At 43.6% G+C, this 69,873-nt stretch overlaps 2 protein-coding genes and 1 long non-coding RNA gene across 4 annotated transcripts; 1 reads left to right on the plus strand and 2 right to left on the minus strand.

Annotated features, from left to right (window-relative positions):
* The first annotated feature begins 13,868 nt into the window (after positions 1–13,868).
* On the plus strand, positions 13,869–15,487 carry LOC138954342 (uncharacterized). Its single transcript, XM_070326210.1, has one exon. It carries the CDS (start codon positions 14,045–14,047, stop codon positions 14,951–14,953), a length of 909 nt encoding a protein of 302 aa, XP_070182311.1. The 5' UTR covers positions 13,869–14,044; the 3' UTR covers positions 14,954–15,487.
* Positions 15,488–44,233: 28,746 nt separating this feature from the next.
* LOC138954341 (uncharacterized) lies at positions 44,234–50,976 on the minus strand. Of its 2 annotated transcripts, XR_011451797.1 has the most exons (6): positions 50,501–50,976; positions 49,918–50,013; positions 49,349–49,443; positions 48,675–48,737; positions 48,249–48,342; positions 44,234–44,468 (listed from the first exon to the last, which is right to left on the minus strand). It is a non-coding gene; the product is annotated as an uncharacterized lncRNA (long non-coding RNA). The 2 variants fall into 2 exon arrangements; XR_011451798.1 differs by lacking the exon at positions 48,249–48,342 and having other exon boundaries at positions 44,239–44,468.
* Positions 50,977–59,900: 8,924 nt separating this feature from the next.
* On the minus strand, positions 59,901–60,233 carry LOC138954340 (max-binding protein MNT-like). Its single transcript, XM_070326209.1, has one exon. The coding sequence runs from the start codon at positions 60,231–60,233 to the stop codon at positions 59,901–59,903; it is 333 nt and encodes a 110-aa protein (XP_070182310.1).
* Positions 60,234–69,873: the final 9,640 nt, after the last annotated feature.

Raw genomic sequence — 69,873 nt, forward strand, 5'->3', positions numbered from 1 at the left:
TTAGCTTTTTGCCACTGAGTGGGCGGCCCGTGATTAGTCTATAGTCTCCACAACTGCTCCGTTGAATGAAGTGCCGGCTGGCGTGGCAACGAAGCAGGGAACAGTGGAGACATCAGGCGCCTCACTCAGTCGCTGAAGGTCCTCCCATAGTCTACCAGAAATAGTAGAGGTGTAGCTGGTAGGACGGCGACAGCGACAGCAAATCACCAGTACATCAGGTTAGCAGGTTAACATCACACCGCGGACGATCCGGTTACAGCATCCCGCTCAGCATAGAACGTAGTACTGGTATATGTAGGCCGTTGAAAACCGCAAGCAACGGAAGATATGAAGAAAGGCTGTAACAAAAAGCATCGGTGCACTAAACATGCCACGCTACCCCTCAATTAACCTCCACCTTTAAACATGTCACCTTTACATATTTCATCGAGCACGTGGGCCTGCACACACGAACTTTTACAACAACAAATCAGCTATTTTCTTCCTTCTCTCCATATCTGCAAAAACCATATACAGATTAGTATTTTAGCGTCACAAAGAGCAAAGTATGCGCTAACATGGAAAGAACAACAGAGAGTATTTCATTCCACAAACACAGACTCGTCAACAGCGATGAAATCCTTTTGCAAAATTGGTGAATAAATATCTTGTATCTTGTATCTTGTATCTTGTATCTTGTATCTTGTAAATAATGATTTATTACCTCAACAGCCTAATGTAGGTAGCTCTCTCTTTTAAGGGGGGACAGGGTAGGCAAGCACTTTTTTTTTTTTTTTTGGAAACAGCTTGCTGCTTGTTTGATTTTTGCAAGCAGAATAACCTAATTAAGGGAAACCATTTTAAATTTTGAGTGAAAAGCAATTTTTGGGGGTTTTATTCACCAAAATGTGAGAAAAACGTTATAAAATGTGCTTATTTTAAAATGTTGCAGTTTGTGAACCAGTGCATGTTTTGATCCAATTTTTCTTCTTTGCAGCAATATGTGTGTGTTTAATAATTCTGTGTATCGAAAAGCATTTCTAAGCAATATATTATTTCAATTTAGCATTTTCAGTTACCGGTTCAGTTCTGATAAGAAAAATACATGAAATCCTAACTGTCAGACTCATAAAAACCCAACCAATGCACTGAACTCTTATTCCATACACAGAACTGATGCTGTACAACTCATAAACAACATTTACAAAAACTGAACAAATCCATCAAGCCTTTCAAAAGTTGCAACATTTTAATTGTAGCGTTTTGTCTGAAAATTACATTCAGAGAAAACAGCATTTTAAAGATTGGAACCAGTACATAAAAAAACAAGTAGCACAGTGCACCCTGAATTCATATGTTTTTATCAGAATGACCACTTTACTATGTAGGGACAAGGATTTGACAATCAAATTATCAGGATTTTTTTTATATACATCATATGAAAACAGCCATCTTTGTTTGTACCGATATGAAAACATGAATCAGAACCAAACTGTCAGACTCATAAAAACCCAACCAATGCACTTAACTCTTATTCCATACACAAAACTGACGCTTTACAAATCATAAACAACATAAACAAAAATGAAACAAATCCATCAAGCCATTCAAAAGTTGCAACATTTTAATTACAGATGTTTGTCTGAAAATTACATTCAGAGAAAACAGCATTTGAAAGATTCCAACCAGTACCTCAAACTAGTAGCACAGTGCAGCCTGAATTGATATGTTTTTATAAGAATAACCACTTTACTATGATGGGGAAATGATTTGACGATCAAATTATCCAGACTTTTTTTAAAAAATCATTTGAAAACTCATCTATGTTAGTGCAGATATGAATCAAAACGAAACTGTCGGACTCATAAAAACACAAGGAATCCACTGTATTCTTATTCCATGCACAGAAATGGTGCTTCACAAATCATAAACAACATATACAAAATTGGAACAAATCCATCTTGCCATTCAAAAGTTACAACATTTTAATTACCACATTTTGTCTCAAATTACATGTAGAGAAAACAGCATGTAAAAGAGTCTCACTAGTACCCCGGTAAACTAGTACCACAGTAGAGCTTGAATTAATGGGGTGTTTTTTTTTAACCAGAATAACACTTTAACTATGAAGGGGAAATGATTTGATAATCAAATTATCAGATTTTTTTGATTTAAAAAAAAATCATATGAAAACATTAAAAAAGTCAATTATCTGTGTTTGTGCTGATATGAAAATATTGATCAGAACCAAACTGTCAGACTCATAAAAACACAACGGATGCACTGATTTCTTATTCCATTGCATAGAAATGATGCTTCACAAATCATCAACAACATTACATAATTATATATACACAAATGGAACAAAGCTATCAAGCCATTCAAAAGTTGCAACATTTTAATTACAGTATTTCTGTGCTCAATCCTAACACTGCAGCAAATTTCTGTAAAGCTGAATGTCCCTTTCCATGTACCAACATGGTCATACGCGGATTATTTAAAATGCAACTTTACCACCCGAAGCGTTGCAAACACCGGGAGAAGAGTAAACAACTGCAGACTTGAATGGACACTCATATGCACTCCAGATGCAGGGCCTGTGCAAATCCTTGGGCTGATGCATCACCTTCTTTCATAATTAGACTGCTATCAGACAAGCATTCAGTACAGGATATAAACCTTTCAGCAATAGATTGAGCTGATCAATGTTGACAAAAGCCCAACACATGTCAGCGGAGTGACGTTGCACAGTACCAGTATCCATATCTGCTTGTGATGGGTCAGAAGATGGCAAAGTATCTGTATCTTCTTATGGTTGGTCAGAAGATGGCAAAGCTGATGTTTCTGCTGTGGAAGAGGGTAGTTCCGGTTTAGCAAACTTTTCCATCAGGTCAATCTTTCTCCTCGCTGCCACCACAGGAGGACTGGCTCTCCCCTTGCTCCAACCTAATAAATACACAAACACTGATTTAATATTTGATACAACTGTCCATGGTTTTTGTTTGTAATAAGCTGCAAATTTTAAGACTCAATATAAACGTCAACAAGTGCTTGTACTTTATTTTGCAAATGACCATGTTACATGGGGTGTACCTCAACTTTTTGGCTAGGCTGGTAAATCAGAAATCCCAATCAGCCCCCAACCACTGAACCAGGCGGGTTTTCTTACAACCACCTCAGCGGCTCGTACCCACATATGTCGGTTGACGAACACACACACACACACACACACAAAAGACATTCATTAATTGGCCCCTATCACAAAATGTACATGTCAAGTTTACTATGGGATTTGAGTAACCACACAATCACATACACACAGGAACTAATACTGAAACTAGCTGAATTATTTTCTTTCTTTCTTTCTTTCTTTTCATATTTTTCTTTTAAAATTAATTTATTTCATCACACTTGCTATGTATTTGCTTGTTTCTTGTCTGTTGTCTGTTTTGTGTGTGTGTGTGTGTGTGTGTTCTGTGTGTGTGTATACATTTTCAGATTTCCTAAACCTAGCACTGTTTGCAGGTGATCTTTATGCTTTTGATTCATGAGTTGCATCCCCAGTCCTTTAGTTTAACTCTTTTTTTTTCTTTGGTGAAGTAAATTGGATCTATTTTTTTTATTCCTTAGTTAATGGAAAAGATTTGACAACAATATTGCTGTCAATGATAGGTTGGTCAGCCATGCTCTTGTAAACCAATCCTTTAGAATTAGAGAACGCTCTCTAGTAGGGTACTTATTTTCCTACGGTCAATGACCAGAAACAGAAACTGTGTCAGTCGTACATCGCTCAGATGCTGCTTCTCAGTTTGACCCCAGACAAAGAATACTGATGACATGTTACACCATAGTAAGCTCTCAAGGACTGGCCAGCGAAGAACAATAAAATAGGGGTTGTGAAGACGATATCACAGAGATGATCGAGGGAGGGAGGGGGGGGATGCGGCGGCGGCATGGTCAGTAAATTGGATCAAGAAACCCGCAAAATACTTCAGACACAAACTGTTTATCATTTACCTGCAAACCCTAACACATTCTTACAACAACAACAACATAACGATGTGCAATAAATCACGTTGTCAAACAAACAAGATCGAAAAGAGAAAGAAGCAAAACCCACCTCGTCGAGTCAAGAATCTTAGAATGTCGTCTGCTTAAATACGATCATGTTGGTTCATTTCGGAGTGTTGTTACTTCCTTCTACTGTTCGCTGCTGCTGGTTCATCTTTCTCTGATATTTCTTGCCACTATGCCGAACATTTCCAATGTTAGGGTTGTTCTCCGCAGCTCAAAACTTTGAAAAATGCTGCTGAATCGGTGAAAACGTCATGGATTTGTTGACACCGGGGGACTGATAAGTTGTCTACTGCGCTTGCGCCAAATGCCTTTGACCTACATATATTTGCATATATTAATTCCGGGGTTTCGGTTGGAACGGATTCTCTCTCTTTGTGCCTATGTCAACGGAAATTCCCCAACGGTGATGACGTCATCTTGAAGAACGGAAATTTCCACACAGTTTGAACAGCGAAGGGTCATGTCATGTGCGCACATTTACCAGCACGGAGTAACAAAGTTGACCATTTTTTCGATTTTTTTGATAAAACACAGACAAAAACAACAAAACATCGGTTTGAAAATGGTTTTATTTACATGAATACATGTCTAAAATGACAAAAGCAGATTATTGAATGCATTCCAGGATGTTCAAAGGTGTGAAAAATGCAACAACCCCAAAAAGGTGTATGAGACCAAAAATAACTCATTTTGCCTACCCGGTCTGCCCTTAAGCGAAACCGCTTACCTTTGAATTGCTCCCGTTCGTCAACAGAAATACCGCCATCCACCCTCTTGCGCTGAATCCTTATGCGGTGAAAAACCTTCCCCGCACAGCGAAGAGACTTTGACGACCCGTCAACAGAGAAAAAGTGGTCTCTAACTGAAGTTCCTTGAAGCCCTACTGTGCAAACAGAACGGCACGTTGAAATACAGTGCAGCAGTCAACGCGTTGAAGACCATCACACTTGTAGGAAAATAAGACACCGACTGTTCTCTCTCGCCGCTGAGTTTCGAGTGTCCAGTTCACATGTCTCACACTGACAACCTTGACAATATCACGTGACTCACCTTGTCACGTCCCCAGTTTAGCTATCGCCAGTTTTGCCCTGACAGCAGAAATCACCCACGTGAAACCCGTGCAACACGGAATCCCCGTGTTTGGCTATGCTCGGTCGGCTAAAACCCACAGCCGTTGACAGAATACACAGGCGCTTTCTGTCGCAATTCGAGAAAGGTACCCCACAGAGTGACACTTTCTCGATCCATGTCACTAAATCGTGACACATACTATGCAAGTAATTATAAGTACAAGCTGGTAGCAATCGAAAATGTAGCAATAGTACAACAGAAATATGTTCAGAATATACAATGCACAGCATATCTTGGCGTAATACTAATTGTGGTAAATCAAAAAGCGTTAAACTACTCAGACATTAAGTGGTTTTTCACACATTTTTAAAAACTTTTTAATGACTTTAAGTGCTTAAAAGATGATGGAAGTGAATTCCAAACTGATGAACCCGAAAAAAGCAAGACTGCTCTTATAAAGGTCAATTCGTGGAATCGGTGGGATCAAGTTGACCGACCCATATCTGTCGGTAGCTTTATTAAATAATGATGTAATGTAAATCGGCACTTTACTGTAATACAATTTATGCATGAAAATGGCTTTGTTTAAAGGCAGAGTAAGCCTCCCGTAAACCATCACAGATACGGTCAGGCTTTTACACACAGTACAAACACCCTTTCATTTAAACACTCACCAATTGAGAACATCCTAGGTGCCCTCCGTAAAGAGCGAACAATTTTCAAAGAATTTATTTTTGCGTGGTTTATCTTACCCCTGAGCCATCGTGAACCCGTGTGATCCAGTTTTCCTTTTTCACAATGCAGTCGTCAGTTAGTCATGAATGCGACTCGATGTGAGCTTATCTACAATAGCACGTTTTTTATGCACGAAACAACGGCTGTGGTTCACAAGAACTCTAGCGATGGCTTTTGACTGTTGAGAGGAACGGCGATTTGCACTGATAAACCGTCTGCTACGACCCTTGCGTGACCCTGCTTCCGGGCTTTTCTTTTTTTTTTAAACTTTCACAACTTCGAATTGTTCTGATCTTGTCTTGATGAAAAACGAATTCTTTTATGATTAAAGAATGTTTGTGTAACAAGCTGTCAATTTATTATTTAGATTTTAAAAGTTAGGTCTAGCGCAAAAACGAGGCGCCGTTGTTGTTAACGAACAAGTCTACGAAAATAAATTCTTTGAAAATGTCTCACGCTCGACAGAAAGCAGCCAGGATGTTCCCGTTCGGTGAGCGTTCAAATGGAAGTATGCTTGTACTGTATTTAGACGCTCGGGGAGCTCTGTGATGGTTTACGGGAGGCTTACTGTGCCTTTTACTTGAGATGCTTTTCCAGTGGAAGAAAGTTAAGCATTTTTAATTTCATATCTCTTGGGGCATTATCCTTTACGATGAGTTTAGCCGAGCGACGATTGAGAGAGTCTAACTTTTTCAAGTGGACATCACTGCTGCCATCCCAGAGCGTTGAAACATAATTGATCTGAGGCATTACATAAGCATGGTGGAACATTTCCAGAGTCTTTCTGTCCGTAAATTGCTTAACTTGAATAGGAGGAAAACGTTCTTGGCCACTTTCTTGCAAATATGCTGTAATTGTGCCTGCCTTGAATTCACAATCAATAATTACCCCTAAAACGCGATGTTGTTGAACTTGTTCAATTGATTGCGTACCAATTGTAAGATTTAGTTTGAGTGGAGAAATCTGGTGTTTTTGTCGGGTTGCAATTACCATACTTTTAGTTTTTATTAGATGGACAAGCATAGCATTTCATTACTTTACTTTATTGTCCCATCGCTGGGAAATTCGGGTCGCTTCCTCCCAGTGGAAAGCTATCATCACACGTGGTCGCGCTACGCAGGTGTCTGCGTGTTTAGGTGTATTCAGCCACCTGCACTTATGGCAGAATGACCAAGGTCTTTTACGTGTCATTGTGATGACACGGGGGTGGGACATGGCTTCCGTCTCTGGGTCTGCACATAAAGTTGACCCGTGTCCGTCCCGGCCCGAATTCGAACCTGCGACCTTCCGATCACAAGTCCAGTGCTCTATCAACTGAGCTACCGGGCACTACACCAGTTATTTACATCGTTTAAAGCTGAAGGGAGGACTCTACTACTGGAACAGACTTTCCACTTGAATGAAGAGAAGAATCGTCAGCAAAAAAATCACTTCTTACATTACTATCAGAAATGTGCAGTGGCAGATCATTGATATACAGACAGAACAAGATCGGCCCAAGCACTGACCATTGAGGCACCCCGCATTTCACAGTCTCCGCAGTATATATTTTACAGTTTAGGGTATATTGGGATCTGTCCTGTGAATAGGAAGCAAAAAAGTTACACACTGATATACAACTGTAATTTCTTCAATAAAATTGAATGATCAACAAGATCAAACGCTTTTTTAAAGTCAAGAAACACAGCACCACTGATTTTAGATCGGTTTGTTGCAGACAACCAGATGTCGCATAGCGTGGTAAGGGCGCTGTGACAAGAGTGATTTGTTCGAAAACCAGATTGAAATTGATGGAAAAGGTTTCTGCTTTCTATGTACGCGAGCAAATGTTTCTGAATATGTTTTTCCAATGGTTTGGATAAAATGGGTAAAAAGGAAATGGGTCTAACATTATTTGGGTCGGATAAATTTTCACCTTTATGGATTGGAATTACTTTTGCTCTCTTTAATAAACTAGGTACGGTATTTTGCTTTATGTAGAGATTATACACAAAGGTGAGTGGCTCCACAATATATGGTAGAGCTAATTTGGCCAAGTAAGCAGGAATCTTGTCAGGACCCATGTTTTTTTTTAATTTTCAAGGCCTTCTAGCGCCTTACCTACCTCATGCACTGCCATGTCTGGAATAGTAAACAAAAATCGTCTGGTTTACATTTGTCATTACAAAAATCATGTAATTTTGAGAGAGAGACTTCAAAATCAGAATCAGGACTGTAGCATTTTGCAGATTCAATTAGCCAATTGGCAAGGGACAAAAAATGGTTATTAAAATCTTCAGGGGAGATGGTTGGGGCAGATCGATTTACCTAATATGTTATTAACAGCACGCCAAACTGTTGTAATATCTTTCTTGTCCTCGATTATTTGTATTAAAATAATTTGCTTTTGCTTGACGTGTTAGTTCTGTCACTTTATTCCTTTGTTTCCTAAAGTCAGACTTCATGTTGTTTGCTTTGTAAAATTTACGCAGGGACATGGCTTCAATAATCTGTTCCGTCAACCATGGGGGAAGAGATGGATATTTCACTCTGTGGTGACGTAGTCAGTGGGGAATGCTTATCCACTATAGGATAAAGTATATCTAAGGACCTAGCTATTGATGTGTACATTGTTGTTAAAAAGTTGTTTGTTGTATGTTTACCAGGGTTTGCTAGTGTGTAATAGGGTTCGTGTCCGTCTGAAGATGTTAGTTTCTGTGTCAGTCCTGTGTTGACAACTCTTCGACAAGCGCTTAAAACTGTACCCACGGAACACGCGCTATATAAGCTTCATATTGATATTGATTGAAATGTGGTCAATCAACGTTGATGTTGTATCAGTCAATCTATTTGAGGTGTTCACAAGTTGATGGAATCCACAGAGAGACGTTACTGAACGCCAGGCTGTCTGGGTTTTATGCAAGTCGATGTTTAAATCACCAAGTAACAATACATTACGATTATTACATTTAATGTTATCCATCAAATCAATAAAATCGTCAGACCAAGCTGAATGGGATGCGGGATTTCTATATAAAAAGCCGAGGAGAAAATAATTCGAATTCTTATACGAAATTTCGAGCCAAAGGCATTCAATACTGTTCACTTCCAAATCAGCCCTGCGCTTAACACACGTTGCTATAGAATCATGAACATATACAGCAAGACCAGTATGTTGTACTTTCATACTGTCACGTCGTATTACAGAATAATGAGGAATCCGCAACATATCATTTTTTATATATTTTTTTAAATTTTATTTTATGGACATTTGCTATAGCGCATAATCATATGTATGCTCTATGCGCTTTACAATATTAATGCCGTGTGAGATGGAATTTTTTACACAATATATCAAGCATTCACATCGACCAGCAAACCTCAAGCCTATTAGGGCGAGCATTCACCTTTCACGGCCTTTATTCCAAGTCACATGGGTATTTGATGGACATTTTTTATCTATGCCTATACAATTTTGCCAGGAAAGACCCTTTTGTCAATCGTGGGATCTTTAACGTGTACACCCCAATGTAGTGTACACGAAGGGACCTCGCTTTTTCGTCTCATCCGAAAGACTAGCACTAGAACCCACCACCTAGGTTAGGAAAGGGGGGAGAAAATTGCGCCCTGACCCAGGGTCGAACTCGCAACCTCTCGCTTCCGAGCGCAAGTGCGTTACCACTCGGCCACCCAGTCCTAGTGTGTGTGTGTGTGTGTGTGTGTGTGTGTGTGTGTGTGTGTGTGTGTGTGTGTGTGTGTGTGTGTGTGTGTGTGTGTGTGTGAGCGCGATCGCCGGGTCACCTTGCATGAACATTATTGGGTTCAATCTTCTTAGCAGTGTTAGACAACCTAGAGCTTGTGTTGCGCTTATACTCTTACGATCAAATTCGAAGCGATTTTGCACCTTTGTGCAGTGACTATAGCTGTGTTTCTAGTTGTGCCTTACGTTGTATTCGGACTGCCTGTCTGTGTGACGTGACGTGGACACTGAGGAAAGAGTGTGTTTCTTTCCCTTCGGTTGTAACACTTCTCCATATCGTCTGACGTGCCAGTGACACTTCGTAGCACATTGTTTAGAACTCTATTGTGTAATTTGTAGACAAGGACTTTTGCCTTTACTGGCAAAGCTAGAACATTCCCTCTACAACGTCCAGTGTGTGCGTATATTGTGTCTGCTTCTGCGTGTGTCTTAACATTTATAAGCATGTCGTCATTTGCTTCAGCCGCTGGACTGAATATCGGTCACTTGTACATTTATCATCTTTTGAACAAAATTCCTGATCTCTGCGTGTTATTAAATCAACATTCTCCCATAACCCATTTGTTTGGGATTTCAGAGACTAGGCTAGACTCACACACTAGTTGATGCAATTGATGCTGTTTGTGTCTATGCATGGAGCAGATGGGACCCCGAGCAGATACAACGCTCAACACTGTTCAGAAACTAAATTATTACGTCCAGACCGAAGGTCGCCTATCTTACAAAGCCTACAGTTATGAGCTTTTAACACATCAGCTGAGTTGAAATTAAATTCAGCAGCTGAAGTGCATTTGCACTGAGCTGTGACGAGAGAGAGAGAGAGAGAGAGAGAGAGAGAGAGAGAGAGAAAAAGAGAGAGAGAGAAAGAGAGAGAGAGAGAGAGACAGAGAGAGAGACAGAGAGAGAGACAGAGAGAGAGACAGAGAGAGAGATAGAGAGAGAGATAGAGAGAGAGAGAGAAAGAGAGAGAGAAAGAGAGAGAGAGAGAGTAAGATAGAGCGAGAGAGAGTCTTTTGAGACTTTCTTTCTTTCTTTCTTTATTTGGTGTTTAACGTCGTTTTCAACCATTCAAGGTTATATCGCGACGGGTCTTTTGAGACTGCTGTTGGAAGGAGACCGTGATATATGGTAGCATCACTCTCAACTGGTTACATAAAAAAAATCGTCTGCACCGGCGCGCACCTAAGCCAAAGTTGATTATCACGTGACACTTTAGAGTTGTTTGCATGGTATATACATCCGCGAAAGATAGCTCGCTTGAAACTGTCTTACATATATCAATTCCTTTGAAATTTAAAAATTACACAACACCATGAAAAATCATTATCGACGATCGCGAATCTGCTTATATCCATAACACATTACAATCAAAACTTGACTAAATGTAAAAAGATCTAAATATGTAAAAAATCGATTTCCTCTCCAAAGAAGGAAAACCAAGGCATCCTGTCAGGGATAGAATGAGACCCGAAGGGAAATAACTCACTTTTGACCTGAGTTCAGGATGTACATATATAACATTACAACAACATCAGACATCTAAGACTATGCTAAATACATATTTAAACAAGAGGCGAAGCCTTCAAGGCTCACGTAAGAAATCGACAAACAGTAACACAAACTCAATCACTCCGTCACACACACACACACACACACACAGTACACACACACACACACACACACACACACACACACACACACACACACACACACACACACACACACACACACACACAAACACACACACACACACACACACACACACACACACAGAAAGAGCATAGGTGAAACTGTGCAAGAAAGCGAGACACTAGATCTAGATCTGTCTGTCTGCATGTAGCCTACTTACATGGACACGACTGCCAAATAGTCTCGGCCCGCTCACAATAACAATCACCGAGACTTTCAGTAATTCCATCGCGTGACGTCTAACCCTCGTACGTCATAATGTGACGTCAATGTAATATGACGTCTTCAAATGTTAAAGTTTCTACCACAGACATACATACATACATACATACATACGCACGCACGCACGCACGCACAGACAGACAAAAATTAGCATCGCATAGGCTACACTTACGTGAGCCAAAAAACACACAATCAAACTTACAGTCACATAGCCCATATTTAGTTCATTTCGATCAAAGTTGTATAAACATACTTTTCATCTCCTTTCGCATCTTTCCATAACTAAATTATGTAAAAGTACAAATAAAAATAAGATCCTGTTTTCTCTATATCACATAATCGTTCATTAGAAACATAGTAAGGAACTGCATTTAAATTACCCTTATCTTGTCAACTAAGGACATGCAGATACACGAAATGTTTTATGTGCAAATACAAACCGAAAAACATCAATCTCCTATTAAACCAAAACCAAATCTCCCAGACTCAATATCAGCACCAAATTCATCATCCTCGCAAACTCGATCAAAGACAGAAAACAATCAATCATTTGACAATATCAGAGGTTTAAAATGTGTACAGCTCCAGAGAGAATGTATTGAACGTGAAATTAATTTTACTTATATATTCCTCTACCACATACCGTTTTCGCAAATATCTTTGAAATGCTACCAGTGTATGAACAATGTTGGCATACTAACACTTATCCCCGAGTACGCAGTAGGAGGGTCCTGCAGACTTTAATTGTGTGTCTGTGTGTGTATGTATCTGTGTGTCTGTCTCGACTTAACAGCTTATTGCTGGGAAACTACTGGGCGCAGTTCGTTCAAAAGTTGATACACTAACTTGATAATAGGTCCGATTGATCGTATTAAAACTTCATAATGTTACCTGGGACCTAAATGCGAAATCATCTACAAAAACGACTCTTAACGGTGGGAGTTTAGGCGGTGGGAGGCTGTTCGGCAAAAAGAACAGCCGAACACGAGAAAAGCATGCGTATCGCATGCGAGACGATTTGCAAGCCAGCCAGCGGGTGGGGATTTGGTCTCGGCAAAGAAACTACAATGCAGTGTTTGGTCTCGGTGAGACTGAAAGAGAGACAGAGAGCATGAGAGAGAGAGCGACAGGGACACACAGTGATTCAAGGCGCACAACTCTCGTAAAGTTGTCGTAGCACGTCCGCCTATGGCCAAAGTGATCCGGGTTCGAATCCCGGCATGGGCGGTCTATGGTTTTTGTTTGTGTGTGTGTTAAATTCTTGTTTACTATTGTTTATTATGAACGTTTTAATGTTTTATTTTACTCTAATAATTTGTTTAATTGTGTAAAATAAATAAATACATATATTAGTTCCACACTTTGGCCTTAAATCAAAGTGCTTCCCTTCACAGATATCCCTTTGGGGTTGTCAGATGACGGTAGTCTCCCATGCCAACAGAAGCTACCATTCTTTGAGTGGTTTGCTTCTTAGTTGGATACCATGGGTTGACAACTCTCGCCATCAGTACCACCTGACCACTGATGAGACACATATAGTGTCGAAACACGTGTCTGGTCTTGGTACAATAACAATGGTCCTCCTCAGGACTAGACTTCCTTGTGATACGTCCCCCACAAAGGGACTTTGCTTTGTAAGTCCGGTCCCCTTTGAGGAGGGTCTTATGCTCCCAATGGGCTATCTGTGAAGGGATACTTTTTTCTCTCTCTTTTTTGCTCTGCTAAGATATTTTAACAAATCTCGGAAGAACGTCTCTGCCTACTTTCAATTGTTTCTTTTCATAATTTCTGATGTTTATATATATATATATATATATATATATATATATATATATATATATATATATATATATATATTTTATGTTTTATTTTTTTTTTAAATCCTCGTACGTGCACAAGACAAAAACTTTCATACTGGGAGAGCGAGCCAGTCTGAAGAGTACTCGGGTCCAGCGCCAGCGTTTTTTTTATAAATTAAGTAAAAGTGCAATGCACTTCTGGTTTCATATTCATAGTTTATATTTCTGGTTTGCTACCAGAATAAGAATAATCCTTGTTTTTCCCTGCTTTCTGGCAAATATTGTTTCTGGTTTAATTGCACCAAAAATACATATATTGTTTCTAGCTGATTCTGGTACTGTAGATATCAGAATTCATAATTGCTATTTCTGGTTTTATGTGTAAGCATTGCTATTTCTTATATTAGAGTTCTGTTATTGTTTCTAATTCATAACTTAAAGCATTGTTTCTAGTTGCTACCAGATTTAGCTAAACTGTTTTGGAATATTTCTGATTAAGATAAGCTAACCGAGTGGTTAATTTTAGTTACATTTCCTTCAATAAAAGATAAGTTAAAGCAACCTCTGTCTTCGGTGTCTTAATTGTATGCTCCTCTGCCTGTGCTATATATCCTTGTCCTTCCACCCGACATTCCCACATCTGGCGCTTGCGGAGCAGGGTTAGAGGAGCATAGGCACCAGTAACTTTAAAATCTTAATAATACCAGAAAGCAGTGTAAAGGTAGACAACAAGATGGCGGACCAAGCTGCCCGCGATGCTGCGCGTCTACGCTGGCAGGCTGTGCGCCCACCCAAGCTCCCCCTCTTCACCGGCGACAGCGAGGGCTGTGAGCTGGAGGACTTCGCCAGGGAAGCGCGGCGCATCATCCACCACTACGCCTTGGAGAACCTGGGAGGAGAGTCCGCCGAGTGGATGATCCAGTCCCTCGAAGGCGCCGCGCGGAGGGAGGTCACCAGTCGTCCGCCTGCTGACACCGCGACGGCGGATCTGGTGCTCGCTGCCCTGCAGGAGAGCTTTGGGGACCACCGGACCAAGTCGGCGATGCTGTCCACCTTCCACAGTCGGCGGCAGGGCAACAATGAGGGGGTCCTCAATTACGCCCAGACCCTCCATGCCCTGCAGGCGCGGCTCAACAACCTTGCAGTCGACACAGTGACAGATGAGGCACTCCGCGACAGATTCGTAGATGGGCTGCAGCCTCCAGCACTCAGGCGGGACATCCGTCGGTTCATCCGGGAGAGGGAGGATGCAGATTTCACCGCTGTCCGCGCAGAGGCTCTGCGGTGGATGAGGGAGGACGCCGACTGCGACGTCCGCTCGGAGCAGGTGACTGCTACACCAGCCCGGAGCTCAGAGGTCGACGAGCTCCGTCACCAAGTAGCTGAGCTGGTGAAGCAGACGGCCGCACTCCGGACGGAGCTGAACCAGCGCCCCGCCTATCCAGAGCCCTCCCAGAACCACCCTTCCCACTTCTCCGTCAACCACCCCTCCCACCAACTGCCCGCGTCCCGACCCCGCTGCTGGCTGTGCAGCAAGTACGGCCATCTTCAGGCTCGCTGCCCGCTGAAACGGCAGATCCTGAACGCCCAGTCCCACCCCGACTCCCATGTCCCCTCCCACCAGCAGCGACAGGGAAACTAATTGCCCCCGTTGTCCATAACCAGACAACGGGGGGCGAGGGTTTCCTGCAGGGACTTACTGGGAAGTGTCCCACGACAGAAGTAAGCCTGCAGGGAAAGACTGTTGCTGCACTTATCGACACTGGGAGCGAGGTGTCGACCATCACTGAGGAGTGGCTGACAGCTAATCTTCGCAACACGTCCATTTGCAGCTGTGACTTCCTCACCCTCAGAGCTGCGAATGGACTGGAGATTCCATACGCCGGCGTGGCCTTGGTGGAGGTCACCATCTTTGGCGACAACTTCAAGAACGTTCCATTCCTAGTGGTGAAGAATTCCCCTGACCCTGGCACCAGAAGCAAGAAGAGGGAAGTGCCTGCGCTCATTGGGATGAACATTCTTCAGCGATTGGCACCTGCCGTGGCTGCTTCATCCTTGCCGGCTAGTCTGCAGGTAGCTGTCCAGGAAGCCAGGCTCCAACAACGGCACACAGGAGGTCTGGCTAAGGTTGCTGGACCAACATTGATCCCAGCAGGCTCGGTAGCTACGGTGCGGATCACTGGTCCCCACTCTTGTCAGTCAAGGCTCAGCCAGGTTTGTGAGAGTAGCCAACCTCTCTGCTGTAGACTGCACCCTTAGACCAAGGACAGCTGTAGCGGGTTTGGAGAGGATTGAGACAGTGGAGAGCGATGAGGGATTCAAGTTTGACGTGTCGTCGCAGAACATCACTATTAGCACGCAGGAGACCACAACTTCCCCTTCACCGCCCCCAGTCCCCACTCCCAACTTTGACGGCACCAGGAGACAGAGGGAGAAACTTCAGGAACTGCTGAACAAGTTTGCGCATGGGTTTGTGCAGAGCGAGACTGACCTGGGATACGCTGACAGGGTGACCCATCGCATCCCCACCACTGACGATGCCCCTGTCGCCCAGCCATTCCGCAGCATCCCACCTTGCCACCTACAGGAGGTGAAAGATCACCTTAAGGGTTTGTTGGCTCAGAACGTGATCCAAGAGAGCTACAGCCCTTATGCAGCTCCTGTAGTGCTGGTGAGGAAGAAGGATAGCAGTCTCCGGCTCTGTGTGGACTACAGACGTCTCAACGCAAAGACAGTTCCTGATGTTTATCCGCTTCCCCGCATCCAGGAATCGCTCGACTCACTGGTCGGTGCCCAGTACTTCTCCACTCTGGATCTGGCGAGTGGGTACCACCAGATTGCCATGGAACCCCGAGACCAGCACAAGACGGCCTTCTGCACTCCGTTTGGCCTCTTTGAGTACACTAGGATGCCCATGGGTCTTATCTCCGCTCCAGCCACCTTCCAGAGACTGATGCAGGCAACCATGTCTGACTTTCAGTTCCAGTTTCTTTTGGTGTACCTGGACGACCTACTAGTGTACTCGAAGACGTTCGACGAGCACCTGCAGCACCTTGAGCGCCTCCTCCAGCGCATCACCGAGACGGGCCTTAAGCTGAAGCCAGAGAAGTGCCAGTTCCTGCGAAGAGAGGTAGTCTACTTGGGGCACACCATTTCAGCGGACGGTATTAGCTGCGAAGCCGGGAAGATTGAGGCTGTTCAGAACTGGCCACTGCCCAAGACCACCACAGACCTGCGCAGCTTCCTTGGTTTTGCCAGCTACTACCGACGCTTCATCAGTGGATTCTCCAAGCTGGCCGGACCACTGCACGACCTCGTGACAGAAGGCAGCAAAGGAAGCAAGAAGAAGAAGGCAGCCATCCACCACCTGTGGACAGAACGACACCAGACAGCCTTTGAGTCCCTGAAGTCGGCCCTGACAACGGCCCCCGTCTTGGGCTACGCCGACTATGAGAAGCCGTTCATCCTGGAAACCGATGCCAGTCATGATGGACTCAGTGCTATCCTCTCCCAAGTCCAAGATGGGAAGCAACGCGTCATTGCCTACGCCAGCAGGAGACTCAAGCCCACTGAGAAGAACTGTGCTAACTACAGCAGCTTCAAGCTGGAGCTGCTTGCTCTTAAGTGGGCCGCATGCGACAAGTTCCGCCACTACCTTCTTGGCGCTGAGTTTGAGGTCATAACTGACAACAACCCCCTCACCTACCTGAAGACGGCAAAACTTGGGGCGCTGGAGCAACGCTGGGCCTCTCAACTGGCCCAGTTCAACTTCACATTGCGCTACCGCCCCGGGAAGATTAACCCTGCTGATGCCCTGTCCCGCCTACCCCCTGATTCCCTCCCTGACCAGTCCTCTACCCCTGTCCCCCCAGAGTTGGCCACAGAGCAAGAGATGTGGTGCGAGAGGGCTGCTCTCGATCCAGTGCCAGAGGTGCATGGACAGCCATCACTGCCCCTTGATGTCAGCTTCAAGGCAGCAGAGCCAACCACGGACACCCTTCCCCATCACTCCCCCGAGGACCTCAGGCGATTGCAGGACGAGGACGCCACCATCGGCCCAGTCCTCAGGTCTTGGCCTGAGAGACCCCATGATGTCAGAGACTCCCCGCTGCGGACGCTCCTTCAGCAACACAACAAGCTGTTTATGGAGAAAGGGGTCCTCTACCGTCGAGTGGCAGACTCCAAAGGCGGCCACTTCGAGCAGCTGGTGCTGCCTAGCTCCCTGCGACCAGACGTTCTGGTCGCCCTGCATGACAACATGGGCCACCAAGGCTACGACCGGACCATGGAACTCCTCAGACAGCGCGTCTACTGGCCCGGGATGTTCAGCGATGTCAAGGGCTACGTCACAAACTGCCAACGCTGCGTCCTAGGCCGGAAGCCCCTTCTCCACACCACGTCCGGCCACCTCCTCGCCAGTCGCCCCCTTGAAGTGGTGGCGATGGACTTCACCAAGCTGGAGACTGCCACAGACGGCAGAGAGAACGTCCTAGTGATCACGGACGTGTTCACCAAATTCTCCCTCGCGGTTCCAACACGCAACCAAGAGGCAGGAACCGTTGCTAAGGTACTGGTCCAGGAATGGTTTCAGCGATATGGTGTTCCAGAGAGGCTCCACAGTGACCAAGGCAGAGACTTCGAGGGCAAGGTAGTCCAGGCCCTCTGTGAGCTGTATGGCATCAACAAGTCCAGGACAACACCATATCACCCGCGAGGAAACGGACAGTGTGAGCGCTTCAACAGAACTCTTCACGACCTTCTGCGCACACTGTCTGTTGAAAAGAAGGGACGATGGCCAATACACCTGCCTGAGCTGCTCCAGGCCTACAACTCGACGCCGCACGCCTCCACTGGTTTCTCCCCCCACTTCCTCCTCTTTGGGCAGGAACCCCGTCTGCCCATCGACCATCTCCTTGGCCGTGCTGGAGAAGCAACTGCTGGTGCCACTGACTGGGTTCGGCAGCACCGCTTGCGACTCCAGGAAGCCCATGCACGCGCCAAGCAGCACTTGCAAAAGTCAGCTGAAGAGAGGCGCCAGCAGACAGACAAGAAAGCAGCAGATCACCCCCTCCATGTAGGTGACTACACCTACATCAAGAACCGGACCCTGGGCAGGAGCAAGATCCAGGACCAGTGGCGGTCTGAGCTGTATGTGGTAACAGCTCGACCCTACCCAGGCTCCCAGGTGTATGTCGTACGTCCTGTCGCTGGGGGTGGTGAGAAGACCCTCAGCCGAGACGACATCATGCCTGCTGCTGTCCCCATCGCACCCCCCGCGACACCTCTTTCCCACCTGCCCCTGTCCCAGCTACCCCAACATTCCCTGACCGGGGCACTGTCTGCCTGGCACGCCCAGTCTTTCCCCCACCCCTCCAGCCTCCTCCGGTGCAGCCAGCAGCCCCTGCACCAGTTCCTCAGCCCCAGGCACCTCCAGTCCCAGCCCCAGCGCTTCGTGTTCCAGAGGTAGCACGTGTCCCAGACCAGCCTCTGGCTAGAGACCCAGAACCTCTGGTCCCTCCTCCAGCTGCTGTGCCTGTACGCCGCTCACAGCGTATACGGCAGAGATTGTCCTCATTCTAAGCAATCATGGGATTCACTTGATTTCATTTATTTTGAACAGTCGGACTTGTGTAAGTGTGCCGCTGTCATAACCCCGCCATGAGCCTATTGTGAACAGTCAGGAAAACAATGTGCTGCTGTCATGTGGGCCATGTGCCATTCGTGAGACAGAGACTCGCCATATTAGTCTGAACAGTCGGACTTGTGTAAGTGTGCCGCTGTCATAACCCTGCCATGAGCCTATTGTGAACAGTCAGGAAAACAATGTGCTGCTGTCATGTGGGCCATGTGCCATTCGTGAGACAGAGACTCGCCATATTAATTTGAACAGTCGGACTTGTGTAGATATTAAGTGTGCCGCTGTCATAACCCCGCCATGAGCCTATTGTGAACAGTCAGGAAAACAATGTGCTGCTGTCATGTGGGCCATGTGCCATTCGTGAGACAGAGACTCGCCACCTAGATTAGCCTTAACATCTGTGAGACAGACTCACAACAACATTTTCTCTCATTTACTGTGAGACAAGGACTCGCTAATTCCTGGATCATCAGTGAGATAAAAGACTCACACACATTGATACTGATTCACTTCAACCTATCACTTTGTTTAGTTTGTGAAATTCATATTTTGCATTGTCTTAAAATGTTTTATGGTTTTGCATTTTACTTTTGCTTCGGTTCCCTCTTTGAGCACTTAGTATTAACATCTGTGTTTGTTTGTATGTACCAGGTTGTTGCTGTCACACCAGGGTGCTGGTGGTTTCAGGCCGTTATGTTCTCCGGCGTTGTTAAGGATATTTCAGGATTAGCAGTGGTCAGCGGCATCCATGATCCTGACGACAAGCTTTATGGTGTTTCAGGTTCTCTTGGCTTAATAGCGGGTTCCTGACTGCCTTTTCTGCAATGCATCTTGTTGTCTTGTGTCATATCCCTGAGTTGGGCGTGCCTTCACTAATATGTTGGCAAGGGAGGTTTTGTTTTCTGTATTGTTGTTTGAGTTATTTGATGTCACCTTGGATGATCTGTTTAAGTCAGCTCCAGGTTGTATCTTAGGCTCCAGTTCTACTTGCTCCCTGCGAGGGCGCAGGTTGGTATAGAGCTGGGGGGGATGTAGCCAAGTGGCGTGCCCCGTCTCTCTGTGTGTGATTATCTCCTGCCCGACCCAGTTGCCTCCCCTGTCTATAGCTATTCCCTGTGTGTGTGTGCTAGTCACATTGGGTTTACATTTAAATAATGCCCTTTGTGCTAAGAAATCCCTAACTTGAAATGATGAGAAGCAGCAGCGTAACCTCTAACCATCAGTGCCTAAGGAGTGACTAAATAATACCTGGTTGTCTTTGTGCATTGTACTTTATTGTGTGTTTACTATCGTAGGGTAGACCCCGACCGGATGCATTTCTAATCTCTTATCTCAGATTTAGGTGGTCGTTATGTAATGTGTCGCCAGGCTGTCTGGGTATCGTTGGACGGCGGTTTGTCAAGTGGGTGTCATTTCTTTTGACAGGGTACAATCATTGAATATGCCAGGAGGTTTTAGTCTCTTACCCCCCCTCTCCCCCTTCTTTGTAACTGGTTGTAATCTAATGAGCCTTATCCGGTGTGCGTAATATTTCCGGTGCTTGACACCGACCCGGCTTCATGCCTCGGTAACGATCCCTTTCATTGGGCAGGCAATCTTAAGACGACGCCCCCCGTTGTCTGACACCTAGGTATTCTTCCTATTGACTACCGGAAGTGACCAGCCTTTAAAAAGGGAGAGCATTAGGCTATATCAGCAGACGCGTTTTAGTGAGACCGATCATCGAGTGGGCTGTGTGCTGCTCATATGTTGTTGTCGTGAAAGTGTCGGACCTCTGCCCAAATTTATCGCGACTTGTGAATTCGTGCCCTTGTGTTTCGCGACTAGCGTCAGCAGCAGTTTTGTGTTTAGGTTCCAAGTGTGCTCACTGAGGAGAATCTGTAAGTAACTAAATGCTTTATTCATTCCTTATGCTGTATTCATTCCTTATGCTGTATTCTTTCCTTATGCTCTATTCTTATGTTTCATTTGATGCTATGATGTTTGCATATATGTACATTTTGACGCTGATTTGGTCCCGGGCGATGTCCGACCGGTCTCGCGTCAGAGTTGATGACGCCATTTTGATCTATCGGAGAGATGTGTTTTCTAGATCAGTTTCTAATTACTTTTATGATTTGACGCTGAAATTGAGCGTTAATAACTTCTAATATTTGATGACCAGTTATTCTAAAGCTGTTTTAGAGTCTTGTAAATTAAAGACTCGTAAGAATCAAGTAAGGCAGACTCGTTCTCATACGTTTCGTTTTCGCTGGGAGAAAGCCTGTCTCGCAATATTTTATGTCGAGAAGACCCATGTGTATCGTTGCGATCTTTTTCCCATTTTCATCACATATTATTTCTGGAGATCAGTAAAGTCTGAGTAGTAGTCGGTTAAAAGCCCAAAGTTAAGCCCCCAGTGCCATTGGCCCGTAAAGCTACCTATTTACGATTTAGGCGCAGAAACCCCTACAATTGATGAACGGGAAATATGGTTGACACATATATTTTGGGTAGTGAACTCGATGGAAAGCCTATCTCACCATATTTTAAGTCGAGTAGACCTATGTTAGATCTCCTTTGTACAAGGACAGTTTTAATAACGATGAAGTCCGGTAAGGTAAGTCGAACCTTTCTCAGATCTCGGTTTTCGATGAGAAGGGAGTTGAATACTTTGCTGGACGGAATTCCGCTTCGTAGCCAGTTTGTTGAGGAACAAAGAAGTTCTCAGTTTTCGCTTCGCTGAGGATCGCTCTTTGTTTCCAGTACTGTAACTGTAACTTTGTAGGCGAAGTGTACAACAAAATGACATGCTTTATGAAGTTTTGTGATGCGTTACGTTTCATGTGTTTGATCATGTTGCTGCATTTCAAGCCGTATGTCGTTGACGGTTAATTGGCTGATGTAAGATTGTAGTGTCCGCCATTTTGACCGGCGTCCCCCGTGTAATGATGTCAGAGCGCCCCCATTCCCCTAGGTCCGCCCCTGATACACATTACATGGCTTACCTTCCCTGTCTTTTGTCTGGCTTTGTGTGAGCCAGTCATGTTATGTATTCTGTCCTGTGTCACTCTACTGGTTCTACTCTGTTTGTCACATGCATTTTCATACTCTGATATTTTGCTAGTCTTCATTTGTATTACCCTTTTACCTGTACATAATCTTATGAGTTTTGATTATCATTCCTTTGATGAATTCAGGCATGAGAATGATAGAGATCTTCTGAGTTAAGATCTCAGACAATAGGAAGATATTGTCTACAGGATGCACAATTTTGACTGTTAATTCTCATGTTGCACTTTAAAGGCGCTTGCCTACAGAAGAACTTTGCGACTGATAAAAACCTAACATTTTGTGCAGTTGCATAGGTGCATAGCAGACTTTTAATCTAAAGCGATATGATTTAGTCGCGTTTCCCTGTAAAGTAATAGACTGTTGTTTAACGCTTCATTTTGAAGCATGGAAGCTTGCGCTTACCCCATGCCTGAGTTATCTTTCTTATTCTTGTCGTTATTATTCAACTCGATGAAGATTTGTCTTCATGGCGATGAATAATAACGACAAGAATAACGGGGGGGGTGTCGTCTTAAGATTGCCTGCCCAATGAAAGGGATCGTTACCGAGGCATGAAGCCGGGTCGGTGTCAAGCACCGGAAATATTACGCACACCGGATAAGGCTCATTAGATTACAACCAGTTACAAAGAAGGGGGAGAGGGGGGGTAAGAGACTAAAACCTCCAAGCTACCTGGCATCTTCAATGATTGTACCCTGTCAAAAGAAATGACACCCACTTGACAAACCGCCGTCCAACGATACCCAGACAGTCTGGCGACACATTACATAACGACCACCTAAATCTGAGATAAGAGATTAGAAATGCATCCGGTCGGGGTCTACCCTACGATAGTAAACACACAATAAAGTACAATGCACAAAGACAACCAGGTATTATTTAGTCACTCCTTAGGCACTGATGGTTAGAGGTTACGCTGCTGCTTCTCATCATTTCAAGTTAGGGATTTCTTAGCACAAAGGGCATTATTTAAATGTAAACCCAATGTGACTAGCACACACACACAGGGAATAGCTATAAACAGGGGAGGCAACTGAGTCGGGCAGGAGATAATCACACACAGAGAGACGGGGCACGCCACTTGGCTACATCTGTAAAGAGCGCAACATGAAAACAGAGTATAAACTGTAAACAAATAAAGTTTTGGACACAGTGAGACAAGCAAAGGCAGAATATTTTAATAAACTGATTTCCGAGAAGAAAAAAAGGATACAGCTACAATCTGGCGAGCAGTGAATGAAATTCTTGATAAATCTAGGAAGGGATCAACCAATTCTCATTCACAAATATCTCCAAATGATTTTAACAAACACTTCATTTCGCTAGCAGACAACCTAAAATCTTGTCTCAATCAGAATGATTCCCTTGATACGGATGATTGTTTTGAAAAATTAAAAACATTCTGTGGACAAAAGTTGACTCAAACTGACACGTTTTCTATTCCTCCAATCTCAGTGCACGAGGTAGGAAAACTGGTAGAACAAATGGCGAATAAGAAGTCAATGGGTCCAGACAAGATTCCAGTCAAGTTGCTAAAACTTGCTTTACCTTACATTGTCGATTCCCTAACTTATGTTTATAACCTAAGCATACAACAAAACGTGTTCCCTTCTATTTTAAAGTGTGCAAAGGTATTACCACTTCCCAAAAAATAAGGATCTTACAGACCCAAACAACTTTAGACCTATTTCCCTCTTACCTGTTTTATCTAAACCCTTAGAAAAGCACATACAAAAACAGTTACTGGCATATATGGAACAAATGAATCTGTTTTATCCTTTTCAGTCTGGATTCCGCTCTAAGCATTCCTGCCACACCCCCTTAAAGGCCCGGCAGGCATATATAAGGCGCCTGACCTTCTGCGTTGGCAAATCATTTCAAACCTCTTGCAGGCAACGGACAAATACTGCTCCTACATTTTCTTTGATATCTCGGTTAAGTATGAGTTACGGTGTCAGATTTTTTGTTCACACAGCTAGTTTTCACACATTTACCGCCCTATCCACTTAGATAAGGTTAATTCTCCATAATAAAGAAGATATTTGTAAACAAACATTTCAATGGGGATCTTGTTCAAAGAAAAGGGCGGAGTCAACACTCTCCGACGTCACAGATTTACACCATGCGTTCAAAAAATAGCAAAACACGTGGCATGCGGCAATTTGGTTCCAGAACATGCTGTCTCAGGTGCATGTGTATTTGTTACATCGGATATGAAGAAAGAAAATGCAACTAACCTTTACCACCAGTTGTGGCCTTGATAGGGTATTCCTGTGGGGTTGGGATAGAGCTCTCTCACTAATTTGAGCACACAGTCGGGCATCATTTCTCGGTTAATGTTTACCCGTGTTGGATTGTCTTGATGTAAGGAAGACGTCTTTTTCGCCAAGTACAATGCACAATTCCAAGCACCGCGTCGGTCTAGCATGGACCAATACTTCTTGTAGAGTACTTTTCTAACGCCGGAATTCCTGCGGTGTGGCAATTGGCCTGTACCTAGCCACCTCTGGCGATGATTTGTCACACAAGGGCTGCAAAAACAAAAGGCACACTGGCCTACCCCAGAAGAGAGCCCTGTACTAGGACCCGTGTCTCCGCTTTCACCATCGCCTCCAGGATCAGATAACCACGTCTGCACCCTAACGGTACTACACACATGAGAGACAGCCTCTGTATCGAGGTCACACGATGATGGCCCAGCACCTCTTGGTACACAAGTCGAATCTTTTATTACACACCTTCGAGTTTCAAATGGCCACTGATTCTCAGTAAATAGTCTCCTTATTGCGTTTTCTTGGTCACTGTTAATGTTTAGAAGTGTTAAATCAAATTTCGCCATTTATTTCCACAGACAGAAAGAGATGTCAGTGCAATACAGCTTACAGACCGCAGCCTGGCCCTTACTAAGTTACTATCACCATCGGATGTTGGAATGTGAAACACTCAGGTTTTCCCGCCTTCATCTGTCGACAACACTGATTGTGTTAGAGGCTCTCGCTGGGTGGAATAACAGACCGTGTTCCAAAGTATGCGTATACACAACGCAGATTATCACCGCTAACTATAATTACTGTCCCTGAAAGTGCCTCACAGGATGGGCAAGTTTACTTTCAAAACAGAAAGGGGTAATCTAAACTCGGTTTGTTCTGAGTGGACATGGGAAACAAAGGGACTCGGATCTTGGGTCGCCCCTGGCAACACAAATGGAAGAATCCAGGATATGCAAATGGTCTTCTGCAGTTTATTCCAAGGTGGTAGGGGGTTGAAAGGGGGAACGAACGGGAGGGGGGAGGGCGGAGGGGACAGTGGTCGGTGGAGCTACTATACTAAGACTGCAGCAATGGACTGGTGCTGTGAAATCATCACCCACACATTTTGGAGGTACCCTCCCCCCTCACCATTCGGTTCACAAGCCTGTTTTTGTCCTTGGTCAGTTTGAAAATGATTGGTTTGTTCAAGTATTCCGCCAAAAAAATGCGCCAAGATTTCCCTCCTCATTTTAGTGGTGTTTGACGCTTGCCCCACTCACTTAGTCAGAGTCTGATGCAAAAATTGACTCGAGAATTCTGTTCATTGACGTTGTGACGTACTAAACTTGTTTATTGTTCGCGGTTTTGGCTGATTCTGTGTTGTTTTTCTGCAATATCAGCGAAAGTACCATCATAGCGGTGACTGAGTTACAGCAACCAAGACTAAGTTTCATTTTGTCCGTTTGACTAGCCTGACATCTACAGCCTTGACATTGTTATTCTGTTTCTCTCTGTGTGACTGATTTCTTTGACACAAAGGTTCTCTGTGTGAAAGTTCAATTGTATTGTAAATATAAACAAAATACGCAATCAATATGCAAGATATCACAAATGTTCAGAAACGAAAATATGTGAAAAACTCTGAAGAAGCTGTTAAAAGAAGAAATGCTGCTCGCACAGACAGAAAGCCAGATGGTAAAATTCAGTTTAGCGGTGAGAGAGAGGAAATTGATCTTATTTACGCCCAAGTTCAAAAGGTTAAAACATTTTTGGGAGAAGGAAATCCAAACAAAGAGCTTGTGGACACTATCTTGTGCTTTTTTTTATTGACAAAAACATTGAAGCTGATTTATTAGAGCGCCCTGATGCCCCCGCGTCCCCAGTGCACTTTGGCCTGTTCGTGTTTACATCGCGTGCCACGCGTTGTGCTATTTTTGCTAAGCCCCGCCCCTTTTTCTGTTGCATTATGGGAGAGGCCGGATTGGCCGTGACGTGTTTAAGCTCTTTATGCGAGACTTGGATGTCAGCAATAAACAAAGCAGAAATAACGGGAGCGCTGTTTCTGGACTTTAAAGGACCCCAACAGGCTTTTTATGTGTGTCAAAAACGCGTTCATTTGCGTTTTGGCGTGACTTAGGTTAACCAGACATATGCATGCCGTAGGAAATTGTTTTCTCACCATCCCTCACAGGGTTTAGTTTATTTCGGAATCGTTTTGGCCATAATCCGACGAATTTCGTGGCTGAAGCGAAGCGTTTTTGCGTTCCGATCTGGCGGCCATTGTATCGGGAACGTCCGCGAGTGTACGGAGGTGGTGAATTCTGGGTAAAAACTCCGATGACGTCACAACCATTATACTTGTCCCGTCTAACTATCGCACCCTATTGCTACGCTGAAAACACAATAGCTGTTAATAATTTACCTTTATTTTCGCGGACAGTTTTTTTTTATTTTCGCTGAAACGTAAACTCCTTTTCGCGGAAATACGCGATTTTGCGGACAATTCCCATGCCTGACACACGTGCACACGCCAAATCACACACAAAAACACACACACACACACATACACACACACATACACTCACCCAGACATGCACACAAACACACACACACACACACATAGACACACACACACACTGTCACACACACACACACACACACACAAACACACACGAGCGCGCGCGTACACACTCACGCACGCACACACACACACACACACACACACACACACACACACACACACCGCGCGCGAGAGAAAAAACGCAGAGAGGGGATGACGTCTTGGTGCATTGACCTCAAAGCCTTTCGACGTCCTCTTCTTACGCGAACTTAATCCATGTATGCCTCTCGTATGTTTGTGTGTACTCTTTGTAATTGGTAAGTCTGTTCTGAGTGAATGTCTGCGGATCTTGTCAGAATGGCAACAGACAAACACGTTATTGAACAAACGACTATAAAAACAAAGACAATTACAAAACCAACAAACATGTAAGCATTGATGAAGGAAACAACGTGAAAACCAAACGTATTTTTCAGATTTAATTCATCAGACAAGAAAAAAGGTTACAATACAATGCATGGGTTCTTTTCAGAAAATATTTTGTTGACGGCTCTTCGGTTCCAGAATCATCACGCAGAATGAAGGGGTTAGTGTGAGACACTTGCAAGGTACAGTTGCGAACATTCATAGGGGAAAGGAGGACAAGTCGACCCCTCTAACGAATGCAGCTTATAGTTCTCGTCTTTTTAAAACAAATATTGTTTTTGTTGTAAAACCTGGTGTGTTCTCTTTCGTGTAAGCGTTGTGTGGAATATGAACGATCCAACTGGCACGGTTTTTAAATAAAATATAAAAGAAAAAAATCCTGAAGCATGGACGACTTGCCCTCCATGGAGGGCAACTCGTCCATGGGGGGCGGGTAATTCGTCCAGGTGGAAAAGGTTGTTCATATTACCCAATAGCATCACCTCGACATATGAAATTGACTGAAGTAACTTTTCTGTGTCAGTTTTGTTAATCGGAAGTGAGAATGACGTCATAATGAGTCGGCCTACGTCAGAAGTCGATCGACGTCTTGGCTATGCAGGGAGGGTGAGTATTTGAAGGGATAGATGTTCAAACATCTATACTTATTAGTTGCTCTGGTTCAAAGCGAAGCAAATGGGAAAATATATTTACAAATTGGACTTGTAATTGATTTGTGTCGCCCATTTCAGGTTGCGTGAACGTGAAATAGTTTAATAGGCCTACTAGTATACGCGCACTTCCAATGACGGGAAAGCGCACCCCCCCTCTCTCTCTCTCTCTCTCTGTCTCTCTCTCTCTGTCTGTCTGTCTCTCTCTCTCTCTCTCTCTCTCTCTCTCTCTCTCTCTCTCTCTCTCTCTCTCTCTCTCTCTCTCTCTGTCTTAATTAATTAATCAACACACAACTTCGAATATTATTTTTTTAGGCTACGTTCACTTTTATTTCAAATACAAACAAAGAACTTTTTTAAAATAGTTTTGACATTCACATTTACGGGTTCTTCATCTGACACTATTTCTTGGAGAAGAAAGAGTCTACACAGACGAGAGAGTGATATGGACACATAGTCGGGTATTGTGACCCGGGTCGAGTTACACGACAAAGGGGGGGACGAATTACCCGATCATGGTACTCGCTGAACATTGCTATTTACCATTGTTCCTGGGATAGCCTGAGATTTATAACTTTCGACTAGCTGTTATGAAAGCCAAAGCATTTTTGCAGATCTGGTGCATTTTACGAATCAGCGGCTCCCATGCACTGACTGTGGTTTTTTTTCGTGCAACAATTTTAGAGTGGAAACCATCAAAATTGACAAAGACTTACCGCTTTGCTGGGCCCGTTTTTTTCGACATTTTTTTTTTCTTCAACTGATTCAGGTTGGGTAGCTCTGGCTTATGAAATCGATGATAATGACCCCTGCAGTGTCATGTTCTCAAAATCGAGGGGGGTCGACTTGCCCTCCCTTCCCCTACCTTTGATGAGCAACTCATTTCTGGCTGCTTGCGTAGTCGGGTATATCCACCATAAGCCACGGATGTCCTGAGCACCTGTAATGGAGCCCCGACCAGCGGTCCTCTCTGCTGCCACACACAATTCCAAACCTGTTACCACGTCCTCCTCACTGTTAAATACATCTCTCTTTCTTAGAAAAACCGACCGTACCCCTTCCATTTTCCGTAACGGGAGAGCGCACAAAAACGAAAACACCGGTCTCAGATTCAGCGTGTTGCGGAGCAAGCAAAAAACCGTGACCTCTCTTGTGTGGGTGTTTTTCAAAAAAGAACGAAAAATGAGACTAGTGAATGGTTAAAAGTGAATTTATTCCAAACTCTTAACAAATGCGTTGACATTATTCAGCACACCCAGTGCCATGTTAACATAAGATATGTACTCTTAATAAAGAATGGTTTTGCCAAAAAAATAAATAAACAAAAAATATTTTGTTGCAGTGGTCAGTCGTGTTACTCTTTCTTTAATTTTTTTTTAGGTTGAAAGAAATGTTGACAGATGACTAGTTTGCCTCCAGTATGACAAAAACAATACACTTTTCACTTTCTGAAGAAAAATATATACCTTAAAGTGAAAGAAAGCGATAAAAATTAAAGAAATTGTCACTCAAATGAATAAAAATCATTTTTGAAAAATGTCAAACATCGCCAGCAGCTTGAAACTTGTACATTTCTTGCAATTGTATTTTTCTCGAATCAAGTATTATGAGAGCATTGAGCAAAAGATAAACAGACTGAAAAGAATTATATCTTCCTGGAAATTCTGCATTCAGAAGCCTCAGTAACACCAATGACATGTGAGTAACACGACTGAGTAACATGACTGACGTCTCATAACACAACTGACCATCCTTAGTTGATTATGAACTGATTTTAACTTTAAACGTAAAGTTAATTAAATGGAACAAACAAATTTGCTTATAGTAAGACATTTTTACTTTATTTCCACCTTTTAAGCCTAACTCCACAATTTGACCAAAAAAATGCAAACTTGTCACAAAATAAACTGTAATGATAGCGCCGTGAATTTGCACAGGCCTAGCAAAATCGCAATTTTATATGATTCAAGGAAAGAACAAAATCTTATTCATTTTCAGCATTACTACAGACATGTACTGCAAACATTTTGCACTGTAACATTATTGATTCTAACAGCAAAATTACTGACAGATGTTAACAGCACTGAGACCAAATTGCCTTGGCTGGTTTCGACAGAAGTAACATGTACAAAAACGATCAGCAGTGTTTACTTACTGTTTGACAGAAATACAATTATTTTCCTCAAACGGTGAAGACAAAGCATAAACAGGATTATCTTTAAACAACCAAAGCTACACAGTTTTTTTTAAACAGTAACATTACAGGCATGGTAACACCACTGACACCAAATTGCCTTTAGATGTTTCGACAAACAATAAAACGTTCTGAAACAGACCAGCAGTGGAATCCCCAACGTTCTGGCACGAACAGTACAGTGACCTAGCTGGACTCTAGCACATTCAACTACTCAGGAACTTGATTAGGAGTGCAGTCAGCAGTTGGTGAATATGGTAGACCCGGTGTGAAGTGGTTTGGGATCCAGTGCGTCATGTTCATGTCAACACGTGCAGACGTCCATATATATATATATATATATATATATATATATATATATATATATATATATATATATATATATATATATATATATATATATATATATATATATATATATATATATATATAAAACATCAGAAATTGTGAAAGAAACAATTGAAAGTCAGCAGAGACTTTCTTCCGAGATTTGTTAAAATCTCTTAGTAGAATTAGAGAGAGAAATAAGTATCCCTTCACAGACAGCCTATTGGGAGCATCAGACCCTCCTCAAGGGGGACCAAGATTTACAGAGCAAAGTCCCTTTGTGGGGGACGTATCGCAAGGTAATCTAGTCCTGAGGAGGACCATTGTATTTGTACCTAGACCAGACACGTGTTTCGACACTATTGTGTCTCATCAGTGGTCAGGTGGTACTGATGGCGAGAGTTGTCAACCCATGGTATCCAACTAAGAAGCAAACCATTCTCTGAATGGTAGCTTCTGTTGGCATGGGAGACTACCCTCATCTGACAACCCCAAGATGATATCTGTGAAGGGAAACACTTTGATTTAAGGCCAAAGTGTAGAATTGATATTTATTAAGAAAGAATTTAGAAATTTAGCCAAGTTTTAACCAAGAAATTAGGTTAAAACAAGGGAAATTTGAAAAAGCCTAAAGGGAGGTAACTCTGTACCAGCCTGCAGATCCAGAAATGGATACGCGAACAAGTTAGATCTAATTTTGAAAAGGTTAAACAGGAAAAGCGGTCAACTTTTCACTGCTGTTGAACACATGACTTGGTAAAGAAGAAGTTTTCTGCTTTATTCAATTGGATCGCTTTAAAGGCGATGCAACTTTCCAATTGGATTGCTTTAAAGGCGATGCAACTTTCCAATTGGATCGCTTTAAAGGCGATGCAACTTTCCAATTGGATCGCTTTAAAGGCGATGCAACTTTCCAATTGGATCGCTTTAAAGGCGATGCAACTTTCCAATTGGATCGCTTTAAAGGCGATGCAACTTTCCAATTGGATCGCTTTAATATATACCCATGAATGTTTTTTGCTTTATTATCTTCATCCCTTCCGCTTCCTATATTCGTTTTACGGTGTTCTCCTCCAGGGACATTCCGGCCAGGAAGGTATTCGTCAGAATACATTGCAAAGCTCTTGATGATGTGTCCTCTGCGTTATTTGTTGGTCTCGAAGCATTTCCTCAGGCTTTCTTCTTTCAAGTAGTATTCAGAATATTTAGTTAGTTAGTTAGTTAGTTGTTGCTTTTTGGGTCCAGCGGACCATATCGGCCAAATCAGGACCTCACAAGTTTAACATTACAAATATTTGAAATAAACCAATGTTACTAAACAAAATAAGGAACGTCACGCCAGAGTTTTAAACTGTAAAAAAAGGTCTTCCGACGAAGGTCGGTGAAAAAGACCAAATTGCTCAGGAAGAGGTGGAACCGCCATCTCCGGAGCATCCTTTGCTGCCTTGTCAGCAGCTTCGTTGCCTTGTATGCCCATATGACTGGGCACCCACATAAAATTTATAATAGTATTCAGAATGACACGCGAGTTCATGGACAATGCGGGCTCTAAGTTCTGCTGGTCGCTGATCATGGCCAAAAGCGTAGACACTGCCACATGCTGGTAGACAATCACCATCTGCTCTCACAACAACAGGATACGTTTGTGCATTAGGTATTTCCGCAGCAGAAAGAGCCATGACATAAGATTACCTGAAAAACAGTAATATTTGATAATCATAACAGAGTTGTCTTTTTATAAGAAATGATCCCGTAAAAAGTCTTGCATTCTCTCTCTGGCACACCCCTACACACCAACCCCAACCCCCTCCTCTTTCACTCTCTCTCTGCCTCCCCACAGGGACACACGAATAATCAACAATTATACACGCAAAAGAAGTATGTGGAAGGCAGAAGAATGAACATAAAACCAGGAAACAATCTAAGATCAGTCGTGTTACCTCTTCGTCAGTAGTGTTACCAGGCACAAGGTAACACGACTGAAAGTAACACGACTGATAGAATTCATTTGAGAAAATAATTGATCACTCCCCAGGCCATGCGTTCTGAACAAACACGTGTCCCAGTAGTTTTGATCCTTACATGAAACAATAAAAAAGTAACAGAAGAAAGTAAATTCCTTCAGATCGCTAGAGACACACAGTAGGGAGATTTAATAAACGAAACGTCGGGACGTTTCGTTTTGAAGTTGTGGTAAACGTCATCATTTCGGGGGTCTCTCGCTGGAAAGGTGAAGGTCAACTGAAACGGAACGTGGAACGTCAAAACGCAGTCACGTTTTCCACCCCCAAAAAACGAACAATATTTCGTCAACTTTTGTGAGTATTTTTGCACACTAACAGTTTTATTTGTTGGCCATTTTATGCATTGCTAGATTCATCAACCCTTTCACAGTCTTTCAGCGCTGAGAATGTGTTCATTGGAGGTAGACAACTGTTGTGAACTGAAATATTTTGAAGGGTGCTGATCCTGGTACATTTATCCAACTTCATGGTGAAGAAAGCAAATGGCGAAGCAGAAGTAGGTCATCGCATCGAATTTTTATTCTGGCTTCGTATGTGATTTTGTATAAACAAAGTCTGTGTGATTTATTTGGACTGAAAATAATCAAAGTATGCCCGATTCTGGACCACCTCCTAGGGTTTTTTTTTCCATTCTGATCGAGGACAGACGTGATAATTTCACTTGAAGATTTATCGCCCTTCCTTCATTCCGAAACGAAACGTGAATACATATAAATCTTGTCTGCGGCCTATGCCGTCTCGTTTCACGTTCCGTTTCGCGGGGTGACTCATTCACCAAACGAAACGAGCTGCAAAACGAAACGTGCTGTCCTTTGAATCTCCCTAGTAACACAACTGATTCGTTAAAAAAACACATCTTACCTTTCTACACTTGTCGGGTCCACCATACACAAGCGATCAAACTCGCGTAGCTGTTCCCGCTGCAGGAAGCTGCTGAAGGATGGGGGATAACTACAGGCCCAAAATGGTTTAAAAAAACTGGAGTACTCATTGTTTAGGTCTGTTTAACTGTTCTGGTAACACCACTGACAAAAAAGTGAAAGACACTCATTTTTGAGAGTTTAAGTCCACATTCAGAGTCTGGGTCAACCTTACAATCAAAATCTGTTGCAATAATCTAAAGGTGCTCCCGAAAGCGATTTTTTGGATATTTTTTTAATGGTCTACAATTTTTTTTCTTCTTTGTAGAGGTGGTGGAAGTTTTGAGTGCCTTCAAAAAGACAGGCATTTTTAGATACCCCTACATGTTTAAACCATGCAAAACTAACTTTCAAGTGTCAGGAATGTACTTTAATGAATGTTCATGTTGTTGTCTATTCATTTTTGTACAAAAAAATTGGTATTATACTAAGATAGATAGGACATGTTTCTTTCTGAATTAATTTAAAAATCAAAGACACGTTTTTCATACATTTTTGAAAAACACCCGTATAGGAAGGATCGTTGCGTGCTTTGTCAAAACAGAGATCAGATGTGGATTAAACAGTGTTGGAAGACAAACAATTGCTATTTTATTTCGAAATGGTTGGTATTGTCCTTGCATGGCAATCATCGCCGTCTTTATTTTTCTCGTACAAAAGCCATAACAATAATACAATACAAACACACACAAAAACAAACTGTGTAATGAGTCAAACAGCAATTGTCAGACAAACGGCTTTTTTAGTCAACAAGTTTTGACACAGTGGTTAATAAAAGAGAGAAAAAAACAATCAGTAAAAAACGTGGCAAGTTGTTTTTCTTATGTTAGACAGAGAACCTCTTGCAAGAAAATGTTTGTATCCTGAGTGCGAATGCATATAGTCGCCACCTGAGACTTTGCTTTGTGTTCGTTATCTTTGTTCTATAAAGACCAACGCGGCCTGTGTGACGGCGACACGTGTAACACGATCCTCTCAATACCACTGGTGTTCAAACAATCACGATACGATCATTTGTTAGATCTGACAAGAAGATCGTGCAGGGATTTGGTTCAAGGCTTGGGTAGGTTGTCCGTTATGGTCATGAGGCACCTCCTTTGCTGTCTTAGAAGCAGGAACGTTTGAGGCAAGAAAGAGAGGCGACGTAAAGGCTTGAAGCGACCATCACTGAGTGTCGGCAGCATGGGGACATACACTTGCCAGAACTTTCGGAAGACAATTGAAAGACGAAGTTACAAACATCGTTAGAAATAAAATTAAATGGCTGAGGGAACTTTGGAAAACCAACTTAAAGAAAGAACGTGACTAGTGTACAATAAGGCTTTGCAAGCCTAAATCCGAAGACTGAGACCGGTCCATCTCATGTTCACACAGAATACATAAATTATATGCAAACTTAAACATCAAATACATTCATCAAACTCGTTCAAAGACATTCCTTGTGTTTGGTGTCGTCAATTTCATTCCCAAACAAAACATGTAGCTGTATGCAATTTCAAATTAATCGGAACCCCATATCGATATTGCTTTTTGTTGTTGATTTGTACGACTGTTTGCTTTCTTTACATCCACATGCACAGGCCTATGGACACATTAAATAAACAAAAGAATGTGCCTTCAGGCTAGAGTCCCACCTCCTTTTAAACAGCCATTGTTTAATGCCAGGTCTTTTCTTTCAGCAGATTTAGAAGTGATGAGTGCATACCTGAGCTGTGGGGACGGCTGTCATTATGTACTACGATAATGCGGACCTAATACTTCATGTGCACGAAACACAAGCAGAACAGTACCTTACAATCATGACGCTGGTTTTTCAGTAACTGTTAACATGGCGGCACCTCAACAAGAAAAGCCACCTGTACGACTAACGATTTGGTATGTTTTACTTTTTCTCTTAGATTCGTGTTTCCGATTAGCTTCTTGTAGAGTGTTTGATGCGCAGCTCCATTTGGGATGTAGTCTTACACTTTTACGAAATGGCTAAAGGAAATGTGTGGAATAATTAAGAGTTGTCAAAATAATACTGCAGCAATTGACGAATTAATGTATAATTCCTTCATTTTTTTCAGTACCCTAACAGATGGTTGTTTTGCCGAGTATGCGCATTGATTGTTGTAAGTCCATTCTGAGGCTTTTGAGTTGTCAAAATCATATATATACTAAAATCACCTTATTTTTTACCATTAGTGGATTTTAACAATGTTGCCGTCTGAAAGCTGCTTTTTTGTCACTCCTTCATATTGTTTTTAACAAATTTATTGACATATTGGCCAAGAAATCTTCAACAAAGGTATGGGATTGTATTTTAACTTGGGAGCTTACAAATGAATTATACACTTAAAGTATTCTGACGGTATTTGTGACCCTCCACCACGGAATGAGTCGCATGTCGCCTTTGCATGATTTTCATATTTTTAAATTTTCCTAAAGAGGTTTTTCTGCTCTATCCAGTGGTGAAAACCGTTTTAGAAAAGAGCAAAAACTGTTTGAGTTATAATTAGCCTGTGACTAAGGTGACCCTCACACTGTTACCAGACACTCCCCGGACTTAAATTAAGCCTAGCGCAGAACCGCGCGAGGTGACATGCGTCATGTGGCTACTTTTTCCACTGCTGTCCTCAGTCTTATACTTTTTATCAAGACTTGTCACCATGCCGAGTGGAACTAAATTCGGAAGTCGTCATGTGGCTGAGGCATATCTGACATAGCGTCGATCTTGTTTTAGCTTATCCTCCTTTCTGAAACAAAAGGCAGCATGCGATTAGTTGTGATAACTACAACCTACACACATATAAACAGTGTTTTGATACTGAATTGTCGGGTTATACAATCCACTTTACCAATGCAGTATGGGAAACCTACAATATGCGAAACATGTCAACAGCCTGGTTCTTAAAATAATTCTGACGGTCAACACACTATTCACAATCCATTTTGAGGAGCAACTGATGTAGGCTACTCTCTGATGGTCTTGTTTGAGTGATAACGATCAACTCAGAAGGAAGAAACCAAAAGAGGAAAAAGGAAACCATTAACATTAACCGCAGAAAAAATACAGAACCACATGTACCATTATGTAGAACAAAATTACACAGCAAGCTTTCTTTGGACGACTGTCATTGTCTCAAACTCGCATTCTACCTGCTGTCCAACATAATCTAATCTTACGTTGTGCTGCCTTGAAAGAAAATGCCAACAAAGACAAGGAAGCTGTTGCAAGATAAGTTTACCAAACGTTATAGTATGCAAGCCAGATAGGCCTACCGTGCATCCCCCCCAGGGGTTGGCAAGACTGGTCTAGAAATGATCCCTAGAGTATCCTGAACACGAAACAAAAACTTTAACAGCAAAAAGTTGGGATGCTTAGGAGTTACAGCCCTTGACGTAAGGGTACCCTCTTGTGCGCTTACTGCGGCCGTTCGAAGTTTACTGTGAATCAGCTGCTGTAAATGAACAAGAAATCATGTTCTTTTGATCCCAATTTTTTTAATTTAGTTGTCAGTGAACCTGGTAGAACCTTGAGTAATCTCTGTTATTGGTCAACAGTTTGGCATCAGTAGTGCCTGTGTCACGATACGAGATTACCCCCGAAATGAGTTTACCCTCCGAAGTTCCACTTTGTACAAAAGTAGCAGATATTCTGTATAATTTCGACTGTTAAACAGTATAAATCGGCTCTAAACGACATTGTGGTAGCTGTAAAGACATCGCAGTACAATAGTGCGTCTCCATTGATTAAAAATTAACAAAATATTACTGCCCAGGTCGGCCATTGCTTGCAACATGTGCCGCCATTGCTCGTCTTCGCTAAAATTCCAATTTCAAGGGCTTTGTGGACTATAATTGTAACCTGTGTTGTATCCACAGGTACGACAATGTCGTTCATAGACAATTTATACCGTATAACAGTCGAAATTATTCAGAATATCTGCTACTTTTGTACAAAGTGGAACTTCTGAGGGCAAACTAGTTACGGGGGTGTCTCGTGACACCTGCCTTATGCATTCTGATTTTTCGCGGTTCACATAGGATTTCATTTCTTGTACACTAAAATTGGAGATCAAGTTGTCTTGTTTGATGTGTTTTTCATAAAGTAATATGTGTCGGTTAGCATCAGATCATGTATAGAGGGTTGGTCACAGTTTACTTTGCTACAGTCAATATCCTTCATCTACCCTCAAAATCCAGAGGAGCCTCCACGCACGACACTGTCGCACAGCTGCTGGATGACAAAGGCACGAGTGACTTCTTCAGAGACTATGAACAGTATAGAGAAGATGTCAGGCAAGGAAAACACGGGAAAACTCCCCAGTTCTGGATGTCCTATATGGACCACATCTGGCATGTACTGTCTCTCTTGTATGCTGTGAAAGCGAATGACTTTGAGTTGTATGCCCAGTGCTTATTGGCGATGCCTGATCTTTTCTTCAGCTTTGGGGGACAAAACTATGCAAGGTACCTCACCTTCTTTGGACTCTTCATCGCCAACATTGAGCTCTCACACCCAGGTTCCACCGAGCTGCTAAAGCAAGGGGCATTCAGCGTGGCAAGGTCTTTCATTCCTGGCAACAGATGTGCCGTTGACAAAACGATGGAGGAGACGTTTATGCGCAATGCGAAGAGCAAAGGAGGAGCAGCCGCAGCTGGTGCAGGTCTCACTGGAATTGCTTCAAACTATCCAGCCTACCAAAAGTGGGTGAGGACAACCCACCAAAGAACAAAGTACATGCAAGTGACTATGGACATGGCTGGAATGACAAAGGATAGTGAACTGGACACTCAACACCGTGACCTTCGTCCAACAGAAGTCACCAGGAGTGAAAAGAGTGTGGCACGAACACTTGCTGCAGTAGAAAGCTTCACCAACCCGTTTGAGGTTCATGACAAAGAGAAACTGATCATGCTGTCATCAGGTGCCACAGTACCTGCTGAAATCGAGAAGGATGTCCTACGTGCAGAAGCAGCAGGCAGAAGCGAGAAGGAGAAGTTCATCACTGAGAGACTAGAAACCGGAGAACATTTCTTCGAGCCAGTGAAACGTCTCAAGCTGAAAGTCATGGCAGACACGTCAAAAAGAGTCACACTCAAGTCAACTCAAAACAAATTGACTGAATATAAGCACCAAGGAAATGTGGCCTTCCAACTTCTCGTGAAGTCTCAGGAAGGCGATCTGAACATGGATCTGAAAGAGCTCATGACCTATCAGCTGACTCCAGTCCCTTACAGCCTTGGGACAGCAGACAGTTATTTGGCTAAGACTGACAAGAGCGCTGCTTTTCACTATCTGACGAAGACTGTGGAAGACGCTGCCCCTCCCCCCCCCCCCCCCCCTGTTGATGAGACTCTAATGATCATCGATGGCAATGCAACATTTCACGCAATGCAACAAGTTCCTCCCAACTTTCGCCAGATCTGCCAGAAGCTCTACGACATGGTACCACCAGAAACTGACTTTGTATTCAGCACCGATATGTACCAAGACTGTTCTGTGAAATCCATGGAGCGAAAGAGAAGAGGGTCTGGTGACAAGATCATCCTGAAAGGGGATAGCACAAAGCGACCAGCAGACTGGAAGGCATTTCTGGCTAATGAAGATAACAAAGTGCAGTTCATTAAACTGCTACTGGATGTCTGGAGCAAGGATTCCTTTGCTGAAAAGCACAAGGAGAGAAACGTCGTTCTCGTCTGTGAAGGGCAAGCATTCAAGCTCTCATCAGCTGATGGTAGAAAGACAGAAAAACAAGAACTTCATTCCTTGTCGTCTACCCAAGAAGAAACAGACTCGTGTGTCATCCTCTACTCCAAGTATGGACAAGATCAAGGGTACAAGTAAATTCGTGTCAAGAGTCCTGACACAGATGTATTTTTCATCCTCCTGAACTTTGCCCCTCAGCTAGACGGTGTTACAATCCTGTTTGACACGGGCAAAGGCAACAAGAAGCGACTGATTGACATCAGTGACCTAGCCAGAGGACTTACACAGCCTTTCTGCACTGCACTGTTGTCTCTCCATGCTTTCACAGGCTGTGATTCAACCAGCGCCTTCAAGGGCAAAGGCAAAGTGAAGGCTGTGAAGGTTCTGCAGCAGAAGCCAGCATTTGTGAAGACGCTCGCTCAGCTTGGCAACACGTGGGACATGCAGGATGAAATAATTGATGACTTGGAGTCCTTCACATGCTGTATCTATGGCAGGTCACGATTCAGCAAGGTTAATGAGCTGAGGCATCACTTGCTGAAAGAGAAGTGTGGCGAAGAGGTGGTAAATGCCAGTCAGAATGTCGACTTGGCTACTTTGCCACCTTCTCGACGCAGTCTGAAGCAACATATTCGCCGCTGCAACTATCAAGTGGCCATCTGGAAGCGAGGTGACCAGCCTGTGCCAGACATTCCTAACCCCACAGAAGGTCATGGCTGGGTGATGAACAATGGCATTTTAGAGCCACTCTGGACAGAAGAGGAAGAAGAGCTGACCTTACCCCAGACTGTCATTGACGATCTCCTCAATGATGTCCCTGACTCAGATGCGGAAGAAGAGGAAGACGACACAGAGTGCGTCTTGCAGAATGGCCTGGATGACTCCAGCTCAGAAGACTCTGATTAAAATTAGAAACACTGAACAATACTTCGTGTGATTGCTTGTTCATTTACAGCAGCTGTTTCACAGTAAAATTTGAACGGCCGCAGTAAGTGCACGAGGGGGCACCCTTACATCAAGGGCTGTAACTCCTATGCATCCCAACTTTTTGCTGTTTAAGTTTTTGTTTCGTGTTCAGAACACTCTAAGGAACATATTTAGGCAAGTCCCGTCAACCCCTGGAGGGGTGCATGGTAGATTTCTTGTTCATTTACAGCAGTTGATTCACAGTAAACTTCGAACGGCCGCAGTAAGCGCACAAGAGGGTACCCTTACGTCAAGGGCTGTAACTCCTAAGCATCCCAACTTTTTGCTGTTAAAGTTTTTGTTTCGTGTTCAGGATACTCTAGGGATCATTTCTAGACCAGTCTTGCCAACCCCTGGGGGGAGGGGGGGGGGGTGCACGGTAGGTATACTTGGCTTGTGGACTATTACAGACATTAGCGAATCGTGATAGTGCGTAAACAGCAAGCAGTACAATCAAAGAGAGGAGTCTGTAATGAAACGCGATACAGATCTAGGTAGATCTAGCATTCACAAAATGTACCAAGGTACCAACTTTTATGACAGAACCATGACAGAGCATGTTTTGAAACTGAGGCAAAATCGTAATAATTTTGACTTTGAGAACAGATTCATTCCGTTTCCTTATAATTATCTGCAAGTTCAAGTACATGGTGGACAGTTTTATACGGGCAGATTTAACTTGAGACTCTACTGTAAGTCTTGAAATTCACATAAATCGAACCAAGAACAAAGACATCCAAACATTACAGGCACTTTAGATCAACTCATTTCACTAGAGGTGACTGCCAAGCACTGTGTTTGATATCCGTGTCTGCTGAAAAAAGAAATTGAAAAAACGAATTATCAGTAAGCTTAGGTGACACGTTGTAAGAGTGGGAGACACTCTGTACTTACCGGGACACGACTGCCAGATCGACACATCGCTTTCGACAGCTCTTCCTCGCGCAGACATTGGAAAAGCGCTGTATGATCAAACTGTATGAAGTCTCCTTTGGTATCTTCTTTATCTTTTTTTCTGGAGCTAAGAAACCGAACAACGTGAATTCATCTTCCCCAGACGCAGAGGTGAGAACTGAGTAGGGAATCTATACCACACTCCTTCGCTCGACCACTGACCAGGTCGCGACCCCTGACCTGGTCTACATACCACACACGACACAAACCAGTCTCCTGCTTTTACCCCCTCAAAACCCCCCACCAGTACCCGTTTTCTTTGGATACACATTTTAACTACACAATTTGCCGACAAAATGTTGATCATTATACTTCAATAGTTTGAAGATAGTGCTTGAAAAATAACCAGGTAAAATGAGTGTTTCGGTGTTTAGTCAAATGTTACATTTTCTACCACAGACATACATACATACATACATACATACACACATACTTACGCACACACGCATGCACGCACGCACGCACGCACAGACAGACAGAGTTGACGATCGCATAGGCTACACTTACGTGAGCCAAAAAAAGCAACGAGTGTAAATCTTGTACGACACAGCAAGCCATGTAATATTCTGTTTATCCTACATAATGCACTTACGTGTATTTTAGTCAAAACGTCCCGCAGTCGAGAAGACGCTTCTTTCTTAACCTCAATCTCTTCAATAGCCTCGTGCAATCTCTTACCTCAAAACAAAGAAAGTCACTCTGGAAAGTGTAGCGTGACGTGTTAGTTCTAAAAGTTCATCGAGGGGAATTAGCGAGGGCAATTCTGTTTCCATAATGACGTTTGTCTCGGTGACTGGCATTATCAGCAGTGGAAAATAAGGTCCCTGTCATACTGGCTTGACTTGACCTCATTTACATGATATACATGTGGTTTGAACGATATTGTTATGTACGGAGTGGTCTCTCTCACGAATGTGGGATACAGAGATATGCATAACCAGAGAGAGAGAGAGAGAGAGAGAGAGAGAGAGAGAGAGAGAGAGAGAGATAGAGAGAGAGAGAGAGAGAGAGAGAGAGTGAGAGTGAGTGAGTGAGTGAGTGAGTGAGTGAGGGAGTGAGTGAGTGAGTGAGTGAGTGAGTGAGTGAGTGAGTTGGAATTCACCGGTTAAACCTGATTGGATTTGTTCTTTTGCATTTGTTTTCAGGAAATCAACAACGAAAGATACGCAAAACATAGGTTAGTGTGACTTTTTTTTCTTCTGCTGACTACATTGCAAATTGCAGACCACGATTAACACAACTGAGACTGCTAACTTACAAGCACAACCATTTATGTTTTTCATTTTCTGCCAACGTAAAATGAATGACATTTTGTAATGTATTAATTTGCTTTGTTTCTTGATTTGCTTCTATTCATCTTCCTTCCTTTTTGTGAAGCTAACTATTGTTGGTACTGCGTGTGCTGAGAATCTCCAGCCTTTAAAAACAACGCTTTATGAGAGAAAACGTGTGTAATGAATTGCATTTTATTCAAAGAGCGTCGATCGTTAACTAACTGTGCAATGTCAAACGGACAAGACATTTACACTTAGGAATTTGTTCCTTCCACATTGTTTCAAATTAACATGTTTTCCTAAGATTTGTAAAATCAGGTATAGCAAAACAAGACATGTGGTGTTTTCCATGTTGCAGCTTGCAAACGTCTTTTTCTGCGTATTTTTCAGTTTCCAAAATCGCCGGTCTTCGGGGGTCACTGGACGACTTGGATGAATGTACGTAAATATCAATAGTGTCATGTAAAGGCTGTTCTTAACCAGACGAACCATTGGTTCGCCGAACTAAGGTTCGCGAACCATGGTTTGTGTCTTAACTGGGTGAACTTGTTCGGCAAACTCAAGGACTAGTTCGTCCAGTTAAGACACGAAACCTGGATCGCCGACAAACGAGGGGAGCTCACTCCGAGTCGACAATAAAAGCAAGTAAGTTATTCCCCTTCCAAAAATGGCTGCCTCCAAGACGAAATCACCGATTGAGTGGTACCTCCGTGCTGGTTGTCGATTTGGGTCTCTCCTTCTGACTTGATCATGGTGCACGAAGCCTGGTAATCTTGAACTTTAGTGTGTTAAATTCATAGCTCAGAATCGAGTGGCATACTTTACTTATTTTAGATCCAAGTACCTGTAATCAAGCCCAAGATTGCAAGAACATTTATCATGAAATTAATTGCCGGATTAAGCTCCAAACCTAAGCATAATTAATTAATTTGGTTGTTTGATCGGCGAAAATGGCGTAGGTTGTCAACCAAGGGACTTCAATTACACGACAAAGTTGCCTCCCCTGTTCGCTGACACGGATAATTCCTTCTTTGACGCATGTAAACAAAATGCATTCGTACCAGAGTACGCTATGATTCGTACAGTTCATCGGAGTTCATTCCGTGACTTTAAAGGGATCTAAAAGACTTGTTATGATTACAAGTGCAGGTTCTCCAAATTTGGAGGCTTGAATGCCTCTGAATTATGAGCTATGAATTTAACACATTAAAGTTCAAGATGACCCGAAGCCTTCCATGTCATTTACCCTCCTGGGTTAAAGGTTAAAAATTGATTCGAGAAAATAACATGACTGGTATGGACTGATCATTGTGTCTACCGTGGAGCCATCAGGGTTCTATGGGAAATGCTACACACAAAAACTTGCCTGTGAAAAGGGAAAGACGGTGACCAAAAATAAATGATGATAGCGATATTTCTAATTTTGTGGATCAGCAGAGTCGAGAAGCATACATGATGTTTACCAAAGTGTGTGTGCGTGTCTGTCTGTCCACGTGTGTGTTTGAGCTCTTTTCGGTACAGAATATGAGTTTGGGGATTGAGTGAAGAGGGAGACCTAAAAAAAAAACTACTCGGTATTTTGGTTCTTTTTATCACAATTCAGTCTGTTTTAATTTTCAAGTTATATCAGAAATTTTCTATTTGCACTGATACACTGGAATCCCTTGTGGATGTATTGCTTTAAGGGTCTACAAATAGTACTACTGAACCAAAATCATCCTGTTTCTTTACGTTTTGAGCAATTCAATTGTCTTGTTTTTTTGTTTTTTAAAAATTTGATTCCTCTTCATTCTTCTCAAAAAAAAGCTTTCATTGCGATAAACAAAACATTACTGGATAGACATTTTCTTGGAGAACGTCTGTATTAGCAAGCATTTAAAGTAGGAGGACGATATGGAACGTACGATAAAAGGATGTGCTTTAGCTTTCTGTCTCATCATTTATAAATGTTGCCCTTCAATCACACACACACACACACACACACACTTTTGATCCAGCTCCAACCATGATATTTCATAAGGCTTTATTCAGGGTTGTCTCTTGTTCTTAAACATCCGATTTCTAAGCACACGTCTGTGCTGAGAATATGAACATGAACCGATATGAACATCAATGTCAGCCGCCTTTTTATTATGAAATAATGTTCATTTGTGTTCCAAACACTTCCGAAGAATACTTGTTGGTGTGTCTTCAGTCGCCCTGACATCATCACAACTCGACCCTGTCCTGCAAAAATACAAATATATACAGGGTGACACCCAAACATTCAACCCAAACAAATGCTTATTTCTTTAACATCTGTTGACCGAATTAGTTATCTTTCTTTTTTTCTTTCTTTTTTTTGTGTGGTCCCTGTCCTGTCCTGTCTTGTCTTGTCATGCCTTGTCTTGTCATCCCTCTATTGGCCTACTGGCAACCTTTTCCTAACTTGTCTTGTCTTGCCATGTCTTGTCTTGTCTTGTATTGTATATACATTTAGCATACATTTGGGTAAAGGTTTGCGAACAGGTAAGGGGTGTAAGAGAGAGAGAGAGACAGAGACAGAGACAGAGACAGAGAGAGAGATGGTGGTGGTCTATGTTACATTACACAGGTCAACACAGTTGCAAGTTCATAGGTTAAAGGCTGCCCTTTTCGTAGCGTTCATTAATTAATTCCTATTGTTTACATGTGCCAATAATGTTATAAAACTGTACCTAAGGGGATATAATAACGATTGGCTGTAGCTTTCAAAAACAGAAAAAATTATTTCAGTATTGCAAAGTGGTGTTGATAGTGTCGAATGTAAACAGAACAGTCTCAAAGTGAAAGTGGATGTTTTCCGGAAATTGCGAAGTTAACAAGAATACAGAAAAGCGCGCTTTCCTGCTTAGCACAATCCGCTACCGCGCTAATCTGGCGTGTCAATATCACTACGTTTTGCACGTGGAAGGTGAGCGATTTCCTTCACGCGGGGATTGACGAAGCTGTACTGTCTGTGTTGACGGTCTAAAAATAGCCCAAGCCCTGGAGAACTGTTTCTAAAGATAGCAATAAACTTTATTAAGAATTGATTATTTCTTGTAATTGGTAAGGACTTCAAACCTAAAACTTTGCAGGAAGCTTAATTTATACATCCCCGCAACGATGGGAAAAGCCCTGGAAGTAAGTAAACTAATTAAATAGGACTTTGTCAGCCTTTAAATGAGGGGTTATTGTGTATAGTGAGGAAATAATTTTCTGATGTTATGCAAAACGTACGGTCAATATTGAAAGTTTAAAAAAGGTACTGCCCTCACATTAATACGAAGGCGGGATCACAGCTGGATAAGACAAGGTACGGCAATTTCGACACGGAGGTCTCTTTCAGGGCGCACAGAGGATGAGACAACACATGAGAAAAAAAAAAAAACCCACAGATAATAGCACACGGAAGGAACGATTACAGCAGTTATAATTAAATTACTTTGTGGGTCAGGGTTTTTTAGGAGTACAGGGGAAACCCCTTTTAAGACCTTAAAAAATGTGAGAAAATCAAGTCTTAAAATGGAAGGGGTCTAAAAATGGGGGTAATTTACAGGTTATGAACAGAACATCTTCTTCTTCTTCAGCGTTCCAGAAATTCTGGTGACGTGTGAGCTCGTTTGCCCATTTGGGTTCCCCACACTATACTCTGAGAGCATAGTCAGCTTCACTCCGCTTTCGTTGAGTAGGCATGCTGGGTATTTTCGTGTTTCCATAACCCACCGAACTCCGACATGGTTTACAGGATCTTTTCCGTGCACACTTGGTCTTGTGCTTGCGTGTACACACGAAGGGGATTAAGTCACTAAGCAGGTCTGCACATAAGTTGACCTGGGAGATCGGAAAAATCTCCACTCTTAACCCACCAGGCGGCAGCGACCGGGATTCGAACTCACGACCTCCCGATTAGGAGGCTGACGTCTTACGACTGCGCGCCACTTCACCCGTCACAGAACATCTAAAGAAGCAAGATCTTAAAAAGGAGGAAGTCTGAAATGAATGGGTCTGAAAGGGGGGTTCCACTGTGGAAAAGTACCTGTCAGTTTACCTGTATGTATTAGGACCGGGTGGCCGAGTGGTAACGCACTTGCGCTCGGAAGCGAGAGGTTGCGAGTTCGACCCTGGGTCAGGGCGTTAGCAATTTTCTCCCCCCTTTCCTAACCTAGGTGGTGGGTTCAAGTGCTAGTCTTTCGGATGAGACGAAAAACCGAGGTCCCTTCCGTGTACACTACATTGGGGTGTGCACGTTAAAGATCCCACGATTGACAAAAGGGTCTTTCCTGGCAAAATTGTATAGGCATAGATAAAAATGTCCACCAAAATACCCGTGTGACTTGGAATAATAGGCCGTGAAAAGTAGGATATGCGCCGAAATGGCTGCGATCTGCTGGCCGATGTGAATGCGTGATGTATTGTGTAAAAAAATTCCATCTCACACGGCATAAATAAATCCCTGCGCCTTGAATATGTGCGCGATATAAATTGCATAAAAATAAAAAAAATAAAAAAAATAAAAATCCCTGCGCTTAGAACTGTACCCACGGAATACGCGCAATATAAGCCTCATATTGATTGATTGAATAAGACCACCCCTGACATGCGGCACATACCAACTATCTACAAGTGCTTTGTGTGAACAGTAAAAAAAATTGTTTTCCTTTTTGCGAATTCATTTCATTAAACACAACAACAACAAAATTCATCAAATTCCAGCTGAGCAGAACGGCTTTCACAATTATCACTGGGCCTTTAAAGGCATGTTCCTCACCATATTACCCAGCATATCAGACACCACATGTTTGACTAGGTTTTTACATGGGAACAACAAGACTATACAGGATGGTAAAAAAACCTCCCTATTTTCTTTTTAATCACATTTTTGACTGCGAAAAAAAAAGAGATCAAAAAGGAAATATGGCGCTTTTTTTTAGACACCCCTTTTTACGTCCAGCTTCTTTTGGTGGAGATTCAAGTTACAGACACATGTGAAATTCATTAAGCAAAAAGGTTCCCACTATGCACTGCCACAGAACACAACCAGGTTATTAATGTGCGGTACAGTGTATAATTATGCTTAAGTAAAAGGATGCCCTTCTTTTGTTTAATTGGAGCATCTATGATGTCTGACATTTTGGTTCTAACGGTAAGGAACGTATGTTTAGGCTCTAATAAGGACAGTTTGTCTTGTCAAAAGCCTCATGCATATTCCTTCCTACCCATGCAAGACTTTCTTTTATTTGAATATATATCTGCCTTTATAGTACAACAAGAAGAGCAAACGCTCGATCGAGTCACTTTCGCAGTTCTGAATATTATATGAGGCATCAGATGGACAGGAAGAAATTGCTATTCACAACACAATGAGTCACGTTCACATAAAATTTGAGCCCGGTCACTTTTATAGTTTCCGAGAAAAGCCCAACGTTAAGTTGTGTGTTGCCGAACAGAAAAGGCTAGTTATCTCCCTTGTTTTTCTGATAACGTTCGTAAAAGGCTACAGATGTAAATACTTTGATGTAAAGAATAATCCTACAAAGTTTCAATCACATCCGATGAACTTTGTCAAAGATATAAAATGTCTAATTTTTCCTTTGACGCTGACCTGTGACCTTGAAAAAGGTCAACGAAACCATCGTTAAAGTGTAGAGGTCATTGGAGGTCACGACTAAACAAAATATGAGCCCGATCGCTTTGATAGTTTCCGAGAAAAGTCCAACGTTAAGGTGGTGTCTACGGACGGCCGGCCGGACGGACGGCCGGCCGGCCGGACAGACTAACACTGACCGATTACATAGAGTCACTTTTTCTCAAGTGACTCAAAAATCAAATAAAAAGGTCGCACTCTGCGCATAGCGACAAAAATCGCAATTTTACCAAGAAAACCTCACACTCTTTATGTGGAGAAAGACCCTGACTGTTGCAGTATGTTATTCATTTGAAAACATCTGAAATTGTGTACTTGAATTCTACAGTTTGATCAGTGCTGTGTGTTTAAAAAGTTACCTTGATCATTCTGACATGCTCTTGCTCAAATCACATCCCAGACAATATTGTAGACTCCATTGATAGACGCTGTGGTGCATGGGAGAACTGCATTCTGAGGAAACGAAAAAAATATACACTGAGGAAGAACAGTCATTTGCAGCAGCAACAGGCTATATAATTTTATTCAAAGAACACTTAAATAAGGTAAAATGAAAATCAGTGTTGTGTCAGTAAATTTGATTTGGGGGAGATGGAAGGATTGGGGTGGGGGTTTAGAGGCGGGGATAGAAGGATAGCTGGGAACCGGGGAAGGTGGGGTGGCTAACACAGTTTGATCATGTAATGACTGGTACAATGTTTAATATATCTAAAAAGGCAGCAACTCTGTAATGCATTATGTGAACCAACTTCTCCATAAACTAAATAAAGATCAGTAAAAGTTACCTCTTTCATTCTGGAATCTTTTTGGTCCCATCACAGCTCAGACGCAGACTCAATGGACAGATACTGTAATGATGAAAATAACACCAGCAATTTAAGGGAGAACAAGAATTATGCAGAGAGGAAAAACAGTAATGAGTAAGAACAACAGCAGCAGCAGCAGCAGACTCAATACTCTTACTCTACATAACACTCTCACTGAATGACTGATTCAGTAACTAAATCCCAGTGAAGTGCAAGTGATCAAAATTACTTATGTAAAAACAGAGAAATAGAGACAGAGAGAGAGACAGAGAGAGAGACAGACAGACACAGACAGACAGACAGAGACAATGCGAATGTGTGTGTGTGTGTGTGTGTGTGTGTGTGTGTGTGTGTGTGTGTGTGTACATGGGAAATGCAGTGCCATTGAAAACAAACACTTGCTTCATTTAAATATCAACAGTTATACAACATAAGAGGCACTAGAAAAGTTGTACATGAAAATAAATGTTGCTCTTGCTGATGGAAAAAGAGCAGGGGGAGAGGGTCGATGTTGCTTGCACTTGCAGATAATTATGCACTAACATCCAGCTGTTTTTCTGGGTGTACTGTAACCCTGTAATGTTTAAGCAGAAATGTTTGTGGATCACGTTATGCTTCTGCTTTTAGATCAGTTTGAGTATTTGCAATATTACCTGGATCATTGCGGCATCCTCTTGATCACATCACATTTGAGACTTTGACCTATATAGACTCCATGGGCAGACGCTGAAGTTATTACAAGGGCATTCTGAAAAATGACAATACAAATGCAGAGATGTAGAACTTTACATTACACTTACAGAAGCAACAACCAGAGAGCTGATTTATACAGGTAGAGAGAGAGAGAAAGAGAAGAAGAAGTAAAAGAAAAAAAGAGAGCATAGAAAGAGAGAGGGGGTGGGGGATGGGGCAAAGGGAGTGTGTAATGTGACGTGAGGAAGGGGAAGAGCAATGGAAAATGAAACTCTCAGTACTTTTAATTCATATTAACAGTTATGGAACTATTTGAGCACTCCCCATAACCACAAACAAGGTACAGACGGCAACATATGTTGCACGGAAGGGTGGGGGTAGTTGGACTGGAGAGTGTTGTTATGGGTTTAGGGTGGAGCTGGGGCGGAGTGTGTATGTAACTTGATAATAATAAGCATGATCAGTTAGTGCTAACAACTATCTTGATCTTCACAGACATAAATTGCACAATGATTTCACCACCATGTACCTTTATTTTTGCCCTTGAGTTAGGTGGAAGACAATGTTGAGTGGTGAACGCAAGTTGTATTGATCACTGGGTCATCCTGCGGTCCGGGCCATTGATCTGCACATTGCACCAGCACAAACAAACACAATGTTATGATCTCAATCAGCCTGCATGGTCAATCATGAATCTAAGAACACAAACACTGTCCAGATCTAATTGAAAACGAGATCATCATTACTTGGGAAATTCAATGAAAATCTAGCAGTCAACGAAGCAGATAGATCTGTCCTTGCGATTGTTGTTGCAAGCAGATAAATGTGTGAACTTCCTTATCTCAACGTTATCATTCAACATATTGATATTTTGCCTGATGGATGTTGTGCCGATGAGATAAACAAACAATCAAAATCAAAGTCATAAACTTTTGAAGAAAAAAATTAAACAAATTGAGCAGAAAGAATCTAGCTTACTGCTGTGCTGATTTCGACAAAATCAATGCGTTTACATGCCGAAGTCATTCCTGCTTTTATTCATATCATACTAGATGATCCTAATGCACAACAATACGAAAACGAGCTCAGCGAAATGAGTAACACTGCCTCACCTGCACTAACACAATGCTGCAGAAGCGAAGGTCGTCTACGACTGGAAATTTCGAAGTCGAACAGCGGCGTTTTTTCACTCTCAGCGGTTGTCTTGCTCGGAAAAGTGAAAAGCTTAACTTGAAATCGAACGGAAGTCACCATTCTACCTTTTCGTTCAAGCGTTGTTTTTATAAAATCTCAGAAAATGTAATTTTGACTTGGGTGATTTCGTCCGCCATTGAGATTCAGTTTTTCAATAATTTGTCTTCCTCCTTGGCAGAAGAGTCAAAGGTTCGGCCCGATCTTCAAGGTTCCCAAGACATGACTTGCAAACCCCGAACCTAGTTCGCCGAACCTCCCAAACCTAGTTCGAAAACTCAGGTTCGTCTGGTTAAGAACCAAGACAAGTTCGCCGAACCAGTCTTGAGGTTCGCCGAACCCCACGAACCTAGTTCGCGAACCAAAGGTTCGTCTGGTTAAGAACAGCCTTAACAAGGAACGTCCCGACATCATGGCATGTTGTATGTGCACATACAGGATGTCCCAGAATACTTGCAACCCAAATACATACAAATCGTTTATTACACAGGCCAGCAACTCCAAAAAATGGCTTTTTAGTCTACTTGCCAAAAAGAGTACCTGGAAATGTCTGTTCCTGTAAACTTTTATGACGGAAATGTAATCTGTAGGGTATGTAGAGTCAAATTAGCTTGGTTGCCTAAAGTTGCACTTTGGGAAATTCTCAGAATCCAAGATGGCCGCCCAACGGTCATCTTGAAGATGGTCAATATATAACTTTTGATCCAGATGGGCTAAATAGTAATACCTCAATATAGGGTTTTTTGATGTCAGCGAGTTCATTTCTGAGGTTGGTTTGTCAATACTGTCAACAGAATCCAAGATGGCCGCCAAGATGGCCGTCAAAATATCTAAAAACACATTTCTCGCCATATCTGGGTTTCTAAAGCAGCTAGATTCATGATCTTAGTGCTGACCATCCCGCACTTTGCTTTGTGTACATCTCGTGGTCACCAAACACCCGCACAACGCAACATTTTCACGAGAAAAACACGTTTATTTGTTTGCTTTGTCTGTATTACACATTTCTATTTACATTTACCACTGACACACCAAATTGTATACTTTAGTTTGCAAGTGAATCGTTATCCTACAAAATAACGTTATCACGAGACGAACAGAGATCTCAGAGATCGTCTGCTTCTCAACTGTTTCGCGCAAATCGTGTAATATCCATTTTTGCGAAAACCTCCCGAAGAAATGCAATGTCAACGGCTTCCATCTGCAACATAGTCGTGCTTATTTGGAATGTGACGTCCAGTTCTTCGTCAGTCACACCTATCTCGAAAACTAAGCGTCGCACAGAACCAGCGCCCTTCCATTAAGGTTTTGTCCGTGGTTTGTATTCTCTCGTTTATTGTATTCCCTGAGACAACTGGTCATGCTTGTATTTAGAACTGAACACATTAATATGCCCATATGGAACTGATTCCATTTCCATAGTAAACCGTCATAATATTCACAATAGAAAACTACTTCAGAATGCTTCTAGTGTGCGTGTGCGTGTCAATGTGGATGTGTGATTAATAATTCCAGTAAAATGGTTAGACGTTTGAAAGTGAGTCGATTAAACGTGATGCAGCTTGATGTCGGTACGTTTACAGAAAAAGACACGAACTTGCAGAATATAAGAGAAACAAAACACTGCGTGTGTTGAAGACTTTGTAAAGAGAAGAAATGAGTTAAAGCAGGAAATTAAAGCCATGTGTGCTTTGGGGGCTTTTGCAGGGACGATTACGAGTTTGACTCCGTTCCTGCCGTGCCCCAAAGCACGTGACATTCAATCTTGCACACGCTTGATTTAGTAGTGTCAAAGAAGGACATGGGAAATGATGTGACACTCCGTTTAGTTCTGACAAAGTGAAATTTTGCGCGACGCTGCAAGTTTCAGTTATTAGTTTGTCGACCTCGTGTATGCATTCTTTTTCTCACATGTCTGTAGATGGCCCAAAACAGGGCCCAACATTAGGACATCCAGGTGGAAGAAACAAACTTGAAAATAAATGTCAAAGACACTAAACAGCAAAACGCAACTATTTAGTTTTGGGTTAGCATGAAGAATATTAATCTATTTTTCGTTGTTATGTGCAATGTGTCTCACAAAGAGCTTTGCTTGTTTTCGGCAGTGGGTTTTATCACCCCTGGCTGTGGTTATATCCTATTTTTATTCTTCCAAAGGCTGCACTTAAGTCGTTCGAGCTTTGTCTTCCAAATTCGGTTCCTTTCTTCTCGGATAGGCATATAAAGTATATTAGCATAATTAGGTCTATTTGAAACTGGTTGTCGCATGCCGTAGGGTGTGCTTGATAACAGTCGTATTCAGATATCTGCCTGCTCACTCGTGATCGACGAAGCTAGTAATGGGACAGAACACTTCCTGCATGATCAATTTTGATGTCATTGTCCTAAAAGATAAAGTCTTGGCTTTACACGGAACTTACCATGTGGGATAAGGGATGAAAACCGCGAACCATCCTCATGATATGTACATTATAACACATTTCTTGTTTTCCCCATCCCCAACTTCCGAATCCCAATAAACTACAATGTTTTGAAAATTAAACTTTCTGAATTCTGACTTCTCTCTTCGGACGACTGTGAAAAACGCTCCGATGAGAAGCACGCAGATTAGTTTCTAATTATTATTCCTAAGGAAAAAACGTGAAATGTACCCCTTATTCTTTAATTTAGGGATAGAATAAATGGTACTTCCATTGAAGCATAGTTTAAGGAAACATAAAGACGAAACGTTACTTTCATTTTTTTCTAATCTTCTTTTCTTTAAGATGAAATTAACTTTTTTGTTTAAACCTGAGAATTCTACACTCTGCGGCGTCTATCGAAGCACATTGAAGAGAAAAAACAAGTGTCAAAGATTGCATAACACACACACACACACACACACACACACACACACACACACACACACACACACACACATACACACACACATACACACACACACATAAACACACACGCACACTCACACACACACACAAACACACACACACACACACACACACACACACACACACACACACACATACACACACACACACACACACGCAGATCTCCCTCTGTCATTTTGTGTGCGGATGTCGTGTCTCTCACTTCGAGCCAGAACTGTTTTACGGCGAGTTTTCGTTATTTTGTTTTTAGACCTACAGTTAAGAATTAAACAGTAGTACACAGTATCATAGATTTGCACAAAATAAATTCCAAAAGAAAGATGCATGTTTGTGTTGGTAAAACATGTTTCGGCCTTGGTCGATACAGAAACAAAAGACGACGAAATGGTCACCTCGTACCAACACAAAAGGTAGTCTTGTTGTAACGCGTTTTGTCAAAATGTAAAACATTTTACAAAACGCGGGGCGCGCCCCGTGTTTTGTCAAAACATTTTTACAAAACGCGGGGCGCGCCCCGTGTTTTGTCAAAACATTTCACACTTTGTTACAAAACACGGGGCGCGCCCCGCGTTTTGTAAAAACGTTTTGACAAAACGAGTGGCGCGCCCACAAGACCCCTTATCTTCTTTGAAATTGGAAGTCAAGAAAACTTAGAATCTTCACCATCAAATAATTTCCAAATTGTGTGTCTGTCTGTTTGTATGCTACTCATGCAAATCCACAGTTCAATTAAAAGTCATTTCCTTTTACCCCGATTATTTAAAATATCCTGAATGAAGACCAATATTTGTTTTTGTGTGTTGGTTTGCTTGATAGTTTGATTTGTTGCAATTAAAGGGACAATCAAACAAAAGTCTTTAGGATCATTACATTGTCAGTGGGCATGAATCGTCGCCACCCCCCCCCCCCCCAAAAAAAAAAAAAAAAAATCTGCAAGATGCATTGTTTTGCTTATCTTATAGTCTGCTTTTTCACATTTAAAGGGGTTTCCAGCGGGAGTCAGTGAGAACATAATTTTAAGTCATATAAATGTAAACAAAGATTTTCTGAACGAATATTTTTTTTAGTGTGCGTGTTTGTGTTGCCTTGTGTGATAGCCTGATTTTGCTTAGTTAAATGGACATCAAAGCGGAAACAAATTTGATAATTTCAACGTCATATAAAATGTAAACAAAGATCTTCTGATCAAAAACAACATCTGCTTCTTTGTATATATATGTGGGATTGTTTCATTTTGGTGTTAGTTAAAAGGACATCCAAGCGGAAGTCAATGGGGCCATTTTAAGGTTATATAAATTGTAAACAACGATCTTCTGAACGAAGAATTTTTTTTTTTGCTTCTGTAATAGTCTGAATTCTCGCAGTTAAAAGGACATTCAGATAAAAGTCATTTTGTTCAATTTAACTCAAAATGTAAATATCCTGAATGACGACCATTTTGTTTTTGTGTTCTGGTTTGCTTGATAGTCTTATTTTTTGCAGTTAAAGCGACAATCAAGTGGAAGTCAGTTGCCATTAATCGTCGCCGAAATAAATGAAATTTTCTGCACGATGCATTATTTTGCTTGTGTTATAGTCTGCTGTTTTGCGTTTAAAGGGGTTTTCCAGCGGGAGTCAGTGATATGATAATTTTAACGTCATATAAATGTAAACAAAGATTTTCTGAACGAATATTTTTTTAGTGTGCGTGTATGTGTGATAGCCTGATTTTGCTTTGTTAAATGGACGTCAATCATCAAAGAAAGCCGACTTGTCGGCACAGGCGGTTGCCGGCACCTTCAGACATGTCTTTCATCTTGACCAACCAATTGACAACCTCGTTGGCTACATTTTTTTTAATTAATCAATTCCCTGTATAACAGCTTGCTGTAAAACTGAAACTGGATGATAGCCCAGAATTCTAGGGTTATTACATTTTGACAAAACGCGTGTTTGAGCCCCCTGCGTTTTGTAAAAAGTTTTTACATTTTGACAAAACGCGTTAGAACAAGTGTGCCAACAAGCCACCAATCATCTTATAATATTGTTGGATACAGGAGCCAATAACAAATACATGGATGTCAACTTTGTGATTGAAATATGGATTTTCTATTCTTACCTTTATGATTTAAACAAAGGTATTCTCGCTCGAAATGTTATTACAGTTTGTTCAAGTGGATTTTGAACACCAAATGATATGCTGACAATGGTCTTATCAAATCTGTGTCAATGTATTTCAGATGCAGGTAGAGGTAATGCAGCTAATCCAATCACCAGATGCGGTGGACGAATATTCCGTACACCTGTCTTCCGAATTGGTATGTTTACGGGCATTTTGTAGTTTGAACTGGTAAATGTGACATTGTTTTGTAATATAGAAATGTTCCAGAGTATTTGGACATTTTTCAATTTGTTTCACTCGGCAGCGGAACGAAGTGGGATGAAGGGACACAAGTGGAAAATAGCGGAAAGTAGGCAGTAAACCATCAATTTCTGGTCACGGAAACTGTCAGGCTTTGACACACAGTACAAACACACTTTTGTTTAAACACTTACTGCTTGAGAACATCCCAGGTACCCTCCGTAAAGAGCGAGCATTTTCAAAGAATTTATTTTTGCGTGGGTGCCGACCAATTCTTCGCTTTTTTGATCCAACGCCTCCCGGAGCCGCTTTGTTGGCGTAGAATTTCCAAGACTACAGGAATCATGACCACGCAAGTAGACGACGTCACGATGTGTTTACGTCAATGTACCGTGACGTCATCCCCTCTCTTGGGCCTTTTTCTCGCGCGCGTGGCGGTATGTGTGCATGTTTAAGTGCATAAGTGTGTGTGTGTGTGTGTGTGTGTGTGTGTGTGTGTGTGTGTGTGTATATACATGTGTGTGTGTTAGTGTGTGCGCGTGTGTGTGCGTGTTAGTGTGTGAGCGTGTGTGTGTGTGTAGGGGGGGGGGTGCGTGCGTGCGCACGCGAGTACCCCGGTATATGCGCAAGCGTGTAAGAGAGTGAGAAACACAGAGAGAACAAAATATAGTGTAACATATCTGAGTGTGTGTGTGTGTGTGTGTGTGTGTGTGTGTGTGTGTGTGTGTGTGCGTGTGTGTGTGTGTTTGTGTATTGTGGGAGAGATTATGTATGTGTGTGTGTGTGTATATATGGGAGAGATTATGTATGTGTGTGTGTGTGTGTGTGTGTGTGTGTGTGTGTGTGTGTGCGTGCGAAGTTGTGTGTGTGTGTGTGTTCGTGCGTGTGTGTGTGCGTGTTAGTATGTGAGAGTGTGTATATGTGTGTGTGTGTATGTGTGTGTGTGTGTGTGTGTGTGTGTGTGTGTGTGTGTGTGTGTGTGCGCATGTTTATGTGTGTGTGTGAGAGAGAGAGAGAGAGAGAGAGAGAGAGAGAGAGAGAGAGAGAGAGAGCGAGCGAGAGAGAGGGGGGGGAGTATGCAGTGCCTTGGCAATGCACTTCTACTTAATCGATATACTATTGTGTAACCTCTCTTTCACTCGTTTAACTGCAGTCGAAAGACTGTTTCTGGCTAGTGAAACTGGCCACTGATATCTGATGTACGACAAAGTGCCAGTTCGGATTTTCAAAGTCAATTTGCCAGAAAACTATCAAAGTAGTTATCTTTGGCATTTACACATTCATGACATACACAGTAATTCTAGATTTTGCTATTAAGTCGTGTTTGCAGTAGAAACTCAGGGTCAACACTGCTAAAATGTACTTAGCTGTCATATAAAGCAATTTGTGCGTGATAACAATTTGGCTGTAGACAGAAACTAGTCCGTTTTAGGTGTCAAATTTATAGTGACCACTGCCACAAGTGCAACAAAAAGAGAAAACGTCTAACAGTTTTGAGGTTTGTGTTTCTGCAACTGTTTTGACTTTTGCTTGTTATCCAGACAGTGTGAATACAACGATTACAGTTAACTTGAGTGATCTATAGGATTGTATCTTTATATACTGTGGGAATGTCGGGTGGAAGGACAAGGATATATAGCACAGGCAGAGGAGCATACAAAATAAGACACCGAAGACAGAGGTTGCTTTAACTTATCTTAACTTAACTTTTATTGAAGCAAAAATGTAACTAAAAATAACCACTCAGTTAGCTTATCTAAATCATAAATATTCCACAACAGTTTAGCTAAATTTGGTGGCAACTAGAAACAATGCTATAAGTTATAAAATAGAAACAATAAACAGAACTCTAATACAAGAAATAGCAATGCTTACATCTAACCAGAAATACCAATTATGAATTCTGATATCTACCAGTACCAGAATCAGAAACAAAATATGTATTTAGTGTAATTAAAAGGTGATTATTCTGTAGCAACTATAATTTCTGGTGTGAACCAGAAATATTTAAAAAGTAATTATTCTGGTAGTAACCAGAAAGCAGTGAAAAAAAAGGATTATTCTTATTCTGGTAGCAACCAGAAAGCAGTGTAAAGAAGAAGGCAAGATTCTCCTCAGTGAGCACACTTGGAACCTAAACACAAAACTGCTGCTGACGATAGTCGCGAAACACAAGGGCACGAATTCACAAGTCGCGATAAATTTGGGCAGAGGTCCGACACTTTCACGACAACAACATATGAGCAGCACACAGCTCACTCGATGATCGGTCTCACTAAACGCGTCTCCTGATATAGCCTAATGCTCTCCCTTTAAAGGCTGGCCACTTCCGATTCCCAATAGCCAATAGGAAAGATACCCGGTGTCAGACAACGGGGGGTGTCGTCTTAAGATTCCTGCCCAATGGAAGGGATCGTTACCGAGGCATGAAGCCGTGTCGGTCGGGTGTCAAGCACCGGAAATATTACAAGTAGTTACACTAGCTGAAGGGGGAAGAAGGGGTCTGTCAGCCGTGCACACCGGATAAAACTCATTAGATTACAACCAGTTACAAAGAAGGGGGGGGGGGGGGTAAGAGACAAGAACCTTCAGGCTACCTGACATCTTCAATGATTGTACCCTGTCAAAAGAAATGACACCCACTTGACAAACCGCCGTCCAACGATACCCAGACAGCCTGGCGACACATTACATAACGACCACCTAAATCTGAGATAAGGGATTAGAAATGCATCCGGTCGGGGCCTACCCTACGATAGTAAACACACAATAAAGTACAATGCACAAAGACAACCAGGTATTATTTAGTCACTCCTTAGGCACTGATGGTTAGAGGTTACGCTGCTGCATCTCATCATTTCAAGTTAGGGATTTCTTAGCACAAAGGGCATTATTTAAATGTAAACCCAATGTGACTAGCACACACACACACAGGGAATAGCTATAGACAGGGGAGGCAACTGGGTCGGGCAGGAGATAATACACACAAAGAGACGGGGCACAGCACTTGGCTACATCCCCCCCAGCTCTATACCAACCTGCGCCCTCGCAGGGAGCAAGTACAACAGGAGCCTAAGATACAACCTGGAGCTGACTTAAACAGATCATCCAAGGTGACATCTAACAGCTCAAACAACAATAATACAGAAAACACAACCTCCCTTGCCAACATATTAGTGAAGGCACGCCCAACTCAGGGATATGACACAAGACAACAAGATGCATTGCAGAAAAGGCAGTCAGGAACCCGCTATTAAGCCAAGAGAACCTGAAACACCATAAAGCTTGTCGTCAGGATCATGGATGCCGCTGACCACTGCTAATCCTGAAATATCCTTAACAACGCCGGAGAACATAACGGCCTGAACCCACAAGCACCCTGGGGTGACAACAACAACCTGATACATACAAACAAACACAGATGTTAATACTAAGTGCTCAAAGAGGGAACCGAAGCAAAAGTAAAATGCAAAACCATAAAACATTTTAAGACAATGCAAAATATGAATTTCACAAACTAAACAAAGTGATAGGTTGAAGTGAATCAGTATCAATGTGTGTGAGTCTTTTATCTCACTGATGATCCAGGAATTAGCGAGTCCTTGTCTCACAGTAAATGAGAGAAAATGTTGTTGTGAGTCTGTCTCACAGATGTTAAGGCTAATCTAGGTGGCGAGTCTCTGTCTCACGAATGGCACATGGCCCACATGACAGCAGCACATTGTTTTCCTGACTGTTCACAATAGATGCATGGCGGGGTTATGACAGCGGCACACTTAATATCTAAATTAATATGGCGAGTCTCTGTCTCACGAATGGCACATGGCCCACATGACAGCAGCACATTGTTTTCCTGACTGTTCACAATAGACGCATGGCGGGGTTATGACAGCGGCACACTTAGAAGAAACACAAGTCCGACTGTTCAAAATTAATATGGCGAGTCTCTGTCTCACGAATGGCACATGGCCCACATGACAGCAGCACATTGTTTTCCCGACTGTTCACAATAGGCTCATGGCAGGGTTATGACAGCGGCACACTTATACAAGTCCGACTGTTCAAAATTAATCAGGTTTAGCACATCACTGCTCAGTAGGAAAGCAATCTTTGTCTGATGCGCTGTGAGCGGCGAGGTGCAAGCACAGCAGCTGGAGGAGGGACCAGAGGTTCTGGGTCTCTAGCCAGAGGCTGGGCTGGGACACGTGCTACCTCTGGAACACGAAGCGCTGGGGCTGGAGGTGCCTGGGGCTGAGGAACTGGTGCAGGGGCTGCTGGCTGCACCGGAGGAGGCTGGAGGGGTGGGGGAAAGACTGGGCGTGCCAGGAAGACAGTGCCTCTGTCAGGGAACGTTGAGGTAGCTGGGACAGGGGCAGGTGGGGAAAGGGGTGTCGTAGGGGGTGCGATGGGGACAGCAGCAGGCATGATGTCGTCTCGGCTGAGAGTCTTCTCACCACCCCCAGCAACAGGACGAACGACATACACCTGGGAGCCTGGGTAGGGTCGAGCTGTTACCACATACAGCTCAGACCGTCACTGGTCCTGGATCTTGCTCCTGCCCAGGGTCCGGTTCTTGATGTAGGTGTAGTCACCTACATGGAGGGGGTGATCTGCTGCTTTCTTGTCTGTCTGCTGGCGCCTCTCTTCAGCTGACTTCTTCAAGTGCTGTTTGGCGCGTGCATGGGCTTCTTGGAGTCGCAAGCGGTGCTGCCGAACCCAGTCAGTGGCACCAGCAGTTGCTTCTCCAGCACGGCCAAGGAGATGGTCGATGGGCAGACGGGGTTCCTGCCCAAAGAGGAGGAAGTGGGGGGAGAAACCAGTGGAGGCGTGCGGCGTCGAGTTGTAGGCCTGGGGCAGCTCAGGCAGGTGTATTGGCCATCGTCCCTTCTTTTCAACAGACAGTGTGCGCAGAAGGTCGTGAAGAGTTCTGTTGAAGCGCTCACACTGTCCGTTTCCTCGCGGGTGATATGGTGTTGTCCTGGACTTGTTGATACCATACATCTCACAGAGGGCCTGGACTACCTTGCCCTCAAAGTCTCTGCCTTGGTCGCTGTGGAGCCTCTCTGGAACACCATATCGCTGAAACCACTCCTGGACCAGCACCTTAGCAACAGTTCCTGCCTCTTGGTTGCGTGTTGGAACCGCGAGGGAGAATTTGGTGAACACGTCCGTGATCACTAGGACGTTCTCCCTGCCGTCTGTGGCAGTCTCCAGCTTGGTGAAGTCCATCGCCACCACTTCAAGGGGGTGACTGGCGAGGAGGTGGCCAGACGTGGTGTGGAGAAAGGGCTTCCGGCCTAGGACGCAGCGTTGGCAGTTTGTGACGTAGCCCTTGACGTCGCTGAACATCCCAGGCCAGTAGACGCGCTGTCTGAGGAGTTCCATGGTCCGATCGTAGCCTTGGTGGCCCATGTTGTCATGCAGGGCAACCAGAACGTCTGGTCGCAGGGAGCTTGGCAGCACCAGCTGCTCGAAGTGGCCGCCTTTGGAGTCTGCCACTCGACGGTAGAGGACCCCTTTCTCCATAAACAGCTTGTTGCGCTGCTGAAGGAGCGTCCGCAGCGGGGGGTCTCTGACATCATGGGGTTTCTCAGGCCAAGACCTGAGGACTGGGCCGATGGTGGCGTCCTCGTCCTGCAATCGCCTGAGGTCCTCGGGGGAGTGATGGGGAAGGGTGTCCGTGGTTGGCTCTGCTGCCTTGAAGCTGACATCAAGGGGCAGTGGTGGCTGTCCATGCACCTCTGGCACTGGATCGAGAGCAGCCCTCTCGCACCACATCTCTTGCTCTGTGGCCAACTCTGGGGGGACAGGGGTAGAGGACTGGTCAGGGAGGGAATCAGGGGGTAGGCGGGACAGGGCATCCGCAGGGTTAATCTTCCCGGGGCGGTAGCGCAATGTGAAGTTGAACTGGGCCAGTTGAGAGGCCCAGCGTTGCTCCAGCGCCCCAAGTTTTGCTGTCTTCAGGTAGGTGAGGGGGTTGTTGTCAGTTATGACCTCAAACTCAGCGCCAAGAAGGTAGTGGCGGAACTTGTCGCATGCGGCCCACTTAAGAGCAAGCAGCTCCAGCTTGAAGCTGCTGTAGTTAGCACAGTTCTTCTCAGTGGGCTTGAGTCTCCTGCTGGCGTAGGCAATGACGCGTTGCTTCCCATCTTGGACTTGGGAGAGGATAGCACTGAGTCCATCATGACTGGCATCAGTTTCCAGGATGAACGGCTTCTCATAGTCGGCGTAGCCCAAGACGGGAGCTGTTGTCAGGGCCGACTTCAGGGACTCAAAGGCTGTCTGGTGTCGTTCTGTCCACAGGTGGTGGATGGCTGCCTTCTTCTTCTTGCTTCCTTTGCTGCCTTCTGTCACGAGGTCGTGCAGTGGTCCGGCCAGCTTGGAGAATCCACTGATGAAGCGTCGGTAGTAGCTGGCAAAACCAAGGAAGCTGCGCAGGTCTGTGGTGGTCTTGGGCAGTGGCCAGTTCTGAACAGCCTCAATCTTCCCGGCTTCGCAGCTAATACCGTCCGCTGAAATGGTGTGCCCCAAGTAGACTACCTCTCTTCGCAGAAACTGGCACTTCTCTGGCTTCAGCTTAAGGCCCGTCTCGGTGATGCGCTGGAGGAGGCGCTCAAGGTGCTGCAGGTGCTCGTCGAACGTCTTCGAGTACACTAGTAGGTCGTCCAGGTACACCAAAAGAAACTGGAACTGAAAGTCAGACATGGTTGCCTGCATCAGTCTCTGGAAGGTGGCTGGAGCGGAGATAAGACCCATGGGCATCCTAGTGTACTCAAAGAGGCCGAACGGAGTGCAGAAGGCCGTCTTGTGCTGATCTCTGGGTTCCATGGCAATCTGGTGGTACCCACTCGCCAGATCCAGAGTGGAGAAGTACTGGGCACCGACCAGCGAGTCGAGCGATTCCTGGATGCGGGGAAGCGGATAAGCATCAGGAACTGTCTTTGCGTTGAGACGTCTGTAGTCCACACAGAGCCGGAGACTGCTATCCTTCTTTCTCACCAGCACTACAGGAGCTGCATAAGGGCTGTAGCTCTCTTGGATCACATTCTGAGCCAACAAGCCCTTAAGGTGATCTTTCACCTCCTGTAGGTGGCAAGGTGGGATGCTGCGGTATGGCTGGGCGACAGGGGCATCGTCAGTGGTGGGGATGCGATGGGTCACCCTGTCAGCGTATCCCAGGTCAGTCTCGCTCTGCACAAACCCGTGCGCAAACTTGTTCAGCAGTTCCTGAAGTTTCTCCCTCTGTCTCCTGGTGCCGTCAAAGTTGGGAGTGGGGACTGGGGGCGGTGAAGGGGAAGTCGTGGTCTCCTGTGTGCTAACCGTGATGCTCTGCGACGACACGTCAAACTTGAATCCCTCATCGCTCTCCACTGTCTCAATCCTCTCCAAAACCGCTACAGCTGTCCTTTGTCTAAGGGTGCAGTCCACTGCAGAGAGGTTGGCTACTCTCACAAACCTGGCTGGGCCTTGACTGACAAGAGTGGGGACCAGCAGCAAACCACCAGGGAGGGGCGTAGACAGTGGGGACGCAATCAGTAGACTTGACTGCTGTGGTCCAGTGATCCGCACCGTAGCTACCGAGCCTGCTGGGATCAATGTTGGTCCAGCAACCTTAGCCAGACCTCCTGTGTGCCGTTGTTGGAGCCTGGCTTCCTGGACAGCTACCTGCAGACTAGCCGGCAAGGATGAAGCAGCCACGGCAGGTGCCAATCGTTGAAGAATGTTCATCCCAATGAGCGCAGGCACTTCCCTCTTCTTGCTTCTGGTGCCAGGGTCAGGGGAATTCTTCACCACTAGGAATGGAACGTCCTTGAAGCTGTCGCCAAAGATGGTGACCTCCACCAAGGCCACGCCGGCGTATGGAATCTCCAGTCCATTCGCAGCTCTGAGGGTGAGGAAGTCACAGCTGCAAATGGACGTGTTGCGAAGATTAGCTGTCAGCCACTCCTCAGTGATGGTCGACACCTCGCTGCCAGTGTCGATAAGTGCAGCAACAGTCTTTCCCTGCAGGCTTACTTCTGTTGTGGGACACTTCCCAGTAAATCCCTGCAGGAAACCCTCGTCCCCCGTTGTCTGGTTATGGACAACGGGGGAAATTAGTTTCCCTGTCGCTGCTGGTGGGAGGGGACATGGGAGTCGGGGCGGGATTGAGAGTTCAGGATCTGCCGCTTCAGCGGGCAGCGGGCCTGAAGATGGCCGTGCTTGCTGCACAACCAGCAGCGGGGTCGGGGCGTGGGCTGGTGGTGGGAGGGGTGGTTGACGGAGAAGTGGGAAGGGTGGTTCTGGGAGGGCTCCGGATAGGCGGGGCGCTGGTTCAGCTCCGTCCGGAGTGCGGCGGTCTGCTTCACCAGCTCTTCCACTTGGTGACGGAGCTCGTCGACCTCTGAGCTCCGGGCTGGTGTAGCAGTCACCTGCTCCGAGCGGACGTCGCAGTCGGCGTCTTCCCTCATCCAACGCAGAGCCTCTGCGCGGACAGCGGTGAAGTCTGCATCTGCGGCCTCCCTCTCCCGGATGAAACGACGGATGTCCCGCCTGAGTGCTGGAGGCTGCAGCCCATCCACGAATCTGTCGCGGAGTGCCTCGTCTGTCACCGTGTCGGCTGCAAGGTTGTTGAGCTGCGCCTGCAGGGCATGGAGGGTCTGGGCAAAATTGAGGACCCCCTCATTGTTGCCCTGCCGCCGACTGTGGAAGGTGGACAGCATCGACGACTTGGTCCGGTGGTCCCCAAAGATCTCCTGCAGGGCAGCGAGCACCAGATCCGCCGTCGCGGTGTCAGCAGGCGGACGACTGGTGACCTCCCTCCGGGCGGCGCCTTCGAGGGACTGGATCATCCACTCGGCGGACTCTCCTCCCAGGTTCTCCAAGGCGTAGTGGTGGATGATGCGCCGCGCTTCCCTGGTGAAATCCTCCAGGTCACAGCCCTCGCTGTCGCCGGTGAAGAGGGGGAGCTTGGGTGGGCGCACAGCCTGCCAGCGTAGACGCGCAGCATCGCGGGCAGCTTGGTCAGCCATCTTGTTGTCTACCTTTACACTGCTTCCTGGTATTATTAAGATTTTAAAATTACTGGTGCCTATGCTCCTCTAATCCTGCTCGCAGCGCCAGATGTGGGAATGTCGGGTGGAAGGACAAGGATATATAGCACAGGCAGAGGAGCATACAAAATAAGACACCGAAGACAGAGGTTGCTTTAACTTATCTTAACTTAACTTTTATTGAAGCAAAAATGTAACTAAAAATAACCACTCAGTTAGCTTATCTAAATCATAAATATTCCACAACAGTTTAGCTAAATTTGGTTGCAACTAGAAACAATGCTATAAGTTATAAAATAGAAACAATAAACAGAACTCTAATACAAGAAATAGCAATGCTTACATCTAACCAGAAATACCAATTATGAATTCTGATATCTACCAGTACCAGAATCAGAAACAAAATATGTATTTAGTGTAATTAAAAGGTGATTATTCTGTAGCAACTATAATTTCTGGTGTGAACCAGAAATATTTAAAAAGTAATTATTCTGGTAGTAACCAGAAAGCAGTGAAAAAAAAGGATTATTCTTATTCTGGTAGCAACCAGAAAGCAGTGTAAAGAAGAAGGCAAGATTCTCCTCAGTGAGCACACTTGGAACCTAAACACAAAACTGCTGCTGACGCTAGTCGCGAAACACAAGGGCACGAATTCACAAGTCGCGATAAATTTGGGCAGAGGTTCGACACTTTCACGACAACAACATATGAGCAGCACACAGCTAACTCGATGATCGGTCTCACTAAACGCGTCTCCTGATCTAACCTAATGCTCTCCCTTTTAAAGGCTGGTCAACTCCGATTCCCAATAGCCAATAGGAAAGATACCCGGTGTCAGACAACGGGGGGTGTCGTCTTAAGATTCCTGCCCAATGGAAGGGATCGTTACCGAGGCATGAAGCCGTGTCGGTCGGGTGTCAAGCACCGGAAATATTACAAGTAGTTACACTAGCTGAAGGGGGAAGAAGGGGTCTGTCAGCCGTGCACACCGGATAAAACTCATTAGATTTCAACCAGTTACAAAGAAGGGGGGGGGGGGGTAAGAGACAAGAACCTTCGGGCTACCTGACATCTTCAATGATTGTACCCTGTCAAAAGAAATGACACCCACTTGACAAACCGCCGTCCAACGATACCCAGACAGCCTGGCGACACATTACATAACGACCACCTAAATCTGAGATAAGGGATTAGAAATGCATCCGGTCGGGGCCTACCCTACGATAGTAAACACACAATAAAGTACAATGCACAAAGACAACCAGGTATTATTTAGTCACTCCTTAGGCACTGATGGTTAGAGGTTACGCTGCTGCATCTCATCATTTCAAGTTAGGGATTTCTTAGCACAAAGGGCATTATTTAAATGTAAACCCAATGTGACTAGCACACACACACACAGGGAATAGCTATAGACAGGGGAGGCAACTGGGTCGGGCAGGAGATAATACACACAAAGAGACGGGGCACAGCACTTGGCTACAATACAAAAAGGTAGGCAGGATAGTGGGCATATTTTCAATTACATTGTTTGTTCTAATTTGTTCAGGACACAACCAGCTGGTTAAAGAAAACATAGAAGAACAAGAGTCAAGAATTATTGAAGCCCTGACCAAGTGGATTGGCACCCAACCATCAACCAATGAATGGTCAGTGTGGATCTCACAACATCTCTTTGCTGACCTAAACCTGGCGGTAGAAGAAGACGTCATCGACTACAACTCTATTCAAGTCTTCTTCATTGGTGAAAACCTCCCAGCGTTTGTACTGGTGTTATATGGTGTCACCGAACTGTCAGAATCTTCCTCTACGGAGCAGGACGAGGAGACAGCTGCCTTAGAATTCTCAGTGCAGCTTGCCAGGGACCTGACTACTGAGTTGCACAAATATTGTTGTGTGGACTTTCTGCTCTTGCCCTGTGCGTTGCCTTACACAACATTTATTGAGGATGTACAGACTCTAGACAAAAACATTGAATTAGAACAAAAGGAATCAGAATGGTACTACAAAGGATCCAAAGAAATCGACACCGCGGGATACAAAGAGGTTAAAGAAGCTGCTTCGCTGGTCGCAGGTGTTTCCTATGTTCCCTACATCATCGAGAGCAGGGAACCAAAGGAAAGCGAAGACAAGGTAGGTTCACACAGTTTGTTCTGAGGTTTCGATGATGAAGTTGTAAAAAGCAAACGATAAAATACCAGCACGCTGCTAGAAAGGATTCTTTTTTTTTCTTTTTTTCTGATTTTTGGCTTTTTAAATGCTGGACATTTGATTTTCATTGGGTTTTGTCATATAAATGGGTTAGCCATATATCACTCAACAATGTTTGTCTGAACATTGTTTGTCTGGCCGTGTCTGTGTTCTTTTCGACGTTGCTGTTCACAGCATAAAGCTTTGAAACATCAAGGCAGTTTAAACAAATTAATGGGGTTTTTTTTGTTTGTGACTCACCTCAGAATTAATCTCCACGCGTTTTTTCATGAAAATGAGTATATTGGAATGCAAAATAGTCTTTGACGCATTACCTGTCTTGGTACAGGTAAAGACACACATTTGTAGTAAGAGCTACTAGAACATAGAAAGAGGAATCTGAACACATAAATACGTATATGAACTAAGTCAGCGCCTTCTGTACACTAAACTGAGCAAAACCATGTATTGCACCCATTTTCGTACATCTATCTCTGGTCGTGCGGATTCATAGATTCAACCTACAAACTGCGACCTTATCTGTGATCAGATGGCCAAGCACTCCGTGGAATCTTTTATTCTAAAGCCTTATGGTTCGTTTCGACAAGCATTAAATGAATGAAATTAACCACATGCAGTTTATTTCTTCGCAAAATTGCAAACGCATCAATGCCTCCTGTTGGGTTCGGTGTTTTGTACAGAAATATCTTCCACACGATAGATTCACTGATTTGTCTTACGAAGCCGTCAACACGAACACAACGATTGCAGAAGCAAACTCTGTACCTACACGACTGAGACACAAGACTGATAATTTCACAGCTACAATGCGAACAGAGAACAAAGACGTTTTGGGTACTCATGTCAAGTCTGCACGGACCAGCCAGGAACACACGGAAAAGTCAGAACAAAAACAAATGACGTCAAAGTCTCTTTCGTTTTGTCTGTAACTTTGTCATGGCGTCTTTTTATGACAGCATGCGCGACATTTTTTTTCGCTTCCGGTGTCGCTTTAGACTGCGGAAAAAGCAATTCGAAAGTAGTAGCTAAACACGTGTCTTGAAACAGCTGAAACACTCTTTTGGGTTGCCGTTTCAATGTTAACCAAAAAGTGAAAGAAAAAAACCAATGTTCAGTGGCAAAATGACAGCGGATTAAGCATTTATTCCGGTTGATGAAGGTACAATTGAAGCTTCTATTTACTCCGTCAACCAACAAGACTAGATTTGTAGCAGACGACAAACAAAGTATGTGTAGTAACTGTCTTGTTATGACGATTATGTCGTTATAAATTATCTGTACGATGCAGTGAAGACATTTCAAAACAAAAATTAGCTTTGATGCGTCACGGGATATACGTTGTATCCATGGAATCGCGTGGTGTTTCGTCTCGACAGGGTGAAGGAATTCATGATGTCTTTTCTGGAACTGGACAAAACTGGCCTTTCCAAAACTGAAACAAAATGTTGATCTGCAACTTCTAGGCTTGCTTTGATTATTCTGCCCATGGTGAATTTCCAACAATTTGTTTCCACATCCCATGACACATTCTCCTTACTTTGGTCATGCCATATAATTATACGTTACAGCTCCGATTCATCCATGGTATCACGTGGTATTTTTGTCTCGAGGGGGTGAATGAATATAATGACTTCACTCTTGGCAGGGCCTCGAATGACGTCATCTTATTCATTGACCCAGTCTCGACAAAATACCACGCGATACCATGGATGGACGGACCTGTAACTTATACATATCCCCCTTCTCTCCCATTGCAATACTTCCCTTGTCCACTCTACTGCAAAACTGAGTCAACTGATTGTTTGCCAAGAGGGCAAATCGAAAAAGTCAAGTTGTAAAACCTTTTTGGAACGTTGTATTGACTATTTTGTTTTCTATCCAAATCTGTTTCAGATCTGGGCCCGTATTCTTGAAACAGCTGCAACTCATATACCGGCCTGTAAAACCACTTCCGCTCGATAAGTCCGCTAAGTGTTATTTATGAAACTCCGGTAAGGACTTACCCGGGTGTCTCCGAGCTGTAAAGTTAGAGGACTCATCCCCCTCCTCTAAAACCGTCAATTTTGAATAAATCTTGTTGAAATATTGTTTGTAGATCTATGTCCCTCATGGACACACGCGGTGTCATTTAAGCACCAATGCATTGCGGACAAATACGAGATACCGCTCGCGAAAAATTTCAACCGATGCTCGATCATACCGGCTTGTGGTGAAAGCGTGCTAGCGTCTTCTCTAATGCATTACAGTGTCCATTTTTTTTCTACTGATTCCGTGGCCGAACGGTTCTCTCGTTCGCCTGACGCCTGATGGGGGCCCGGTAGCTCAGTTGGTAGAGCACTGGACTTGTGATCGAAAGGTCGCAGGTTCGAATTCGGGCCGGGACGGACACGGGTCAACTTTATGTGCAGACCCAGAGACGGAAGCCATGTCCCACCCCCGTGTCATCACAATGGCACGTAAAAGACCTTGGTCATTCTGCCATAAGTGCAGGTGGCTGAATACACCTAAACACGCAGACACCTGGGTAGCGCGACTCCGTTGCTGCTAGCTTTCCACTGGGAGGAAGCGACCCGAATTTCCCAGCGATGGGACATTAAAGTAATAAAGTAATGAGAAATGCGTGATTGAGTCGAGTTCAAATCTCCATCTGCCCGTAATTTTTGTTTTACTCTTTGGCATTTGTTTATTTTTACATTTAGTCAAGTTTTGACTAAATGTTTTAACATATAGGGGGGAATCGAGACGAGGGTCGTGGTGTATGTGCGTGTGTGTGTGTGTGTGTGTGTGTGTGTGTGTGTGTGTGTGTGTGTGTGTGTGTGTGT

Source organism: Littorina saxatilis, unplaced genomic scaffold (assembly GCF_037325665.1).
Source record: "Littorina saxatilis isolate snail1 unplaced genomic scaffold, US_GU_Lsax_2.0 scaffold_542, whole genome shotgun sequence".
Taxonomy (NCBI): Eukaryota; Metazoa; Mollusca; class Gastropoda; order Littorinimorpha; family Littorinidae; genus Littorina; species Littorina saxatilis.

Excerpts from the sequence above, each read along its gene's own strand:
- LOC138954342 (XM_070326210.1), top strand. The coding sequence starts at position 14,045 with ATGGCGGACCAAGCTGCCCGCGATGCTGCGCGTCTACGCTGGCAGGCT.
- LOC138954340 (XM_070326209.1), bottom strand. The coding sequence starts at position 60,233 with ATGCCTGCTGCTGTCCCCATCGCACCCCCTACGACACCCCTTTCCCCA.